Source organism: Antechinus flavipes, chromosome 3 (assembly GCF_016432865.1).
Source record: "Antechinus flavipes isolate AdamAnt ecotype Samford, QLD, Australia chromosome 3, AdamAnt_v2, whole genome shotgun sequence".
Lineage (NCBI taxonomy): Eukaryota > Metazoa > Chordata > Mammalia > Dasyuromorphia > Dasyuridae > Antechinus > Antechinus flavipes.
Window position 1 is genome coordinate 583,018,815 of NC_067400.1, and position 72,089 is coordinate 583,090,903.

General features: G+C 40.2%; 1 protein-coding gene across 1 annotated transcript; it reads right to left on the reverse strand.

The window, feature by feature from the left end:
* Window positions 1-24,918: 24,918 nt before the first annotated feature.
* On the reverse strand, window positions 24,919-33,099 carry LOC127558163 (chymotrypsin-like elastase family member 3B). The gene is made up of 8 exons (XM_051991385.1): window positions 33,045-33,099; window positions 31,425-31,510; window positions 30,482-30,579; window positions 30,008-30,142; window positions 29,506-29,642; window positions 28,124-28,266; window positions 26,509-26,661; window positions 24,919-25,001 (listed from the first exon to the last, which is right to left on the reverse strand). The coding sequence occupies exons 1-8, from the start codon at window positions 33,082-33,084 to the stop codon at window positions 24,984-24,986; spliced, it is 810 nt and encodes a 269-aa protein (XP_051847345.1). The 5' UTR covers window positions 33,085-33,099; the 3' UTR covers window positions 24,919-24,983.
* Window positions 33,100-72,089: the final 38,990 nt, after the last annotated feature.

Sequence of the window (72,089 nt, forward strand, 5' to 3'; positions counted from 1 at the left end):
ATGAGTATTTCTTTAGCTTCCTGGAAAGCTAAGCTGCCTCCCCTAGGCAAGGAGTAATATATAATCAACCAGAAAAAAAGGAAAAAAAAAAGATTGGAGCCAGATTGTGAAGTGCTTTAAAAGCCAAACAGAAGAGGATGATTTTATTTAAAAAAAAAAAAAAAGCAATGGGAAGCCATGGAAGCTATAAGAACAGGAGTGACAATAAAAGGTGTCTGAGCTTTCGGAATGCATTTTGGTGCTATGTCAATGATGGATTGGAGAGGAGAGGTCAGTTTCAGGGAGTCCACTTAAGAGTCTATTCCTTAATCATGATTCCAGAGTCAGATAATGAAAAATCCTGCCCGTGTCATAAAAGAGGGATGATGGACTGATGTAGAATGAGATAAACTTTTTTAGACACAGTCAACATGATTTGTTTTTACTTGACTATTTTTTGTTTGTTTCAAGGGAATTTTTTTTCTTTTTTTCAAAGGGAAAGGGAAAAAATTAAATGCTTGATAATTGAAAAAAATTAATTAAAAAAGTTTATTGCAATAGTCAAGGTAATGAGGTCTTAGTGGTGTGAGTAGAGATATGAGATATATCAAGAAACAATGCAAGAGATTTTTGTAGAGGCAATTCAGTGGCAGAATGAATTGAATGATGGGCCTGAAGTCAAGAAGACCAAAGTTCAAATCTAACCTGAGATATTTATTAGCTGGGAGATACTCTAGAGGCAACTCTTGGACTAAATCACAGAGAAGATAAAGATAAAGATCTTTGTCAGTGAAGAGAATGCTTGTTGATGTGTCTACTTTCATGTAACTAACTTTTACAGAACAGCTTAAAGTGACAAAGTATTTTACATACATTATCTCATTTGGGTTTCACCATAATCTCCTAGACAGGTACCATAGGTATTATCTCCATTTTCCAGATGAGGAGATTGAGTCTGTTACTCAATCATTGACTTTTCCAACAGCACACAACTGATTTCAAGAGGAGGATTACGAACCCAGGACCAGAACACTATGTTCCACCTTGTTAGTATTAACCAAGTAGGCTGTAATAATAATATCACTAATATAGCACTTTAAGGTTGGTAAAGCATTTTTCTTTTTTCATTTGATCACAACGCGCAGATTTGGAAACAGACTTTCAAATGTTATGTGACTTGTCCAAAATCACCTAGATAAGTAGTGGATTTGAACTCCAGCTCTAGCCACTAAACCGTCTCTGTAAAATCTAGGACTGCCTGAACTTTTATTTAGACTTTCCCCTTCCCTTTCCTTCAGCAAGTACCAATAGGAGCACACAGGAGGTGCTTAATAAGTGTTTGAATTGTATGCATGGAAAGGGCATCAGGATACAAATAGAATTTACTTCCAAAATTTAGGGACAGATAGAAAGTATCTGTCATGATCCAACCATTCTGGAGAACAATTAGGAACTATGCCCAAAGGACTATCAAACTGTACATATCCTTTGATCATGTCTCTAATGGGCTTATATCCCAAAGTAGGGAAAGGGACCAGTATGTGCCAAAATGTTTGTGGCGGCCCTTTTTGTAGTGGCCAGAAACTGGAAACTTAAGTGGATGCCCATCAGTTGGAGAATGGTTGAATAAGTTGTGGTATACAAATGCTATGAAATATTATTGTTCTGTAAGAAATGACCAGCAAGAGATACAGAGAGGACTGGAGAGACTTACATGAACTGATGCTAAGTGAAATGAGTAGAACCAGAACACTGTACACAGTATCAGCAAAGATTATATGATGATCAATTATGATGGACTTGGTTCTGTTCCACAGTGAGGTGATCCAAGACAATTCCAAAGAGTTGGGATGGAAAATGTCATTTACATTCAGAACTATGGAGACTGAATGTGAATTGAAGCATAATATCTTCACCTTTTTGTTTGTTCTTTCTCATGATTTTTCCCCCCTTTTCATGCACATAACAAATATGGAAATGTTTAAAAGAATTGTACATGTATAACCTTTATCAGATGGCTTGCAGTCTTGGGGAGGAGGTAGGGAAGGAATGGAGAAAACATTTGGAATACAAAATTTTACCAAAAGGCATATTGAAAACTATCTTTACATGTATTTGGAAAAATAAAATACTATTGAGGGAAAAAAAAGGAAAATGTTGTCAACCTTCTGAAGGTTCCTAATAAGGAACCACTCAAACTATAGCAAAGGACATGGTGGGGGTAGCTAGATAGTAAAGTGAATAGAGTTCTAGAGTCAAGAACTGACTCAGACACTTAGTTACTCTATCACCTCGGGAAAGTCACTTAACCTGCTTGCCTCAGTTTCCCCATCTGTAAAATGGGAACCACATTAATCCAAACTCCCAGAGCTATTGTGAGGAACAAAAAAGATAACTTTAAAGTGTTCAATAATTATAAAATGCTTAGCACTTTATCTTAGTACTAGGTTGTAGTAAGCACTATTTAAATATTTACTATTTTTGTTAGCTATTATAGGACCTTTCCCAGAGGAAGGCATCTCTTTGACATATAACTAACATAAAACAAAATTTTAATGTTTGATTAGGAATGCTGAAAGGTAGAAAGGAAATTGAGGCCTATACTCTCTGGCCTCCTTCCAATATTGATCTGTAAAGAGACCTTAATTAAAATGATCCCCTATCAATGATTTATAAAGTCTAGGATCAGAGGGAAGGCCCAGATTATTCAGATGGAAATATTCCTAGGGCTGATAAGATTGTCAATAAACCCCCTTCCTTAGGGATTACATAATTCCTAGAATCTTACTCAAAACTACTTAAATATGGGTTTGAAATCCAAGTAAAAGTATATTCAACACATTTAAAAAAAAAATCTTAAACTGTCCGAGAACAGTGTAAAGTCGTAACTTAATTCCATGGCACATGCCTTCTAGCAACATCAGCAGAGAGCGGGCTGGCTCCTGGTGGAGTTTCCATGGAGGATTTTTTTTTTTTCAAAATAACTTTTTATTGATAGAACTCATGCCAGGGTAATTTTTTACAGCATTATCCCTTGCATTCACTTCTGTTCCGATTTTTCCCCTCCCTTCCTCCACCCCATCTCCCAGATGGCAAGCAACCCTTTACATGTTGAATAGGTTACAGTATATCCTGGATACACAATATACATGTGTAGAACCCAACAGTTCTCTTGTTGCACAGGGAGAATTGAATTCAGAAGGTATAAATAACCCAGGAAGAAAAACAGAAATGCAAGCAGTTTATATTCATCTCCCAGTGTTCTTTCTTTGGGTGTAGCTGCTTCTGTCCATCCTTGATCAATTGAAACTGAATTAGCTCTCTTTATCGAAGAGATCCACTTCCATCAGAATACATCCCCAAACAGTATCATTGTTGAGGTATATAATGATCTGGTTATGCTCATTTCACTTAGCATCAGTTCATGTAAGTCTCGCCAGTTGTCTCTGTATTCATCCTGCTGGTCATCATGGGAGGATTTTTACCAGTAATTCTATCATCTGTGATGGCCTGGAACTGTTCCTGCACTAGCGCTTCTATCATCTGCTCCTTTGTGTGGACTTCTGGGTCCAGCCACCTCCGTGAGAGTTGTCGGAGATGTTGGAGCAGCTGCCGGGGCCCGGAGGCATCCTTGTAACGGAAGTTTCTAAACTTTTGCTGAAAGTTCTCCTCTTGGGGCTCAAGATGCTGGGGATTCTCAGGGCTGGTGCTGTCCTGGTCCTGGAGGGAACCTTCCTTTCCATTCACCGGCAGGGATTCAGCTTCTTCTAGTGGAGATACCTCTGGTTTCTCAGCCATCACCAAATGGTGAGATAACTTGGCTGGCTTATCCTGGTTTTCTACTTCAATCTCTAAGGAACATCCTTCTCCCTCCATTCAAGAACCAAGGGAAGAGAAACTTCCAGGAACCTATTGAAAATCATTAAGGCAATAAGGTTAGCCATGAGGAGGGTGGCTTGTTGGCCATTATCATTACCAAGTTCTAAACCTTTCATTAGGAAAGAAAACATCCAACCCATAAGGACATCCCAGTCACAGGAATACAAAACAGTGACCTTAGCCAGAATGCAGAATATCCCTCTCCTTCATTTCATCGTCTAACGCTTTTCTGTGCCTCATTTTATCCAAGATGGGGAGAGGCGGCCCCAACAGTCAGGACTCCCCTCCCCTAGTACAAGTAACAGCAATTCCATGAAATTCTAGAATTATCCCTAGATGTCCCTAAAATGCACATGGTCATCTTTTTTTTTTTTAATTAAAACTTTTTATTTATAAAACATATGCATGGGTAATTTTTCATCATTGACCCTTGAAAAACTTTCTGTTCCAAATTTTTCCCTTCTTCCTCCCACCCCCTAGATGGCAGGTAGTACAATACATATTAAATGTTTAAAATCTATGTTAAATCCAACATATATATGCATATTTATACAGTTATCTTGCTGCACAAGAAAAATCAGATCTAGAAAGAAAAAAAAACAAACTGAGAAGGAAAACAAAATGCAAGCAAACATCAACAGAAAGAATGACAATGCTGTGCTGTGATCCACACTCAGTTCCCATAGTCCTCTCTCTGGCTGTATATGGCTTTCTTCATCACTGAATTGGAACTGGTTTAGATCATCTCATTGTTGAAGAGTATGGTCATTTTTTTTTTTTTTTGAGAGACCTCTCCAAAACTGCTAAATGCAAAGTAATAGACCAGATGACATTCTAATCACAGAACATTCAACAATTTTTTTTGTCTCAAATTGTCCAAGAAAATACTCTAGATTGTCTGATTTAACTAGAACCTAGACACACATCTAAGTTATGACTTTTTTCCTAAGTTATATCACTAAGCATCTCCCTTCTGTACCCACTTGCAGAATCCTGGTGCAGATGTTTTTTAACATGGTGTCAGGAAGACCCGAGTTCAAATTCCACTTCAGACACTAATTCACATCTCTATGAGATCCTGGTCAAGTAAGTCAGTTAACTTCTTGAATCTGTAAAATGGGAACAATAGCACCTACCTCACAAATATTTTCTCTCCCCGGCCCATGTCTGATTAAACCTATTGACCCCTTCAAAGGACTACAAAGAAAACCACTTATGGTAAATAATAATAATAACAGTAATAATAATAAAAATATTTAAAAATTTAAAAAACATTAATGGACCCTCTTGAAATTTATTCACAGATCCCAGAATAAGAATCTGTATTTTATGGGAACATTAGCCCTCCTCAGGTCATTAATTCATTCAGGATGAATAAATTAAGCAGTTACTGAAACTGGGGGGATATTGAGACAAAATGAAACCTCTGCCTTAAAAAGGAATTTACATTCTACTGGAAGAAGTACTGTGAACAAATGAAGGTACCATAATTTTAGGAGACTGTGCGCTGCCAGTTACAGGAAATCAAGGTACAGACATTGGGAATTCTTCACTAAAGTATATATTTCAGCCCTATTCAACACATACACAAACACTCACACTCTCCACCTATATGTCAATATGTCCATCACTCAATAAATATTTGTTAAGCATCTATTCAGTGCCAGACACAGTGCTAAGCACTAAAAATAAAAATTTTTTTTTTTTAAAATAGGCAAAAGACAAGGAATCTTATGAGAGGTTCTACAAGGCCCTCAAGAACTCGTAATCTAATAGGCGAGATTGTTCAGTGGTTTTCAGTCCTGTGTAATTCTTCATGACCGAATTTGGGGTTATTTCTTGACAAAGCTACAGGAGCAGCTTCTTTAACTCATTTTACAGATGAGAAACTGAGGCAGAGTTAAGGGACTGGCCCAGAATCACACAGTTAGTGTCTGAGGTCATATTTGAACTCCGATTTTCCTGACTCTAGGGCCTGCACCTAATCCACTCACAATAGGGGAGATAACAAGTAAATATAAACAATTTCCTTTTCCTTCCATGTCATTGGGTTCGCTCTGTCTCCCAGAGTCCTCAAGAATAAGTCATTGAAAAAGGGATGAGAGGAAGGCCAAATAGAGGCCAGGGAATCACCCTCAAATTCTCCCAGTCCCTGCCCAAACTAAAGGAAGCTTAGGGCAACAAGAGGGTTAAAGAAGTAGTCAGTTGGTCCATTGAACCTCCCCTTCTAAGGCTCACATCATGTCAGGCTGCTGTCAATACCACGTAGTCAAACCCCAATTAAACTTAAAAAATGTTTCCCACACCAAAACTTTTCTGGCTTTAAAAAACAAAAACACCTTTAAAAAGATTTACCTGGTTGTAGACTTCCACTAGCCCAGTGGATTCTTGAGGATCTTGGCTCTATAGCTGTGGCCTCCAGGACCAAAGGGAAAGAATACAATGACTCGTAATGGTAGCTCTAAGTTAGACTTCTTCTCCACTCTGGGGTGCAGGAGGTGGGGAGAGAGAAGAACTGGAGGCAAAAAGGAAGGGACAACAAATGGGTGGGGGAATGAAAACAAGAATTAAATAGATCATTGGGACCAGGGATCTTTAGAATAACAAAGACTGTCCCTAACGAGAACAACCTGCTCTAGAGTGCAGATGAGAGATTACAGCTGAGTTTTATTGTCATTGTTGTTGTTTTTAACAGTACCCACTTAACAGAGTGAAAGAAATTGGGAGTGGCTAACCATAGCAATAATAGCCACTGTTGACATTACATCAGAAACAAAATAAATTAATTCATTTAAATTTCTTGGATGCCTCCAGGAAGTCAGGAGGAGCCCAAGACGAGTCACTATGGCCAAAATTGAAATAATACTGTTGTCTCTTCCACCTTGTGACTTTGCCTATAGAAGTGTCATTATATTGCAGGCTGGCATAAGAAATTTGATGGGAAATTGGGAGAGTTTTGAGGAAGATGCTGCTATTGCTCTTGTTTGGTCTTTGATCCTGAAGAGGACCATGACACACAAGTGAACTGGATTGTAATGAGAATGGCAGGGCAAGGGCACCTGCCTCGATTTCTCCTCCAGAGCCCTCTGGGTCCAGTGGTCAGATATACAACAGGATGACTGGAGATGGCCCTGGATGTGATGGCCAATTTGACTGAGACAGCACCCATTAAGTGATTAAGGCTGTTGTGGCTGTTGAAGAAAAGGCAACATTTTAAGGCCAAAACAAGACACAGAAAAAAATTAGAAACTCAGAAATGTACAAAATATATGTATGGTATTGTTTGGGACAAAAAGACCGACCCAAATTGACTGCTACAGAGATCACTCATAGAAAGCATAATTATTTATTAGAATCGGAAGCGGAACACTGCGAACCAAATTCACAGCAGGAGAGAGCCACTCCCTTGAAAGTATTCACAGCTTTTATACATTTCAGACAAAGAACCGCCAAAATCCCACCCTCTATAGGCTGTGATTGGTCACATAAACCTTTATCCCCCTATTTGGTCAGTGGAAAGCAGTAGACAAGGTGATATACAGCTTCGGCCACGTAAGCCCCTCTTTGGACAATGGAATGCAGTCCAGGCCTTATCTAAAAATCACGTGACTGGGGCCTGTAGGCCTGATCTACTTTAGTTAACAGTCTCTGTTAAATATGTCCTTAATCTGCAAGTTCTTCACCTTTCCACACAGTATTGTATAATATCAACATTAAAAAAAAAAAAAAAAAGAAAATCAGGTTTCTCTATATGAAAGGAGAGAGCCCTTTAGTCAGGAGGACCTAAATTCAAATCTGGCTTCAGACACTTAACACTTCCTAGCTGTGTGACCCTGGGAAAGTCACTTAACCCCAATTGCCTCAGCAAAACAAGTAGACACCCCCCCCAAAAAAAAATGGTCTGATCATATTCATCTCCCCTTTTCCCCTGGTGAGAAATAGTTAGGACTTTAGTTTCCACAGAGTTGTGTGTAAAGAAACAAAATATCTTACCAAGAACTTCACGGACAAATAGTGGAAGGATTTCATTTTACATTCTTTCAAGAGAGTTTGTGTCTAAGCAATCTTTTATTTCCTATGCTGAAAAGCAAATCCCTCCTCTGATTCCCCATTATTGGTTGTTACAGAAATTACAGGCTGTCAATCTCCACCTCTCAATACATCTCATAAGTATCTCCCATTCTAATTCTCCATCCTTGACTAAAGCCTTTTATTATATGCTAGGCCAAACAGACCCAGGGAATACAAACAAAAGAAAGCCAGTCCCTGTCCTCAAGGAGCTTCTATTCTTATGGGGGAAGATAACACTTGTTGAAACTAGAAAAAAATCCCGAGGGTTTCTTTTCAAAGCTAAAACCCCATCCTAGATTACACTCCTTGTTCCCAGCCTTCCATTGCTTTGGTTTCAATTTTCTAATTTAAATTTTATCTCTCTGTATTGTGAGCCATCTTTTTTGTGAGAAATGGATGGGCATTTGGTTTCCACAGTTATGAAAATTAAATTGGAGAAATTTAACTTAAATTAGAAAACTGAAACCCACAAGAACATCAATAAATAATCAAGGGTGGAGGTTATCTTCCCCCAAAAGAATGTAAGCTCCTTGAGGGCAGGGACTGACTTTTGTAAGGAAGGGAAGCTTGAGATTTGAAAAGAATCTTTAGTTCTCTGCCCTTAGCCCTCCTCCAGAATGGAAGCTCTTTGGGGGCAGGGACTGGCTATGTAATGAGGGGTGGAGATTCATTTATTTGTAACTGCAGTAACAGCCAATTAATGGGGAATCAGGGAAGGGACTTGTGTTTCAGGATGCGAAATAAAATGCTGCCTTTGGAGTCCCATAAGTTTATCTACTCATCTAGGTACCCATTCTTGCATTCATCAGTGAGTCAGTGGAGTTCTTGGTAAGATATATAGATATATATATAGAGAGAGGTATATAGATATATATAGATAAAGATATATATAGATGTATGTAGATATATATATATATATATATATAGATGTATATAGATATATAGATATAGATGTATATAGATATAGATATATAGATAAATATATATATATATAGATGTATATAGATATATAGATGTATATCGATATATAGATATAGATATATAGATGTATATCGATATATATATATAGATAGATATAGATATGTAGATGTAGATAGATATATATATTGCAAACAGGAACCTTGTAGACTTTGCCTCCTTTCCTTTGGTTATCTTCCCCCTTAATGTAAGCTTTTTGAGGGCCAAGTCTGGTTTATGTAATTGATGCGGTTTGAATGGTCTCAATTCCTGGTGGTCTAGAGGTTAGTGGCTATATGTGGTTCAGAAATGGTGAGGGGTCACCATTTAATTAAAAAAAGAAAACTGGAGAGATCTGTAGAAGGAAAGCAAAATTTATTATACATTCTCACGAGAAGAGCGTCCCACCCTTCGAGCAGACAATCGAAACCTAGGGGGCAGGGTCAACACTTTTAATCCCTAACACAAACACCCCCTCCTACCACTGGCCCTCATCCTTATTGGCTGAGGAACTACCCAAGAAATTGAACTTGACCATAGTTGCCCATATTTGACTAAAATGGGGAGAAAATGATGTCCTGGGAGGATAGCAGGAAGGGGACTTAAGTGTGCCCTTGACTCAATGCTTAAAGTCTCTTCAGGCCTACTCAAAACTCTGAAGTAGATGAAGCCTTACTCGATTTTCACAACTGCCTTGAAAGATCTCACCTCATCTCGTTCAGCTATAAGAGAGTTATTAAGAATTAGTCTCAATTTGATAAATGACGGATAAAAGCAGCTACACCCAAAGAAAGAACACTGGGAAACGAATGTGAACTATCTGCATTTTTGTTTTTCTTCCCGGGATATTTATACCTTCTGAATCCAATTCTCCCTATGCAACAAGAGAACTGTTCGGTTCTGCAAACTTATATTGTATCTAGGATATACTGCAACATATCCAACATATAAAGGACTGCTTGCCATCTAGGGGAGGGGGTGGAGGGAGGGAGGGGAAAAAAATTGGAACAGAAACGAGTGCAAAGGATAATGTTGTAAAAAAAAAAATTACCCTGGCATGGATTCTGTCAATATAAAGTAATTATTAAATAAAAATTAAAAAAAAAAAAAAGAATCCCCTTTAAATTGGCCGCAGGTTTTAGGAGTGAAAGAATTCACTCATTCCCAAAACATTAGTTGCAAAATGAAAGTTTATTATTGGATAGAAATCAGTTTAACTAAAGACTGACTTCTACAGTGGCAGATCTATGGGAAAATGGAGTTTTGCATTGAAAGAATGCAGTTTTCAGTGCACAAAAGGGTCCTGATAGCTGAGTGAGCTATATAGGTCCATCTGCCAAGACTTTAGTTGACAGAAGCTACAATTTTGGGTGTCTTGGTGGAGGATGGGACAGCCCAAGCAGGTCAGAGGCGGGGAAGAAGAGGGCGGGACAGCCCGGATCTCCTATTGGAATTAACAACACTTCAAAGGGGTGCTTTTTGACCAGGATTTCTCATTGAATCAAAGGCCCTGGCATCCTGGAAAGATAACTTATCTAGGGAGGATATGCCTCCCCCAAGAGGAGCTGAGAATCTGAAAGGGATCACAGATTAATAGGAAATATAGTTTCTTAAAGGGAACACAACCTGCTTCATAATGAGATATGGAGATTCACACTTTAAGTTCTATAACACCCAATTAATGGGGAATCAGGGAAGAGATTCGTGCTTCAGAATAGAAAATAAAAGATTGTGTTTACAATTTTTTATATGTTTCTACTAACCTAGGCACCAGTTCTTGCAAGAATGCAAAATAAAACCTTTCAAACATTCATTGGTGAGCCAGTGAAGTTCTTGGTAAGATATTTTGTTTCTGTATATATACATATATATATGATTTTTTTTTTAATTAAAGCCTTTTATTTTTGAAATATACATAATTTTCAACATTCAGCCTTACAAAATCTTGTGTTCTAAATTTTCTCCCTTTCTTCCCCCCATCTCCTCCCCTAGACAGCAAGTAATCCAATAAATGTTAAATATGTGCAATTCTTCTATATATATTTCCACAAAAGATATTTTGTTTGTTATAAATTAGGGGTTCTGTCCAGGATCCAGACATCCTGACTTGGAGAGTGAGGCGCCTACTTTGGAAGATGGGAAGAGGCGTCTAGTTGATTTCAAGGATCTCATGGATTGGCTATAGTCATTTCCATTCATGGACCGTTTGAGATTCCAGGACCATAATGGTGAAGAAAACCACTGATGAATCCAGGAAAACAGGGAGGGAAAGAGAAAGTAGGTACTGGGGTATATGGGACAGTAACGACCACAAAAACAGTCAGAGATTCTCAGAGTAAGAAAAAGTAAGAAGGGATTTATTATAATCTCATGAGAAAGGACGTGTTTCAACTGCTAGGGCATCAGTTAAAAGAGGGCAAAGCAAAAACTGCAGACCACAAGATTAAAAAAAAGATAAAAAAAAGCCTTTTACTCCCTTGTTTGGGGGAGTTCAAGCTTACATTCTAATCATGGAAATCTATCCCAGAAAAAAATAGAAGTACTTAAATGTTAATTAAGAGGTGATGGGTAACTGGAAGGGAATGTTCATCCAAGACAATAAAACACCTGCAGCTTTTTAGCTATAACCTTCTTATTGCAAAGTCTCAAGTCATAATTACATCATAGGTCGAAGTTACATCCTTATAAGAGGGTCTTCTGTCAGTTTATCCCATACACATGGCAACCAGACAATCTGTGCACCGGCCAAGGGCAAGAAGGTGATCTAATTGCCCTTAGTGGTTGGGGCATCTTATGGGGTTCTGAGGTCTCAGAAAAATAAGATGGGGGAAAATAGGAATTTAAAGGTGCCAGGGAAATAAAGGGGGAAACAAAGAAACTTCTATGGACATTTCTCTAAATAGTCCTTTTAGGGATGTTAGGAAGCAATTTGAAATCTAAGGTAGGGTGATCTGGGACCACGGGAATGTGGAAGATTCTACAGGGAGTACAGAAAGCATTTGCACAAGGAAACTTGTCAGGAACAGAGTATTAAAGTATTAAATAGGATATTTATAAGAAATTCTGGGGGAGGAGTTTATGTTGAGGTTCAGAAGGTACCCCAAAAGTTTGGGTCACATTTCAAAAGAATTTGCAGGCTTGAACTCATGTCCAAGTCAAGGGGCAAAGTTTATCGTCATTGTAATGCCAGTTGAAGAGGGCTAAGTTCCAAAAGAATTTAGCAAAGAACCAAGAGAAAGAAAATAAATTTATAGGACAAAGTTAGAAAGAACAGGGCTTCATGTTACTTATTTGTTAATTTTATGACTGGTGGGTTTGAGGAGTGATCTGTTCACTATTATCTCAGGATTGGTTATCACTGACCAACAGATTGTTTATCTGACAGTAATGTTTGTAGAACTATACCATTGTATTCCTAAGGCCAGGAGACTAGAATTTGACAGATAGATTGTTAGAACAATAGCACTCTAAGGTCAGAGGGGACCTCAGGATCACTGGTTCTAAAGCCAGAAGATTAGAATCATTGACAAATTGTTACAACAGATGCACTCTAATTTTCCTTAAAATTATTGCTATATTTCTCCTAGAAGCTGTACCCTATCTATTGGATGGAGAATTAAAGTAGGTTTCCTGAAGAGAAAAGCCTTTTCTTCAGGAAACATTCTTCTAAAAGGAAATAAAAGCGGGAAAAAGTTAAAAAAAAAAAAAGTAGTTTTGTTGAAACACTGGGAAGGAACAAATCTGTACTAGACAAAAAGAAAAGGAATTTAAATGCTGTGTGTGTGTGTGTGTGTGTGTGTGTGTGTGTGTGTGTGTGTCTTTGTTCTATTCTAAACTTCTCAGTCAACTGAATTATAAATGAAAAAATCTGACTCATTGTTTGATTAGGTCCATTGGATAAGGCTGGAATTATACCTGGTTGTGGTGGGTTTCTATGGGAGATCTGAGTAGTCTCCCCTCTCCCCCATCTTCTCCTAACTGTAGATAGAGTGAATAGGCAATAGATGAAAAAAAGAAGAGCCTTCACATTTTTAAAATGGGCTGAAGATTCACGGCTGTTTTGCCCTGGGGAACCAGCTGGAAAGGCTTGTGTCTGAGCTCCTAGACTACTACCTAAATAAGTTTACTGCCATTTCAGAGATTTGGGGGAGTCTAAGAGAGTAGAGTATTGAGGGGGAAGAGGAGTCTTCTCCCAAAAATGTAAGCTGAATTTCTGTGTATTTAAATCTAAGTTATATAAAATTGGAATTACTTTCAATGATGTGTGCTGTCTGAGCATGGGCTTTTTGGAAATGCATGTGCATTAGTCTTTGATATTGAAGTACTGCTGCTGGAAATTGGAATCTGTATTTGATTTGATTTTGAGCCAAGGGCTAAGTTTTGGAGAAATTATATTTTGTACAATTTGTAGAGTTTGTGCAGCCCTGATGAATAGGTGCCGTGGGAAAGTTCTGCAAAGTCTCATCCAAAGTTGTTTAGCTGTTCTGAATTTGGGGGTTTGTATTGCTTTCTTCCATGAAACAGATTTGCTTGGAAGTTAGGGTTTACTGGATTTTTGTAGTGAAGATTGAGACACGAAGATGGAAGCAGATAGAGAAAGGCTGGATCAGAGTGGGAAGGAGGTCCACGAAGAGGATGTGTATATGGAAGGGATTATGGGAGTGAGAAGAGGAATGAAGGGCCCAAGGGACAAAGCCAAGGTCAACTATGGTCTGCCCCTCCTGGTGAACGCCTAAGGGACAGAGGACTCATAACTGGGTTTTGCCAGTATAGTTACTTATTGGGAACTTTGATCAAATAAGACGAATGCCAATGGGAGATATAATCAGGGACAGGGATTCTCATTCACATGGGGGAACCAAGCATTCCAGATAGGGAGTAACCTCTGTAGTACCCAGAATGAGGGGAATCAGGGAAAGGACTTGTGTTTGGGACAGAGTACAAAAAGTTACACTTGGCACTTTAAAGGTGTACCTATTTGGGACATCCATCTTGGCAAAATCATGGATAAAAATCTTTTCCTGGTTTCATCAGCGAGACTGTAGAGTTCTTGGTAAGATATTTGTCTCTTACAAATTCTACCTTCTGCAAGAGGCTTTTTCCAGAATCCTTAGCTTGCTAATGTTTTCCCTCTGAGACTACCTACCTTTTATTTTGTATATATCTTGTATGTGTCTGTTTATCTATATTTATGTGTTGTTTCCTCCAAGAAAGAGCAGGAATCAGCTCTCCCCTTTACTCCCCCCATCAAATTTTCAGTGCTCTACATACTGCATAGCACTTAGTATGAGATTAATAGCTGTGAACAGTATTTAACATAAATATCAATCAATGTGTCAATCAACTGCCACTTATTATGTGTCCACTAGGCCCCAGGCAGGACTCAAACACTGGGAACACCAAGAAAGACACTGGCAGCTGTGGAGACTGGCTGAGGGCCAAGTTGTAAAGGCTTTTAAAAGTCAAGCATTTGATCCTAGGAAAATAGGAAAAATGGGTGACGTGGTCAGACCTGTTTTATTTTTATTTTTATCTTCCCACATGTTAAAAAAACAAAACCCACCTTTTTTGGTTATACATGTATATTCATTTTTTACATTTCCTTATGAATCATGTTGGGAGAAAAGTGTGTGTGTGTGTGTCCTATAGGCAATAGATATCCATTAAAGCTTTTTGAATGATGGTGATGTAAGAGAATCAATTTGGCAGCTGTGTGGAAGATGGGTTGGATGGGGGAAGAGATTAGGAGGCAAGGAAACAAATTAGGAAATGGGTCTGGGATTGAAAGAGAGAGACAAATGTGAGAGTTGTTTCAGAGATAAGATGGACAAGACTTGGATATGATGCTTGAAGGAGGAAGAAAACATCAGGATATCCCTGAAATTGTGACCTTGATGTCTGAGACAAAGATGGTCCCTTGAACAGAAATGGGAAATTTTGGAGGAAGGATGTGTGTGGAATAGAGAGAAAAGGTGAAGAACTTACAGGAATATGTGAATTTTTTTCTGTATCTTATTTTCATTAGTTCTGTGTTTTCCCTATGACTTGTATAATATGTGCAGGCTCATATTTACTTGAGCCTTGGCCAGCTATATCTGAAGCCTGAAGGCCTGATTTACTGTTTCCTAGAAATCAGGTGATTTTGGGGAAACAGAAACCTTCCATTCCAATCTCTTTGGATAGCAACAACCAATTAGATGCCTCTTCCTCCCCTTCTCAATGCTCTCTTACTTGTGATGTAATCTCTTATATAAAAGCTGTGTATCTTTACTACTTCTTTAGCCCTCCTACCGGAGCTTTCTCTTTCCTTTATCTCGAGATAGAATGGCTCATCCTCCGGAGGCATAATAAACTGACCTTTCGGCTTTCTATTTTGAGTGATCTCTGAGTAGTCATTTTGGGAAAGGGTCTTCTACATCCCACACAGATGGATCATTTAATTCATGAAAGCAGAGAAAAGGAGACTCAGGACAGAACCTTGGGGACACCCTACTTAGTAGGCAGGAAGGTGATCCAGGAAAGGAGACTGAAAAGATGCGCTCAAAGAGGTAGGAGAAAAACCAGGAGAGAGCAATATGGTGCTCACAGAAACATTCATGCAGCATTTTATTTTATAAAAAGCATTTTGGGGGCAGCTAGGTGGCACAGTGGATAGAGCACCAGGAGGACCCGAGTTCAAATGCGACTTCAGACATTTAACACTTCCTAGCTGTGTGACCTGGGCAAGTCACTTAACCCCAACTGCCTTAACAACAGCAACAAAAAAGCATTTTCATGTTTATGCCCCATAGGATCCTCTCCATAGGAAGAGTCTTATTCCCATTTTACAGTTGAGAAAACAAAGGCTCACAGAGTTTGTCTGAACTCACACAACTAGCCCAAGTCTCTATGACCCTATTTTCTCTCTTCGACTTTGCTATTAAATTTATGCTTATGTATCTGGCCATGGAGAATATCTCAGAAACTCTTGTTTCTCTCATTTTACAGATGGACAAATTGAGGCCTGAAGGTTAGTGACTTGACCAAAGTCATACAGGCAATAAGCATCAGAGTCAGGATCTGAACCCACTTCCTCTGACTACTTTTTCCACTACACAACATAACCCAATAGGCAATGAGTGGATTTTGATTTTTGGAGAAAAAATGAAGACCAAGGTCATTAGTAAGTGGCCGGTTCAACCCTTTCTTTAGAAGTAAGGTTGAAGATATAGTAAACCCATTTCTAGTGGAGAAAACATGGACTGAGTTCATGTAAAGAGAAAGGACTGAGTTCAGCATCATCTGACCCCAGCTCTGTCACCTATTGTCCAGGCAAGCAAGTTATTCTCTTTGGGCTTCAATTTTCTCATCTGTAAAATTTTGGGATTGGACTATATGGTCTCTAAGCCACCAGTAAGCACCTAAACACATTGGATCGTAAACTTTGAGAACAAGAATTGGCTTTTGTCTCTTTTTGTACTTCTAGAGCTTAGCAAAGTTCCTGGCGCATAGTAGGCATTTAATAAATGTTTTTTGTCATTTAGTCTTTCAGTCCTGTCCAACCTTTCATGACCTCATTTGGGGTTTTCTTGGCAAAGACACTGAAGTGGTTTGCCATTTTCTTCTCCAGCTCATTTTATGAGGAAACTGAGGCAGAGTTAAGTGATCTGTTCAGGGTCACACAATTAGTATTTGAAGCCAGATTTGAACTCAGGAAGATGAGACTTCCTGACTCTAGGCCCAGGGCTTTATTCATTGAACTTTTTTTTTCCTTTTAAATTTAGTTTTTTTTTCTTTTTTTTTTTAATATCTTTTTATTTACAAGTTACATGCATGGGTAATTTTACAGCATTGACAATTGCCAAACCTTTTGTTCCAATTTTTCCCCTCCTTCCCCCCATCTCCTCTCCCAGATGGCAAGTTGACCAATACATGTTAAATATGTTAAAGTATAAATTAAATACAATATAAGTATACATTTAAATTTAGTTTTTAGTCATTTAGTCAGACTCTGTTTGACCTCATATGGGGTTTTCTTAGCAAAGATACTGGAATGGTTCGCCATTGTGTTCTCCATCTTATTTTACAGTTGAGAAAATGGAGGCAAACAGAATTAACTTGTTCAGGGACGGAAGTATCTGTGGTAAAATTAGATCTCAGGTCTTTCTAGACTCCACACCCTAGTCACCTAGGATAAATGTTTATTAAATTGAATTGAAACTCTCTGCTGATGCCCAGTGGTCATAAGGAGGCAGAGTCCTATTTCTACGCAAGCTCTTAGCTCTTGGGAAAAGCCTCCTATTTAGACCAGAAAAATCAGATATTATCCCAGCAAGTCTCAATTTCAGCTTTCCTGTCCATTGGTCTAACTTCGGGTCCTTCACTAGGAATTACCTCTGGACTATATCGATCAATTCCAGTGAAATAGTTGTATTAGGATTCAAACAGGTCCTGTACAGTTGTCACTTCATCCACCCTATGTTAAGTATCTAATATATGCAGGACACGATTGGTTAAATGAATTTTTTCTATAGAATGTCAGAGCTGGGAGAGAGAGCTCAGAACACAATATATTGGAGCTAGAAATAGGCTTATCTACAGAGTAGCAGAATTGGGAATAAGCTTAGGACGAAGAATGTCAGAGTTGGAACGGACTTAGTTTGGAATATTGAATGTCAAAGTTGAAAACCCAAATGGGGAACATTGAAATGCTAAATCCTAAATAATAAGCAGGTCAAAAATAAATCATAAAAACAATAACTAATGAAAGAAAATGATGTAATAAATATCAACATTTCTGGGATTCAATTAAAGCACTTCTCAGGAGAAAAATCTAACATACATAAACAAAACAAACATCCATAAAAAATCATCCTTTCAAACATATATAAACAAAACAAAAAGAGGCTATTAGTTAACAATATTCATTTTAAAATTTAGAAAGCCAACATATGAACAAACCTAAATCCAGCACAAAAATAGTAAATACAGGAGAAATAAATACATCAGACATCAAAAAGACTATGGAAATGATAAATAAAATTAAAGGATTTTTAAAAAACGACAAAATGATAAAGTTTTACTTGACCCAATCAAAACAAAGATGGGAGAAAATGAAGTTAATAAAATAGCAAATTGAACAAGGCAAAATCATAACAAAACCAGAAGAAATAAAAAGGTTATGAGAACCTACTATGCACAATCATATGCTAACCAAACAGAACACAAAAGAAATAGAGAAATAACTTCCAAAATGTAATGTATCAGTCTTGTCTAACTCTATATGACTCCTGTTCTAAGTACCAAAGGGCACAGAGCCTTTTGTCCTTAGGAACACAACTTATAGAATCTCAGAAATGGAAGAGACCTTAGAAGCCATCTAGAGTAGCCAGTACCTATATGATAATCTCCTCTGCAATATATCCAATAAATGCTTATTCAGCCTCTGCTGAAAGATTTCTGCTGAAGGAAACCTATCATCTCCCAAGAATATCCCCTTCTACTTTGGGACAGCTCTAATTATTAGTGGCACATACTCTCAGTATGTCCTTCCCCACCCCCTCTATTTAAGATTATATTTAACTTTGCTGGGTAAGTTACTCTTGGTCTTAACCCCAATTCTTTTGTTCTTTGAAATATGGTATTCCAAGACCTATAGTCCTTCAATGTAGTAGCTGCTAAGTCTTGGGTAATTCTTATTGTAGCATCATGATGTTTAATTTTTTTTTTCTTGTTGCTTGCAATATTTTCTCCTTAACCTGGAAGTTTTGAAGTTTAATTATGATATTCCTGTAAGTTTTCTTCCTGGGATATTTTTCAGGTGGTGATTGGTGGATTTTTTTCTATTTCTGTTTTTTTTTTGTTTGTTTGTTTGTTTGTTTTAGAATTTCAGGGCAATTTTTTTTTGATGATTTCTTGTAATAATGTATCAAGATTTTTTTTGTTTTCATATTTTTCAGGTAATCTGACTATTCTTAGATTTTGTTTTTACTCAATCTATTCTTCAGATCAGTTTTAGATTATTTTCTATTTTTCATTCTTTTGATTTTGTTTTATTATTTCTTGGTATCTTTGAATGTTATTATCTTTGCTTTGATCAATTTTAAATCTCTAAGAATTACGTTTTTGATTTTTTATTTCAAGTTGGTTGACTTTCCTTTCAAAATTTCCCTGGTTTTCTTGGATCGGTCTTATTTTTTCCCCTAATTTTTCCTTGATCTCTCTTAGTTGATTTTTAAAGTTCTTTTCAAGTATTTCCAAGAACTGTTTTTGTGTTGGGATCATTTGACATTTTTCATTGAAAAAGGAGTGGCTTTTTTAGCTCATTATTCAATGAATCCAGATTTTCTCTATCTCCATGGTAGCTATCTTTTTTTTTCTCTCTCTTTTATTTTTTTATTTTTTATTTTATTTAATAATAACTTTATATTGACAGAATCCAATACAGGGTAATTTTTTACAACATTATCCCTTGCACTCGCTTCTGTTTCGATTTTCCCCCTCCCTCCCACTACCCCCTCCCCTAGATGGCAAGCAGTTAGATATGTTGCAGTATATCCTAGATACAATATATGTTTGCAGAACCGAACAGTTCTCTTGTTGGACAGGGAGAATTGGATTCAGAAGGTAAAAATAACTCGGGAAGAAAATAAAAAATGCAAATAGTTCATATTCACTTCCCAATGTTCTTTCTTTGGGTGTAGCTGCTTCTGTCCATCATTTAACCATTGAAACTCAGTTAGGTCTCTTTGTCAAAGAAATCCACTTCCATCAGTGCTAGAAACCATGCATAAAAGACTCTCCTATACCTTAGTGCCTACGGGCACCCCAGGAAACAAAGAAGCCAAGAAGAACGTGGTAAACTCTGATAAAGTTAGCTAAAACCTTTTTGTGAACAAACAATACGTCCTAAATTCCTGAGACAAGATAATGTGTGTCCCAGGAAATTGGTCATCTCCACCCAGGAACTAGATAACGAGTATGCCCCAGGATGTTAGCCACACATGTGGTCTGACATTCTTCTCTTTACATTGCAACCCCAATCATATATAACTAGATCCCCTTCGTTCAATAAATGAGACACCTTGCTCCACCTCAACTCGTCTCCCTCCTCATTTCTAACCCCATTCCTCTACAGGCATTAGCCTTACAGGCAATGTCCACCTCGAGACCCACATGTAGGTGACCTGCTGGACGGGTCACATCAGAATACATTCTCATACAATATCGTTGTCGAAGTGTATAATGATCTCCTGGTTCTGCTCATTTCACTTAGCATCAGTTCATGTAAGTCTCTCCAGTCCTCTCTGTATTCATCCTGCTGGTCATTTCTTACAGAGCAATAATATTCCATAACATTCATATACCACAATTTACCCAGCCATTCTCCAATTGATGGGCATCCATTCAATTTCCAGTTTCTAGCCACTACAAACAGGGCTGCCACAAACATTTTGGCACATACAGGTCCCTTTCCCTTCTTTAGTATCTCTTTGGGGTATAAGCCCAGTAGAAACACTGCTGGATCAAAGGGTATGCACAGTTTGATAACTTTTTGAACATAGTTCCAAATTGCTCTACAGAATGGTTGGATTCGTTCACAACTCCATCAACAATGCATCAGTGTCCCCGTTTTCCCGCATCCCTTCCAACATTCATCATTATTTTTTCCTGTCATCTTAGCCAATCTGACAGGTGTGTAGTGGTATCTCAGAGTTGTCTTAATTTGCATTTCTCTGATCAATAGTGATTTGGAACACTCTTTCATATGAGTGGTAATAGTTTCAATTTCATCATCTGAAAATTGTCTGTTCATATCCTTTGACCATGGTAGCTATCTTATAGTTGGGTTTTTTTTCTCTTTTCCTTTTCCTTTTTTTTAATTTTTTATTTTTTTTTTGTTTTACTTTGTTTTTTAGCAATTATTAGTATAATCAAATTTTAGTCCCCAGGTCCAGGGAAAGATGCCCCAAGCCTCAGGTCCTTCTTACTGTTATTTTCTGAGGTCTAGCCTAGGCTTAAGTTTGAGCTTTGCTCTCCACTCCTAAGCCACAACTAGGACCCTCAGCCTTGCTGTGCCATCCACAAATGATTTTACTCCTTGAGGCATCTCAGGTGACTGTAAACCACATTGTTCTTTTTTGCCCTCTAACTAAAACCAGGGATTCTACCCTCCTGCAAGTACCCCGAGTCAGGAGAGTCCCTACCCTTCTGCTACTGTACTTACCAGGTGTGTTACTGCCTCCTTCTTCCCCTCAGCTGATGCCCAGGCTGGGATGCATCTGGCCAGCACAGCTGTCTTTGATATCCTTTGACAGAGAAGGTCCTGAAATCTTTTCCTACTCAGTAGTCAGAACCCTGACAAGACACTGTGAAATGAAAGTTTTGAAGGCTGAGATGGCCTCCCATCCAGCTGCCCCCAGGGCATGTATTTTGTACATTTCCCAGAGTCCTCCTAGACATTTCTGTACCTCACTCTGGCCAAACCTCTCTACTCCTGGCTCCTTCTCAAGTTCTCTTAGGAGAACAACTGATTTTTCCTGACTTTTATTTCTTCCTGCTGCTCTAAGTTCCCTCTGAGGCAATGTTCTTCCTTTTTTTTTTTTTTTTTTTTTTAATGGAGGAAATAATTTTTTTAATACATTCCACCTGATCTTCCCAGAATCCTCCCATTAGCAAAAATTCATATAGCCTGCTGTACCTTGGATGCAGTCATAGTGAAGAGGTGGGAGAATTGAGGTGGGAATCCCTTCTGGTTGTGATTCCTGAAACCAAAAAGTCTGAATGGCAGAAAAGGAAAGTTTATTGTTTCCTAAGGAGCTCTCTTAGCCAGCAAAATTCCTAATGAGAAATTCAGCAAAAATGTGTTTAACAGATCCCTGGTTATATGGGCAAATGTTGGCCTGGGAGCTGTCTGGGCTAATCCATAAAGGACACCAGAAAGAGATCGCCAATGGAATCAAATCACTTCACTGAGGGTTTGAAAGGCTTTTCCCAGACAGAGTCAGGGAACCCCCTGAACGGTATCCAGACCACCCCCAAAAGATCTGTTTCAATGGGGGGGGTGATTTGACCAAGATCTCCAATTGAATGAAGTCACTTAACTCGGGAAGGGCTTGTCTGAGAAGATATGCTTTTCCCAGAGGAGAGCTTGAGACCCATTAATTTACAGATTAAAGGGTACATGGTTTCGGGGTTCACCTGGTCACTAGGAACTTAATAAATGTTGAATGAATTGATAAGTGTCCAGCACCTGTTTGAATCTCCATGCAACTTTTCATTGCAATTGATCAGCAGGCTCCAAAGATAATTCCTAGCAAGGGATCTAAAATTAGATCAATGGACAGGAGAGCTGAAGCTGGGGCTGCCTGAGGTAACTTCTGACTTTCATGGAGTTCTGGGCAAAATAGAGGTTTGTTTCAGACTGTAATTGCTTAGGAATGGTGCACTGACACCATAGGACCACTGGGAGGCAGCAGAGGGTTTCAATTCAACTCTAAACATCTGCAGATGGCACAGGGGAGAGAGCACTGAGCCTGGAGTCGGGAGGATTCATCTTCCTGAGTTCAAATTCAACCCCAGACACTTACTAGCTGTGTAACCCCGAGCAAGTCACTTTACTCAGTTTCCTCATTTATAAAATGAGCAAGAGAAGGAAATGGAAAAGTACTCTGTTACCTTTGTCAAGAAAACCCCCAAATGGGCTCCCAACTGAAAAATAACCCGATTCCCCTTTTACTCTGAATTCTTTCTCTTTCTTTTGCCTCCCCCTCCCTCTTTCCCTACTCAATCCCTACTAAAAATCACAGGTGCTCTGATCCAGGGCGAGGGAACAGATCTGAGCTCAAAGCTGATCAAACAAACCTACTGTCCAGTCTGATAGAAGTGAAAAGGTCAAAGGATTTTCATCCCACAACAGAATTCTTCTCACTATCTCTGTATTTAGTTCTTGTCTTCCCCTTTGTTCTGTAGCTAAGTCCCAACATATCGGTTGGTTATTGTCCTTTATTCTAGAAAAAGACCAAAATGACTAGAAAAAGACCAAAATGATGTTGGTGTGTTGGAGTCAAATTGCAACGTATCCGACTATGGCTGATCAGATACCCTGCTCTAGCACAAGTCCAGCTTCAATAATTCATAAGAACAATCCATAAATTTTATATAGGATTTTTTTTATCTACTTTAATTCTGCTTTTCTCATGGAGCCCAGCACCTTCCCTGATGATGGCACGCCATGTTGGGCAGTCTTTGCCAGCATCTCTTATGTCATACAGCAGATTCTAAAAGTTTTAAGAGCAATCTCGAGAGTGTCCTTGTACTGCTTTTTTTGACCAGCTGGTGAGCGCTTGCCACATGTGAGTTCTCCATCAAAGACTCTTTTTGGCAAGCATTCATTTGGCCAATCCAATGGAGCTGCACTCTGCAGTAGTGTCGAATGCTTGGTAATTTAATTCAGGTTGAACTCGGGTTCTCCGGACTCCGGGGTTGGTGCTCCATCACTGCATCACCTAGCTGCCCCCCAATTTGTGGTGATTCTTAAAGGAGGCTGCTGAACTACAGAGTAGAGAAAGGAGATCCTTCTAGTGTGGGGGCTGTGTGGTATCAAATATACTAAGCCTGGAGAGGGAGGGTTCCTATGTGAGGAGCTGTAAACAGGGAGGCCATTGTTGTGCATGATAGAGCTCATGGGGCAAGGGAAGAGTGAGAAGAATGGAAAGGGAAGAAGGGCCCAGAGGACCAAGGCCTTTAAATATCAAATGGAGGAATTTCCATTTGATTCTGATGATTTAGATGGCCTGCAAGGTCTGTTCCAGTTCTGAAGTTCTACAAGCTGTGTCCCTGATGGCAAAGATTCTGTCATATTCATCCCTCTGTGACCTTCTGTGTTTTAGGCCTGGGGTCATGAAGAATCAGACAAGACAGAAAAACAACTGAACAATATATATGTATAGAAAAAGCCCTGTCCTAAACACTGAATGGTATGAGTATATATATAATTATATATAATATATATATATATACACACATGTGTGTGTATGAAAATGGATATATATGTGTACATGTAGCTATATATACACACCCTTCAACATATTCATGGCCAACAATATATTATACACAGATATGTATACATTTGTGTATGTCTGTATATCTATCCATATATGTTGTTCAAGTTTATTGACTGAATAAATGAAAGAATGAATATCTTATACTCATTGATATTGGATAGAATACCAGACATGAAGTTAGGAAGACCTGAGTTCAAATGTAGCCTCAGACATTTATTAGTGGTTTAGCCCTCGGCAAGTTACTGAACTTATTTTCCTCAGTTTTCTCATCTGTAAAATGGTGATAATAATAGTCTGTATCTCCCAGAGTTGTTTTGAGGATCAAATGAAATAATAATTGTAAAGTGTTAAGCATAATGTTTGACACATAGTAGGTACTGTATACATTTTAGCTATTATAATTATAATAATTAATGTTCTCTGCTCCCTAGTGCTTGTGTGGAAACAGGCATACAGGAGCCACTTCTCCCCTTCTTAGTAGATATTCCCCTTGTCCTGAATGATAATTATAAAATTGGGCTGATTTTTGGTCCCAGTGAGCAGCCCAGATTCCCTCCAGAAGAATTAGGGCCATAATATTATTGGGAACATTTTGAGGAGTCAGAGCAATGTGCTTTAAAAAATAGAAAGAAAAGAAAGGAAACACAAGAATTTCATAAGGACTCAAATCTTCAGAGAGATTGAAGGCTGAAGCAGGGAAGAGAATGAAGATTTATTAAGTACCTACTATGTGCCAGTTACTGTGTTGAGCATTTTGTAGATATCTCATTTGATGATCACAACTCTGAGCTGTTATTCTGATCCTTATTTTAAAGATGAGGAAATGAAGATGAAGTTAAGTGATTAGCCCAGAGTCACACAGCTAATCAGTGTCTAAGGCTGGATTTGAACTCAGGTCAGGTCATTCTGGCATTTGATACAGCTGGAAGGAGTAAGGCAGGTAGACATACAGGAAGCCAGCGGACAATAAAAAAAGAGAGACATAAAGTCACGTTTCCATGGTGTTTTTATTTCTGCTGTTAGAAGGTCTCTCTCCAGTCAGCTGGGTCCTTCTTAATTTTCTGCCATTATCTGTAAAGAGAGCATACAATTTAGAGAGGGGAAGTACATTAGAGACCATTTCTCCCAATCCTTCTCCCCACTTTACAGATAAAAAAAAATGAGAAGTGAAAGACGCATACAGATGCTAGGTAGCCCAAGTCAACTAAATCCTGCCCTCTTTCAACAATATTGATCTGTTGTCTTCTGGGCCAGCCCAGTGCTCCACCCAGTCAACATCACATCCCCATCCTGCCAAAGTATGGAACAGCAATCTGCTTCTCCTTCAAGAACCTTCAAGGGCTCCCAATTGCCTCCAACAATGATTCTCAAAGTGGGATCTGGGAACCCCACCCCCCCAAGATCCTTCTAGAAGATCCATCTGATCAAAACTATTTTCATAATAATATTGAGATTCTTATTCCTGATATGGTAAACATTGATAGGTATAATGCATATAAACTAAGCTCCTTGTAGTCCCCAGGAATTATTAAGAATGATGAGGGATTCTGAAACCAAAAAGTTTGACTAAGTAAAATGTAAATGCATCAGATTGTCAGGTGAAATCTATCCCAATATAGTGGGATTTATCACTGATTTATCCATAGTCCATTTATCCATGAGTGTTATTCCTTGGGATAAGGTAGCATCACAGAACATGGGGTCAGGAGGGAGCACAGAAAGGCTTCCTTGGGCCCTAGGCAGCTGAGTGACCAGAGGCAAAAGGCTTCATTTCTCTTAGTCCTAGTTTTCTCACCTACAAAAGGAGTTTGATAATCGCCCTAGTATCTTCCTCACAAAAAAAATCTGTAAAAATAGTCTCAGATCACAGCCTCTCTGTAACTTCAAGTTATGTCCAAAAAATTCACTCTCCTGCATTATACTGATCCAGCCTTTCATAATAAAGCTCCCTCCCATCTTTCCAGTTTTCTAATACCTCATATCCACCCAGCCCCCATCATAAACTCTTTGACCCAGTGACTCTGGTCTCCTTGCTATTGCTTATACAAGACCCTCCATTTCCCAACGCTGGATATTGCATTGGCTGTCCCCCAAGCCTAGAATGTCCTCCCATCTCATCACCAGCTCCCCAGATTCCCTCAGATCCCAACTACAATCTTCCCTTTGACAGGAAACCTTTCTTAATTCCCTTTAAGGGGAGCTGATTCTCTCCAATTTATTCTGTCCATATAATATTTGTACAATTTAGTCCTTTACAAATTGTCTCCCTCATTAGAATGTGAGCTCTTGAAATCATGAGCTGGTTTTGGCCCCTTTTTTGTTGTATTTTCAGTGCTTGGTACATAGTAGGAGCTAAATAAATGCTTATTGACTGATTGATGAGGCTCTCTGCATTAACCCAGACTATCCTTAGTCCATCACCAGGTCCAAAACTGAAGTCTTCCCATTACTTTCCTTGATTCCTTTCTAACTCTGAGAGTCTCTGATCTTGCCCAAGTGTATCCTCCTACACCTATCCTTACCAGCTTCTCCATGAGACCCAGGCCTTGGCTAATTGCCCCCGCCCCTCAATTCCTACCTTTTCAATCCAGTCGTTGAAAGCTGAGACCCGGGTGAATACAGTGGGCTTCTTTGGGGTGTTACAGCCCAGAGCAGAAACAAAGCTGGCAATACCATGGACTTGCCATCTGCCATCATCAGCCTGGCAGTTAAGAGGTCCTCCAGAGTCACCCTGAAACAGTCCCAGGGGAGGGGAGAGATTAGGCGGGAGAACTTGTGCGAGGGGGATAGTTCTGGCTTTGTCCTCTGAGCATCTGGAGAGGCCCCAGCCCCAAGCCCTGGCTTTGGGTTTCAAACTCATCTCATTGGTGACCGAAGTCAAAGAGTTTAGAGAGAGGAGCAGGAAGAAGGGTAGAGGGTTCCTGTGTCCCAGTCCAGGATCAGTGACTTCTTCCAGAGTGCTAGTCTGCTCCATAAAAGAAATCCCTCCAAGCTGAGCCCACCAGGTGCCCCTAGGGGCCTAGCTCTCGCCTTGCAGCTGGAGCCAGCGTCCCCTCCAGCATTCACCATGGTGGTTTTCAAGGAGATGTCCCACTGTATCAGGGGTCCTCAAACTTTTTAAACAGGGGGCCAGTTCACTGTCCCTCAGACTGTGGGAGGGCCGGACTATAGTAAAAACAAAAACTTTGTTCTGTGGGCCTTTAAATAAAGAAACTTCATAGCCCTGGGTGAGGGGAATAAACATCCTCAGCTGCTGCATCTGGCCCGTGAGGACTCCTGGGAGTGTATCCTTTTGAAAACTTCCAGTGATGGAGAACCGTCCCTTCTGGAAGGCCTTCAGGCCATTCTATTTGGGGGCAGCTCAACTTATGGCAAAGTTTGTCCTCAGCAGTGACATCTAACCATTGCTCATCATGGTTAAATGAATGGAAGGAGTCAGAGGACCTGACTTCTGTTATCCTAATTAGCAATTTATCAGTTAAACGGCAATCAGCCAAATTTATTAATTAGATTATCTAATTTGAATAAATTCAATTCTAAATTTATTATTAATTCTTCCCTTTTGGATAAGTAGACTAAATCTCCATGTCAACTCTTATCCATGTTGACTCTTAAATCTTTGAAGATCCCCTTTTTCTTCTGGCCAAACAGCCCCATTTTTAAAATCAATGTCACTATGGTGGCCTTTACTCCCCTCACTGTTACTCTCCCATTTATGGATTATTCTAGCCGGCCACTGTCCTAGAAGTGCTAACTGCAGTCAGGATGGGGCTCAGGATTCCCAGGGAGCACACAACCCATTTTATAGATGAGCAAAGTGTGATCTAGATAGAAAATTTGGCTAAGACATTCCAGGTAATAAATGGCAGCTCTGGGAGCAAACCCAGCTTGTTGGCCTCCCATCCCGGTGCTCTTTCCAGGATACCAGATGATCTGGCTCACAAGGAAATACAGAGGCAGCCAGGACCTTTCACCTCCTTCATCCTAGCCAGGGTGGACCCTTCTCTTACTGGATCAAGTGAAGGTGGCTGAGATCTGGGGCAGGTGGGCTACTGGACCACATCGAAGGTCCAGCTTTAGCGACCTCATCCACCCTGTGTCAGGTGGATTGGGACTCAGCAGGGCGTCCCCAAGCAGGGCTGTAGTCAACGCCTCCTCCCCCTTATCCACCCTACCGAGGGCCCAGCACTCACATTGCAGCCTGAGCGAATGTCTCCTCCAGCACACACCATGGTGGTTTTCAAGGAGATGCCCCACCAGTCCCACTTACTGCAGTGCTCATGGTCCACCACGGGGAGCAGGGCCTGCTGCAGCTTGTCGGGGAGGGGTCCATTAGCTATAGGGAAGATGGAGTAGGGGGACAAAGGCCGTCAGGTCTGTCTGGTGAGCCAGAGAGACGGGGAAAAGAAAAAAGGAAGGGAAGTGGTAGGAGAGAAACAGACAGACAGACAGACTGACCCACAGACAGAAAAAAACAGGAAAGTTCTAGATCCCACACCTATAACGGAAAATTTCAGAATTTAAAAGTCAAGACCTGGGGGAGTAAACTCAAATAGGAGCCTCACTCTCGTGCTTAATAGTTAATGTCTTTAGAAATGCAGGGACTCCAGGGTTCAAATCCTGCCTCAGAAACTTATTAGCTGTATGACCTTCAGCAAATTTCTTAATCTCTGTTTCTAAATGTCTTTATAGGCAAAATGAAGGGATTTCTCTAAGACTTCTCCCTTCCAGCTCTAAACCTATGATCTTATAAAGGAAATTTCTTTACCATGTGGTATCCTTTCAAATATTCTACCTCAGTTTCCTCATCTGAAAAGGATGACAATAGGACCTACTTCCTGGGTTGTTGTCAGGATCATATGATACATAAAAAGTTTTACAAATCTTAGAGTGCTATATTAATGCTATTATTATTATTGTATGTTCTTCTTTATGGAGGAAGAAATGGCTTCATAACTGAAGAATCTGGAGGTGAAAGGAACTGTAAGGTCATCTAATCTCAGGGGTTCTTAACCTAGAGTCCATGAACTTTTTTTTTCTTTGGCTGAGGTAATTGGGGTTAAGTGACTTGCCCAGGGTCACACAGCTAGGGAGTGTTAAGTGTCTGAGGTCAGATTTGAACTCAGGTCCTCCTGACTTCAAGGCTAGTGCTCCATGCACTGCGCCATCTAAGCTGCCCCAGTCCATGAACTTTTCAAAAGGTATTTTGATGCTGTATTTCAATGTCATTGATTTCCTTTGTAATCCTGTGCATTTATTTAATGCATTTAAGAAATTTTGGAACACAGAGAGATTAAGCAATTTGCCCACTCCAGTATCTTTGCCAAGAAAACTCCAAGGATCTGGAGACCTGTGTGACTGTATGACGGAACAATAACCCTCCTCTTTCCCCAGAGTTCCTCACAGAAATAAAGGGCTCTGAAAACTTTATGGATCATCATCATCATTATTATTAATCCTCTCTTCCCCCAGAGTAGCTCTCTCCTGCCTCCTTGCAGCCTTGTGGGGCATTTCTCCCGCTGGGGTCCCTGCCACTCTTCCCCCTTCTCCCCCCTCCCCCAGGGCCCAGCCATACTGTAGAGGCGGCCCCAGCCGCTGATGTAGCAGGGGGCTTCGTTGGGCAGGATGGTACCAGCGGGGGGGATGCAGCCTAGCTGGACTTTGTCATTAAGCTGGGCGCTCCGAGAAAGCTTGATGAGAGCGATATCATTCCTGAAACAGATAGGGAGGACAAGTTGAGAGAAGAGCAGAGAGGGATCTCTTCCCCATGGGTCTGCCATGGGGAAGCCAGTCTCTGCAGACCCATTTTTTCCCTCCAGCATCCAGATCTTGTTCCTCCCTCCCAGCCTTTGTCCTTCCTTTAGTCCAATGAGACTAAATAAGTAAAGTGATTTTCCCAGCATCACTGGGCTGGGATTAGGGTCATGGGCCCAGAGCAGGAAGAAACCTCAGAAACCAGCTTCATTTTACAGAGAGAGAAACTGAGGCTGAGAGAGGATAGAATTGATGTCCTAATAGATGTCTGGGTCAGGATTCAAATTCAGTCTTCCTAAACTCTGTGGGGTTATTCCACTTACCCACAGGACACACAGGTGGGGTTCCATTTCTCATGTACAAAGAGGCCTTCGGGGTTGACAGGAATTATTTGCTCTTCCCCTTCCTCTGCAGCCCGGTCATACTCTCCCAGAACCACCTGATAAGTGCGTTGTTTGCTGGGAAGCCGGAAGACAAAGTTAAGGGTCAGCTCCACAGGAAGGCTCAGAACCCCCCGATTTATCACCAGGACCAGTGATCCAGCAGGGATCCCTTCTCCCCTCACCCCTGAAGCGGCAACCCGGGCTCGCCCACCAGGTCCCAGGGAGGGGCCAACCCAGAGACTAGGATAGATCTCTTATCTTCCTAATTATCAGATTCAGCTTGACAAAGCTGACCAAGTTCTCACAGCGAGGAAGGGCCAGAGCCCTTTCCACTTTCCCAGGGTTCCTTCAGACCCTAAGGAGATGAGGGTGGGAGGACCAGAGCGGGAAGGGAGGAGGCCAAAGGATTCTTACTTAATGCAGTGGGCGGCAGTCATGACCCAGTCGGGGGCAATGAGGCTGCCTCCGCAGGTGTGGTGGAAGGCGCCGGCGCTCTCGTACTGGAGGGAGATCTGTGGGCAGAGGCGGGAAGGCTTAGGCTGACCCTGGCCAGACCCCCCAGCTTCATGCCTGAATGGTGGGCCTTGAGCTCTTCGAGGAAGGCACTTCCATCCCCCTCCCACGTGGGCACCAGTCGGAGTATCAGTCAGTGTCAGAGTCAGGGATGGGGGAGATGTCCCTGTGGGATGGGGGGGCCTTCCTGTCTCCCTTAGCCTGTGTGATACCATCCGTCTGAATCCCTGACCTTGATAACCTCTAAGGAATAACCCGTCCAGAGCGACCAGGCCCAGGTGTGCCCCCTGCCCATTTCTATACCAAAGGAACTGTGGGACCCCAATATATCTTTTTTTCTTTTGCTGAGGCAATTGGGGTTAAGTGACCTGCCCAGGGCCACACAGCTAGGAAGTGTTAAGTGTCTGAGGCCAGATTTGAACTCAGGTCCTCCTGACTTCAGGGCTGGGGCTCTATCCCCTGCTGCCCCTGTCTCGATATAATACCAGTTGGTTAGGTGGTCCGGCGTGTTCTGTGCCAATGGGCAGTCCCTTCCCGTGCCCGTCAATGGCCGAGCTCCTTTCCAGCCTTCAGAATCCTCTCCAGGAGCACGGGCTCACACACCTCTTCCTCCCCCAGCCTGACCTCCCCAGTAGCTGGCTCTCCTTAAGCTCCCTTGGAGTCACTTTTCTGCGTCCACTCTGTCTGACTGGTGGGATGCGAGCTCTTAGCAGGCGGGGGCCGCTTTTATGTTCTGTCTTTTTTCCTGCTCCCCCCCTCACATAGCGCCTGGAGCCCCACCAATGATCTTGTCCGAAACATCCCATTTCATTGATTTGGTCCCAGAGTCGCGGCTCGTCCTTACCTGCCAGGGCCAGCTGTAAGGTACGGCATCATCTCCATTCACCACCCGGGTAGCAGGGTTGTAGGCAGGCTTGCCGCAGCCTGCGGCTGGAGAGGATGGCAAAGAACAGAACATCAGCCTGGAGGCTTGGGGTCGGGCACTGGGGCTGGGAGATGGGGGACCTGGGAAAGGTCACTCTCCTGGTCTCTGAGAGGAGTGGGGATAGATACCAACATAACAGGGGTAATATTACTCATATAACCCCTTCCAGACTCAGTTTTCTCATCTGTAAAATGGGGATAATAGGACTTTCCTCCCAGAGTTGCTGTAAGAATCAAATACTGTAATTTTTTTTTCAAAATACACAACAAGTTTTATTGGATTCCAGTGCTTCCTCCATGAATTAATATTTCTGTAAATAGACTTATTTCTCTTTTTAAAATCTTTTTTAAATAGCTTTTTATTTACAAGTTATATGCATGGATAATTTTACAGCTCTGACAATTGCCAAACCTTTTGTTCCAATTTTTCCCCTCCTTCCCCCAACTCCCTCCCCCAGATGGCAGGATGACCAATACATGTTAAATATGTTAAAGTATAAATTAAATACTGTAATATTTGTGAAGCACTTAGCATAGCCCTCAGGAGGCGCCATAGGAATGTTGGCTATTACTGTGAATATGCCTTAATCACCATTGTATCCTCCCCGTCCCTACCATCTCACCACCCTCCTGGCTCTGGGGACAAGAATGGACAGCAAGACCAAATCTGAACTTCGAGTTCAGGGATACTGGCTGGGGCAACACCATGACACGCTCCTCAACCAGGACAAACTGGGGGCCACGTTGAGAGAACGGTGGGGTGGAAGGGGATCCAGAGCCAGTGCCCAGCTCCTTGGCATTCCCCCTCTCCTGATCCTTCCTGGCAATGATACCTGGCTCACTGCAGCCCCTCCACAAAACAGGCTGCTCTTTTATCCAAGGGACACTGCCGTAGCCTGCCCTCCACTTCTTGCTCTCCTTAAACAATCCCACAGAGTTACGCCATTGCTCCCTTCCCTGGTTCCCCTGTAGCCCTTGAATTTTGCCATGAAATGGCAGTCATTCTCCTGACCTCCATTATCCAAACACTGGCTTCCTTCTCCCTCCTCCGGGGTTTTAACCCTCCACTGGACATGTTTACCCATCCCCTGCTTGCTCAACCTCAGACTGGGAATACCCACCACCTGCTGCTGAATTAACCTTGGCCTGATTATTCCAGCTACCCACTGCTGGCTCAGTCATAGACAGAGCAAATTCATTTTTTCTAGCATCCACTGCTGGTTCAACCTCAGACTGGGTATCCCCTCCATCCGCTGCTGCCTCAGTCATACCCCCTGCTGGCTCAACTTTAGTGTCCACCACTCACTGACTCCCTCTCAGGATAAGCTACCGTTCCCTCTGCTGCCTCAGGCAGGATGGCCTGACCCACTCCCACTTGCTGGCCACGCTCCTCCTCACGCCCCCCCTGCTAACCCAAAGAGCAAGAAATTGGATGCTTTTCGATCCAAAGGAAAAGGCGCTTTCCAAGGGACCTGGTTCCCAACAGGGCACCATTCAGAGCAGAAACAAAGAGGAAGGGAGTCAGGGCCAGGGGTCTCACCAAGGGCCACGAGCAGAAGGGCCACCAGCAGCTTGAGCATTCTGTCTGGCTGTTTCAAAAGGAATGAGGAAAAAGGCTAAAAAACAGGAGCCTTAAATAGTCCCCATATCAACCGAAGCAGGAAGGTGAGGTGTCCTGGTAGCTTGCCTAATGGAGACCAGGGTGCGGATGAGGGCATGTTCCCACAATATCACCTGCTAGTCAAGGTCACGGAAGCTGAGAGCAGTGTTGGTGCAACAGGTGGGCGATACCCAGGGATACCTAAAGCAAAGGGCCCAGGCAGCCAGAGGCCAGATGACTTTGGCTTTGAGACCCATAATGCCCAGAACTGAACTGATCAAAAACAACGAATCACCCAACAATTCCAAAGGATTCGTGATGAGAAATGTTCTCCACCTTCAGAGACAGAACTGATGAACTCTGTTCATCAAAAATCAAAGCATGTTATTTTAAACTTTATTTTTTTCTTTTTTTACAACATGCAAATGTGGAAATACATTTTGTGAGATTTCACATGGTTATTGTATTTCTTGCTTTCTGAATGTATGAGGGAGGGAGTGGAGAGGAGAAAATTTAAAACTCAAAAAGTTTATTAAAATTAACAACAGAAAGTGATTCTGAGCTGATTATAGGAGAATAGGAAGTAAAGATCACCTAAGATTCATGGATCTTTTCAACATCTTCCAGAGATTTCAAGCTACACAACTAGCCTGCCCTCTGACCCCTTTTAATTTTCTCATAAAATAAGGATGCGAATCCTGTTACAGCCACAATCTGGCATCCGATTAGATTAGGTCCTCTCTGAGGTCTCTTCCAACTCCACTATTCTGTGGTTCCCAAATTTTCTAAGGCACTTGGGACTTAGTTAAGAACCAATGACTATTTGGGTTTTGTGAGGATATTTTAAAGTGTAATGCTTACCTTAAAGTTATGGAGCATTAATTGTGTAATCTCAGTCACAAGGAGGGGGATACTGATTCATATTCTGGGGGGCATTGATCAAATTACATCATGGGGAAGTACCTTTTTTCAGTCTATAGGGAAGAGGGGTCCTTGATAAAACAGGTAGAGGGGAAAACATATATTAACTACAGAGACAGTGAGAGAATTTTAGTGTGGGATGAAAATCATTTGGCCTTCTCACTTTTCCTATCAGACTGGACACACAGCTTGGTTTGTTTGATCAGCTTTGAGGCTCAGAACTGTTCCCTAGCCCTGGATCCAGAGCACCTGTGATTTTTAGTAGGAAAAGAGGAGTGAGGTAGAGGCAAAAGAGGGAAAAAAAGGGGACAGGAAAGAAGGAAGGGAAAGGGGAAGTCAGGTTATTTTTCAGTTATGTCTGACTTTTTGTGACCCCTTTGGGGATTTTTTTGACAAAAATAATGGTTTGCCATTTCTTTCTCTAATTCATTTTACAGATAAGGAAACTGAGGCAAAAAGGGCTAAGTGATTTGCCCAGGATTACATAAATAGTAGGTATCAGAAGCTGAATTTAAACTCAGGAATATGAATCTTCTTGACTCTAGACCCAGCACTCTATTCACCCTGTCACCTAGCTACTGTCCCCTTAGGTTGTTACTTTTGTTTAAAATTTGATGCCTTTTATTTTTATGTCAGTCTCTTCTTATCCTGATCTATATACTAAACCCTCCCTCATACAAAAAAAAAATTAGCAAAAAGATCTATTACAGAATCATATATGATAGTATTTATAGTATTCTGTCCTAGTAATCTCTTATTTCTGCCATGAAAGGAGAGATATATTTATTATCTTATCTTTTCTCTGGGTCCTTCACTTTCCCCCCATTCCTGAGAATGAAACTTCCTTTCCTTGATCTTTACATTAATCTTGTTACAGTTACTGAGTGTATCTCAGTTACTGAGATACTGTTACTGAGTGCTCTCTTAGTTCTGCTTACTTTACCCAAATCTGCTCAATTTTTTCTGAACTCCTAAAAGTTCTCATTTCTTACAATATTATTCTATTATAATGGAATATACAATAATATTCTATTACACTCATGAATTAGACCCGATGGCCTAGCAAACAAAAGATGTGCTTATTGATTGATGAATGTCCAGCTCATTCCCCGTCCTTTACTACCACTAAGAATGCTATAGATATGTGGTTCAATCTTTTTTTTTTTTTTCCTGTTTTTGGCCTCCTGGTAGTAGTGGAATTGCTGGGTCAAAGGGTATAAACAGTATAGTCATTTTTCTTGAATAATTCCGAATTAAAATCCAGAATAGTTGCACTACTTCAGAGATTCACTAAAAATACATCAGTGTGTCAGGAGGCGGGCTATTTCTTGAGACATTCCCCCACCCCTAGGTATCTCGGCCCTGCCCAACCTACCTGGGTGTAAAAAGCACCAGATTTGAGGTCAGGTAGAAGCTCTGTCACTTAGCATCTCACAAAGATATTGAACAACTTAATCCTCTTCCTTGAGACTCAATTTCCTCATTTATAAAATGGGGATAATAATTCTTGTACTGCTAAATATCTCATAGGATTAGTGTAGGGCTCAAACAAGATACTGAATGTGAAAATATTTAGTAAACTATTGAGTTTCTACACTGTAAAAGATGATTAATAATATTATTCTAGAAATATTAAAGGCAGTTTGACATACCTGATCTCAGAACCTGAAAGATCTGAATTCAACCCCAGCCTCTGATCCTGAGGTACCGAGGGTCCCAACGCTGTCATCCTATCATCTGCTACATCCCACTCTCCCCCTTAAATCATTATCCACTTGATAACAAGCAGTCTGGAACAAGGTGTCAATCATATCCTTTTTTGTACCAAGATTCAAAGAATTAGCTTAACTACAATATCCTACGTTCGATGGACAAACAAGATGTATCCCAGAACCGTAGCACTGGGTTTGCTTCTTTCTTTCTTTTTTTTTTTTTTTAATAAAAGCTTTTTATTTTTCAAAATGCGTGCAAAGGGGGCAACTAGGTGGTGCAGTGGATAGAGCACCAGCCTTGAATCAGGAGGACCTGAGTTCAAATCTGGTCTCAGATACTTATCACTTCCTGGCTGTGTGACCCTGAGCAAGTCACTTAACGCCAATTGCCTCAGGGGAAAAAATGCATGCAAAGATAGTTTTCAACATTCGCTCTTTCAAAAATGTGTTCCAAAATTTTCTCCCTCTCTTCCCTTGTCCCTTCCCGTAGACAGCAAGCAATCATATGGGTTAAATATGTAACACTGGGTTTCAATCAACATAAGACACCCATCCCTGTTCCTCTCCATTTCCCCAGCCCCTATAAAGATGCTGCTTCTTCCCTAAAAATGTGATTTTTCCCAAGCAGGAGACCCCCGCCCTTTGCTGGCAAACTCAGGAAATCTTGCATTGCTTTACAATTTCTGACTGGTTATCTAGTTACTCTGATCTCTCCACCCTTTGGTGACAGGTGGGATTCTGGCCAAGGGGAGCCTTGCACTGGGAGCCAGCCCCCAGATTGCTTTGGCTCAGAATCTCCCCACACCTGCAAGGATGGGAATCTGGGGAGTAATTTTACTCAGGAAACCCAACCTGATTTTTAGTCCTGACTTACAAATAACAATCACCTTGGCTTGATCACCTGGGCTCTGTTTGGAGTCTACTGGAAACTATTTCTCTTGATTGTAGTCGAGACCAATTGTAGAGAATTGGAACTGCTTCAGCAGCAATTGCTTGTGTCTGGTTTGTGTTTCTGGGATCAGTGTCTGTATCTCAGACTCATAAGTCATTTTCCCTGGGAGCAATATCTGCAGCCCCTCTGACAGGCTTTCCTGGAGATGGTTTGGGAAGTGGGATTCTCCCCCTTTCCCTTCCTTAGACTTCCCTGGTTCAAATAGACTAGAAGATACATGGAAGACTTCCCCCAAACTGGCAATGACCCAATGACCAGTTCTGGCACTAACCAGTGGCCAAGCAGGACTGTCTTGAGTGAGTGCAAAAGCAAGGGCTGCCTCCTGGGACCATTTCCTTGGGCACTCCCTCCATAATTTGTAAGCTGCAGAGCGGACTTGGGAAGTGGGTTCTTCCAACTTCCAAGTTCTGATGCCAGAGGCACCAACACCATGAATCTGTATGTGATTGTTTCTGTTGTTTACCTTCAATACAGTTTCAGGGTTTTCAAAAGCCCACTGTGGGTCTCCTTCAGATAAAATGTTAAAATTATAAATGCAGAGCTACAAAATAGTTAATAAATGGCATTTTTACACACCAGACCATTTGGTATTGCAATTTCCTTTAGAAGGCTCATATGACCGCCCAAATTAGTTACCTCCCCTGGGGCCATCAAAACCTGCCAGATGGACTCCTATTTTTTTTTTTTTAATAATATGAGATGGCTAGGGCAGCTAGGTGGTACAGTGGATAGAGTACCAGCCCTGAAGTCAGGAGAAGCTGAGTTCAAATCTAAACTCAGATACAACACTTTCTAGCTGTGTGACCCTGGGCAAGTCACTTAACCCCAATTGCCTCCACAAAAAATAATAATAATATGAGATGGCTGCTAAAAGAAGATTGATTCCATCACCATTAACTCCAGGGATGAGAATGAAAAGAAGTTATTTTTCCCTATACCCAATGATCCTTCAGCTATTAAAGGAACTATCTCTGGCAATCCTGGAGACCTTCTTAATTCATGGTTGCCTTCTTTATCCTCTGAGTCTGTTCCTCTTCTCCCAGAAAAAGTGCCCCCACCTTGAGTTCCATCACAGCCACCTCTTTTCCCATGCTGGATGGTGGTTGAGTGTATAAATCAACCAAAATCATCTGGCAGCACAAAGAAGGGGATCAAATCACTTCAGAGAGCCTTATACCCTTCTAGGAATTTCCCCAATCCAGGGATCCTCCCCTACTCGTCCTTGCCTCCTGGCTCCTCACTGAACTCTGTACAATTCTCTTTGGAGATCTGATTTCCCCACATTGTAAGAAAATCCTGGGGAATTTGTTTGAAGGCTACAATCTAATCTGAGTAAACACCAATCGATTGAAGATGGTTCTGATTGTCAAGTATCTCTGGACTCAGATCTAAGAAAATAAGCCTGGCTCAGCTTACCCCCTCTTGATCTGAATAACATGGTACGCAACTAGATCTGGAAGGGTTGAAGAAAAAGTTTCCTAATAAGGAAGATTGGGTTGAATTAGTCATTGTGTCCAGCAGAAGGAAGAGCATTGTAGCGATGATTTTCCAGATTTCAACAGCCTCTGAGATCCAGAGGAGGGAAAAAGGGGTTTTCAGGTTCATTTCGTAAATGGTCATAGGGAGCCCGTGGATTCTGACCACCAGAAATGTTTCTTTGGCCTCTTGGAAGCCAATCTGGAGGAAGTCTTCCTTGTGTCTTCTAGACTATTTGAATAAGAGAAGTCTAAGAAAAGAGGAAAGGGGAAGAATCAAAAATGGCACGGATTCGGTCCCAAAGAGAAGGAAGAATGGTACCCTCTGGGACTGGCATCCTCCTGCCAGTCCGTCCAACTCTCCCCCATGTATGGCAAATCATAGACCCCTCCCTTGAGATGTGTGTCTCCTGCCACCAGCTTGGACATTAGAAAAATAAATGTCCCCAATTCCTAAGGCCATTTGAGCTGGACTTCCCCAGTACTCCAGGGATCCCTAGGGACATATCCCGACAAAGGCCTTCATTTGTCCTTCCCATACTCTTTATCAGGGGCACCTTTCCATCACTTTGAAAGTAACCATTAATGGGGGGAAGGCAGGAAGGAGTGGGGAAGGGGAGCAGAGAGGGAAAAGGGAGAGGATCTGGAACTCAAAGTTTTTAAAACAAATGTAACTAATTGTTTTACATATAACTGAGGAAAAATAAAAATATTAAATTTAAAAATTTAAAAACGTCTCCTGAATGACATCACCAACATAAAAAAATGATTGTGCATGTATAACCTATATCAGACTGTTTGCTATCTTGGAAAAGGGAGTAAGAGAGGGAGAGAGAAAAAATTTGGAACATAAAATCTTACAAAAATGAATGTTGAAAACTATTTTATATGTAATTGGAAAAATAAAATGCTATTGAGAAGGAAAAAAAAAAAAAGAAAGAAAGTGACCAGGGCAGATATCCCCTGACTTGTCAAATACCCGTGACACTCATTTGATGCTCAGTGATAAGGCCATCCCTCCTGTTCCCTTCATAGATTGAATTCTCATTACTATGAGAGTTGCCTTATAGGCCATGAAGTTACCCCCCTCCCAGGTTTCCTCACTGAGTTCTGATTCTTCTTCCCAGTCTTCCCGTGGTTCCACTTTGGTTCAGTATGTTGGCGGTTCACTCTTGTGCTCCTCAGAGCATTCCCTGTGGCCTTGCAGTTCCGGAATTACAAGACCTTTTAAAAAAGATTCAACCTGCCCAGTCACCTGGTAGATACTTGGGTTTCCCACAGTCCTGTGGTCAGAGGTGCCTTTCCCCTGACTGTACCCTGACCTCACATCCCCCTGAGACCAGGAAGGCCCCTTATTCCTATTGCTATGGCTGAGCCTTTGGCTGCCTCTGGATGCCTGACTACTGCATGATTGTGAAACCTCCAGATGTCCCAACCATCAAAGGCATCCCTGAGCAACCTTTGCTTTGGCCCCTGAAATCCAGGAATCCTTGGAGGAATTCACATTTGCCGGCCAGCCCTCCCCTCGCCTCACACTCCTAGACTGTTCTAAGTCATTCTTCCATCTTCTTTCGACACAAGACCTCCAGGTTCACTCTGGAGTGCTGACCAGGCCCAAGGGGATCATCCTCCCTGTTCTTCCCCCATCCTCTTCATAGATCTGGTTGCCAGTGACTGTCCATCTGCCTCCCACTCTCCTGCTGCCCGTAAGCTCCTCTGGATAACATGCAAGCTTTGGTATTAGGCCACCCAACTGCTGTTTCTCTCCCCCATGATGCATGCTAACTCCTAAAGAATGAAGCCACTCAACACCTCTCCAATTCATGTCTTACCCCAAATGAACTTCTTATCCTGGCTGAAAATCTCTCTCTCTTTCTCTCTCTCTCTCTGTCTCTGTCTCTGTCTCTCTCTCTCTCTCCTTTGTCTGTCTCTGTCTCTGTTCTGTCTCTCTCTCTCTCCCTCTCTCTGTCTCTTTCTCTCCCCGTCTCCTCTCTCATATAAGCAAAATAGCAGGGTCCCATCCAAGTGGGTTTATGCTTGGGTGCTACACATCCCAAATACATATGGGGAAGTATTAAAAGCTAGTCACTCGGAATAAGTCACAATTGCCCTAACTTTGCCTTATAAAAAGTGTTGAATTCTATGAGTTCAAAGGGGGGTAAGGTTGTGGGTCCTGATCCCACCTATTAATCCCCCCATTATGCACCCTGATCTTCTCCCCAAGATGCCAACACATTCTGTTTTGCCCCCCAAATCCTGTAGAATTCTGGGTTCAATGGAATACAAGTGTGACTTAAGATCTGCCCCAGAGCACTAGGAACAGAGCTGCTACCAAACAGCATTAGACAACCCCTATCTATTCCTCTCAGCCTCCCTAGATCCTATAAAAATTCTGCTCCTTCTTCAAATGATGTGACTAATTGAGCTAGAGGACCACCCTTACTGGTGAACTCAATAAAAATCTTGCATTGGTTTAAAATTTCCTATTACCTGGTTATTTTCCATATTCCCAAACCACTCATTTAACTTCCAAGTGCTCCAGAAAATTATATGTAATGTAGAGCAGTAGGTCCTAATGTGGATTTGGGAATTTGTTTACAAAAAATTGGGGGAGGAAGAGGGGAAAGAGTTTAGAACTCAACATTTTGGAACTCAAAATTGGTTTTACATGTAATTGGTAAAAAAAAAAAAATTTTTTTCCCAATGATATGTAAAAACAATTTTAACATTCACTTTTTAACATTTTGAGTTCTGAATTCTTTCCCTCTCCCTTTCTCTCTACCCCAGATAATAAACAATTTGATATAGGTTATGCAAGTGCAGCCATGCAAACCATATTACCTTACTGGTCATGTTATGAAAGAAAATACAGAACAGCAACAACAACAAAAATCACTGTGAAAAAATAAAGTGAAAAATAGTATGCTTTGATCTGCATTCAGATTTCATTAGTTCTTTCTCTAGAAAACATTTTTTTTCTTCATGAGTCCTTTGGAATTGTCTTAGATCTTTTTTTCCCCCTGAGACAATTGGGGTTTAGTGACTTGCCCAGGGTCACACAGATAGGAAACATTAAGTGTTTGAAGCCAGATTTGAACATAGATTCTTCTGACTTCAGGACTGTTACTCTATCTACTATACCATCTAGGTGGCCCCATGTCTTAGATCTTTTTATTGCTGGGAAGAGCCTAGTCAGCCTTGGTTAGTCATCATACAGTATTGCTGTTACTGTATACAATGTTTTCCTAGTTCTACTCATTTCACTTTGCATCAGTTCATTTAAGTCTTCCCAGGTGGAAAAAACAAAGCATTTTTTAAAGCACTTTGATAACTATATGTTAATATAATTGGCTTCCTTTGAATTCTTGTGCATTTTATTTTATGCACTTTAAAACATTCTTCTGAGGGATCTATAAGTTTTAACAGACTGTCAAAGGGATACAAAATACAGAAAAGATTAAGATTCTCTGATAAAGAAAAAGTTTCTCTTTGGGAGTTCCCAGGATCAGTAAAATCAAAGATCTGTTTTTTTTTTTTTTTTTTTTTTAAAGAAAGAATACAGAGGAATATTTTTTTTATTATAGCTTTTTATTTACAAGTTACATGCATGGGTAATTTTTCAGCATTGACAATTGCAAGACTTTTTGTTCCAACTTTTCCCCTCTTTCCCCCCATCCCCTCCCCCAGATAGCAGGTTGAGCAATACATGTTAAATATGTTAAAGTATAAGTTAAATACAATATATGTATACATGTCCAAACACTTATTTTGCTGTACTATAAGAATCGGACTTTGAAATAGTGTACAATTAGCCTGTGAAGGAAATCAAAAAATGCAGGCGGACAAAAATAGAGGGATTGGGAATTCTATGTAGTGGTTCATAGTCATCTCCCAGAGTTCTTTCACTGGGTGTAGCTGGTTCAGTTCATTACTGCTCCATTGAAACTGATTTGGTTCATCTCATTGTTGAAGAGGGCCACGTCCAACAGAACAGAGGAATATATTTGTGAGATCGAAGGAGGAAAAGTTGTTCCCTGGAGAATAAATCAAGGAAGTTAAATTTGATCTAGCCACAGAATTTTCAGTCTTTAGCTCAGCATAGGGATGGAACAAGATAAGTGAAATTCAGACAGCCTCAGACAAAAGAAGAGGGAATAATACTGTGTGTCCAGATGCCTACAAGAACCACAGACATCAGAAACCAACCTCTATTAAGGTCCAGGGGGCTGGGGCACTGTACTGATAGGCTCTATACCAAGGGCACCTGGTCAGTCTCTTCCCAGACCAGCTGCCTCAATGCCTAAGCTGCTGACCTTGGGCATGGGACCAAGACCCAACCTATTTTCTACTGTTCTTTGAATCATGGAATATAATGGAAAGTAACTGGAAAAAAAGACTCTGATCTCACTTGTCCTAGCCGAGTGGGTGGAGTGGTACAGGATGGAACAGTAGAATTTACTACAAGGAGGCTGCTTAAACGTAGGAAGGGACACAGAAGATTAAGGTTGTGACTGAGGATTCTTCATGTATGAAATTCACAAGATAACAGAATTTAGAGCTGGAAAGGATTTTAGAGATCATTAAAAAAAATTAAATAATTTTTAAAATTAAAGATCATTAAAAGATATGCCCCATTTTATTTAAAATTTAAAAAAAACTTTTTTGAATTTAAACACCAAATAAAATGGGCATTTCCTTGTAGACAGAATTGATCAAAGAAAAAACTAGTAGCTAAAACTGTGTTTTCCTTTTATGTATAGCTGGGACCACTAGGTGGCTCCATAAGTGCATAGAGTACTGGGCTTGTAATCGGGAAGACTTCTCTTCATGAGTTCAAATCTGACCCTAGATACTGGCTAGCTGTGTGATCCTGGGCAAGTCACTTCACTCAGTTTGCCTCAGTTTCCTCATTTGTAAAATTGGCTGGAGAAAGAAATGGCAAACCATTTCAGTATCTTTGCCAAGAAAACTCCAGATATGGTCACTAAGAGTCTGAAATGACTCAACAATACTAAATATAACCCACTTTTCTTTTAAATAAAATTGTACTGATTGTCTGTGATTCTTTCTGATTCTCTTTTGTACATTTAAAAATGCTTCAATAATTCTTTTTTTTCTCTCCTTTCTCTTTTCTTTTCCTTTTTTTTATTTTTAATACACATTGCTTTATGAATCATGTTGGAAGAGAAAAATCAAAGCAAAAGGGAAAAACCATGGGAGAGATTAAAAAACAGAAAAAAAGAAGTGAATGTAGGGCATGTGTTTTCTTTCCCCTTTTTTCTTTTCTTTCCTTTCCTTTCTTTTTCTCTTTTATTTTCTCTATGATAGAGGTCAAACATTTTATCCATTGTGCTAGAAGGCTAGAGGCTTAAGATAGTTGTAATTAGGCAAAGTAATGCCAAAATTAAACACAAAATTGTAAAATCCTTTATAGACCTTAACAGATCAGTTAGCATCATCATTAATTTAATTTGTCTTGTTTTAAATATTAAAAAGAATGGGGGAACAATTTCACTTTGGACATATCTCTCCAAGCTATAAATACTTGGATTTAAAATAATGATAAACTGAAATATTTCTGGCAGACATGTCTAACATGTGGAGAATATTATTGTTTTTTCTTTGACAGTATCCTCCTCTCTCCCACCTTTCATATTTGAAAAAGGAAAGAAAAACAAAATCCTTGTAACAAATATGCATAGACAGGGAAAACAAAATTCTACATTGCCCATGTCCAAAAATATATCTATCTTATTCTCCATCTTCAGTCTATTTCTTCTCTGTGAGGAGTAGGTAGCATGCTTCATAATCATAATCCTCTGTGGCCATCACTGATAAGAATTATACTGGTCAGAGTTCTTAAATCTGTAAAAGTTCATATATATATATATATATATATATATATATATATTATATATATATATAGTTACTACATAAAAATTGTTCTGGTACTCTTACCTCACTCTTTGTCAGTTCTCATAAGTCTTCTCAAGTTTCTCTGAAGTCGTCCATGTCTTTCATTATTTTTTACAATGCAATAGTATTAATATACTATAATTTTTCATCCATTTTCTAATTTATAGGTGCCTTTTCCAGTTTTTTTACAGTAACAAAGAGACCTGCTATAACATTTTTTTAAATATATTGGTCCTTTTGAGAAATGTATTTAATCAGTGTTATCTAGTCAGACTCAATATTTGTGAATCAAATTTAGATTTGATTATATAAGTCCTATCCAGTGGCACAGTGGATAGAGTACTAGGGCTATAGTTTAAATTTTAGTTTCAGAAACTTTTTTTTTTTACCACATAACTCTGCAAAAATGATAGTTTCTTCAAAAGTAGATGAGGATAATAATTATCACCTACCTTCCAGGGTGGCTGTGAGGATCAAATGAAATAATATTTGTAAAAACACTTAGAAACATATCTGGTATATAATAAATACTATATAAATGCTTATTCCCTTCCTTTCCTCTTTTTGCTTCCTTTGGTCCCTTTGTGGTATTGAACTAATAGAAGTCAAAGGATATCCGTAGTTCAATAATATTTGGGTCAGAATGTCTAAATTGACTCGCTTTCCTGAAGCTTCTCTGACATTTGTCATCTGCAACTTGAAGAGTGTGAAGGGGAACTTCTGAATCTCTTTATTTCTCTAATTATTAGTGATCTGAAGCATTTTTTCATATGCTTGTTGGTAGTTCGGATTTCTTCTTTTTGAAAACTGCCTCCTCCTACCTTTAAACATCTATTTATTGGAGAATGGCTCTTATTCTTGAAAATTTGATTGATATTATGATTAATACAAGATCAGGAAAGTTCATGCAAAGATTTTTTTTCCTCCAGGTCCTCCAAGTCCCTGTTTCCATTTGAGTGTTAGCAACATTGGTTTTGTTTGCCATCCCCATTTCATTTTACATTAAAGAAGACTGTGATTCAGAATGGTTAAGTATATATCTAAGGTCACACACGCAGAAGAACTGAAACTTTCTCCTACTCCAACTTTAACTGTACTAGACAAGCAAGCAAATGGGTTGAAGAGACATAAAGTGCTTTTTTTATTATTATTATTATAACTTTTTATTTACAAGATATATACATAGGTAATTTTTCAGCATTGATATTTGCAAATCCTTTTGTTCCAGCTTTTTCCCTCCTTCCCCTCCCCCCTTCCCCCAGATGGCAGGTTAACCAATACATGTTGAATAGAGACATAAAGTTCTTACCAATTTATCAGTAATTTTAGCAAATACAAATAAAAAGGATTTAAGGCTTTTAGTAGCCAACAATGACTCTAAAGTCAGCTCAGCTCTTTAAACAGCTCAAAAGATAGTAGGTTACATAGGGTACATAAAATAGTTCAGTGACGCAAATTACATCTGAGAATATGACTGGTATAATGCAGAGGTAGAGGTGGTTGATCCTTGACTTGACTCAGAGAGAGAATGTCCATATCCCAGGACAACTCAGAATCGATCACCATCCCCTGCAAAGTCCTGTCAAAGGCATATCTTATCCCCAGATTAACTTATCTCACCTCATAGTGAGCAAAATTCACAGATGAGAATTTTTGTGCTTGAGTCTCAATCCATAAAAATAGGGAAGATAAACTCTTTCAAATTTTACTAATAGGGCATATATAATCAAGTCTGAATTTAATTCACAAATGTTGATTAGATACACTTCCTTTTTTTTAAAAATCAAAGCTTTTTATTTTCAAACATATACATGGATAATTTTTGACATTCACCCCTATAAAAACCCTGTGTTCTAATTTTTTCCCTCCCTTCCACTCCCCTTTCCCCCAGTCAGCAAGTGATCCGATATATGTTAAACATGTACAATTCTTCTATATCTATTTCAACATTTATCATTCTGCACAAGAAAAATCAGATCAAAAAGAAAAAAATGAGAAAGAAAACAAAATGCAAGCAAACAACAACAAAGAGTGAAAATACTATGTTGTGGTCTACATTCAGTTCCCACGGTCCTCTCTCTGGATGCAGATGGCTTTCTTCATCACAAAATCGTTGGAACTGGTCTGACTCACCTCATTGTTGACGAAAGCCATGTCCATTAGATTTGATCATTGTATAATCTTGCTGTTATCCTGTATGATGATCTCCAGGCTCTGCTCATTTCACTTAGTATTGGATACACTTCTTAATGAATAATCATGAAAGTTGTAGAATTAAGGAAGCTCAAACTCACATAATGAAGGAGCAAACCAATACATATCGAATTGGTCATTAACACATAATAAATTGATCAAGCCTTATTAAAATAACACAAAATAAATTAGAATTTCAGTTTTCAATTTCACATTTTCCCCTCTGATTCTTTGGAGCCATGTCTATAACATCTATAAACTAAAATGATATAATTAGATATGATCAGCTTCCATTGGAATTAAATTGACTATGGAGCAATAGAAAGTAATAATTACGGGTTTCAACATTTTATATGAAGGCAACCATGAAAAATTTGATTATTACTGGTGCTGGTTGATTGTTACAAATGGCCCTGGAAAAGATGATAAGTTTCTCATATGTTCTCCTTCTGTGCATTGTAGTACTAGACAGGAATAAGCTCTAAAGATCTGGGAGCAGCCCATTCTATTGACTTAAAGCTTTGCCAGCTATAGCCATTGGAAGGATCAATCAGTAAGCTAACTTTACAGAGACAATAGTGCATGGAAAAGGAAGAATTTACATGAATTCTGGGTAATACAATAATGATAAATAACTTCAAGTGTCTTTGTAGCCTAGTAACCCAATGTCTATATTATTCCTAGTTGAATTTCAGTCATACAAAAAACTTCTCATGGAATCATTCTGGAGTACATCTCATTTGTTAGCAGCTCTGAAGGTGGATCTTCCTAGACAATCATCATCTTGTCTAGTTCTAGATCACTTGCAGAAGTTCCTAGATGTTCTTGCTATAATCTTTGCAAAAATAGATCTTGATATAATTTAGTAATTAGTTGAAGTGGTGAACTATAGAACATCAATTAAATCAAGAACACTTCCGAGAATTTAAATTCTATGTCTTAGTTTTTTTTTTTTTGTATCCAAACCTTGTATCTTATATGAACATTGCTATCAGTCCTAAAAAGAAACACATTAGGGCCTGACTTGTAAAAGGAGATCTTCATGTGTTCAATTATTTGTACTTAGAGTCAATGGTATGCCCACAATATCTTGTTGCTTCTCAAAATGTTGTATTAAAATTTGTTTACATTCAGCTTCATTTATTTTTATCTACCTTTATCTAAATCTAATTCTAATTTGTTGTTCTAATCATATTAACAAAATGAAAGAATATTATAGTATCAATCTCCTATAAATGACTCTATTAATTAACTATGACTCATTATAAGGGGAAGACCTCAGGAGATCAGGTAAAGTGTCTTCTCTTTTGTTAGTGTTACTGTACCAGCATGAACTATTCAGTCAAAAGTCACCAAGGATGTTAATCTCTTATGTTTATTGTAATGGAAAAAATGAAGTATCATCATACCTTATCCTTACCAAGGAATTTGCCATGAGGGAAAAAGGGAGAAATATCAAAAATATCAAATATGTTCAAGACTGTTCCTTATTTCTGTTTGATTTTAGGTATGAGTCATAGTCAACAGGCAGTCACACAGAAAGATTCAACATGGACCAAGAGGCATCACAGCCAGGCTCAAATATACCTACATGGAAAATGGCTTATTTAGCAAGATGAGAAACTAAGTCAAGTGGACCTTACCGTTACCTTCACAAGGTTGTCTCCTCAACTTTCCCAGAGACAGACAAACTCAAACATCCTCCTGTAGCAGTCCCCAGACTGCACTAGCACATGACATTTCTCTTGAATGATGGACTAGTGACCTTATCAGGGGTCAGCAACTTTTATTGTTATAATTCAGTCATTTCAGTCATACTCAATTCCTTGTGACCCCAATGTGGGATTTTCTTGGTAAAGATACTGACCTGGTTTGCCATTTCCTTCTCCGGATCATTTTATAGATGAGGAAACTGAGACAATTAGGTAAGTGACTTGCCCAGGGCCACACAGCTAGTAAATGTCTAAGACCACTTTTGAATTCAGGTTTCCTGACTTTCTGGTGCTTTATCTACTATTGCCAGCCGGCTGCTCTCAAATGCTTATATCTGAAATCAAAACTTAGAAAAGCAGCAAAATACAATCCCAGGAGACTTCTTCAACTAGCAAAAGTTTACTAATTTACAGCCTGAAATGAAATTATTGTCGTTATGTTGTCAGGATTTGGATAACTCCAAAAAAAAGTTTCTTTTCAAGGGCGATGGTCAAAATTTTCTCAGATAAAATATTTCTTCAAATGTGTAAGGATTCCAACTTTGACTTCATTTTTATGACTTCAGTCTTATTTTAGCAGCAGGGCTGCTGAAATCTCATGATCTCAGAAAATTTAAGGAACTTAAAACTTGTGTGTAATTTGTAACCGTTTTAAAGATTCAATATCCTATTTAATAATGAACACAGCTTGTTAGAAAACTGGATGGCCTCATGCATAATGTGACAGAATGTAAAAAAAGAAAGAAAGAAAGAAAGAAAGAAGTCGCCTATCTAACAATATTTCTCAATACTCTTAGAAAAAATTTTACACAATCTCATGTATTGTAAGACATGAAACAAAACTTCTTACAATTTGGGTGACATTTAGCTCAATTGAACACATTTTCACATTGCTTTACATAAAAGGCCTTTCATTTGGAAATCTTAAAGTAACTCAAAGCCACTAACAATAGACGACTATTATATAATACCCTCCACATGGCCAGCACTGTAGTTAGCACTTTACAATTATGGGAAGAGGCAAGCACTGTCTGTCTGTCTGTCTGAATTGCTCTTTTAAGATTCCAACAAAACCTCCCACAGTCTAAATTTCTTTATTTATAAATAAAACAGATTCAACAAGGAGCTGGAGTATAACAGTGAAAATTGTATGTGTCGAAGCTAATGGCCAAGTAAAAGAACATGTTTCCCCATCTTTTTTGAGCTGTTTGTTAGAAATGCTTGCAAAGATTTAGCGTGTTTAGGAGCTTAGCTGTTCTCCGAGGTTTTTTGAGTAATAGCATTGGTTATAATCACATAGGACAGCTAGGTCACCACCTAGCTGTGGATAGAGTTAGGAAGACTCAACTTCCTGAGTTCAAATCAGATGCTAAGTATATTACAATGGGCAAGTCACTTAACTCTGCTCCCTCAGTTTCCTCATCTGCAAAATGAACTAGAAAAGGAAATTTCAAACCACTCTAGTATCTCTGCTTGGTAAACCCCACATGGAATCATGAAGAATCAGACACGACTAAACAACAATCACAATTTTTATAAGTAATAGTCAAATAAATGGAAATAAAACCCAATTAGCCCAAGTGAAAAGTTTAAGGATCCCCCTTTTGGATAACAATTAACTTCTCTTGCAAAGTAACATATAGTAAGCCAAATGATCTTATAAAAGTTCTCTCTGTCCTTCTCAATGTTAACTCCTTTATACTAGAGAAACATTTCCCCATTTATTTCACAAAGCAGTTTGTCAGTGATCAAAGGGATTAGCTAGAGCCTACTTAAGGCACAGGAACACAGATATTGGTACCTTAAAGATTCTCTGTTATTCCATTCACAAGAATACAGTTTTCTTCATATTTTAACTGTTTTCTTTCCTGAAATTTTTAGTCTAATAGCACAGTATTTTTTTTTTAAGTCCATTTCGGTGCTGGTACTTATATGTATAATTCATAATATTATAGAAAAACCATTGATTTTATACTAATTGCCTCCTCCTTTTCCAAAGTTTGCAATATTTTCCAATAATATATGGATTTTTTTAAAGAAGAGACCACAAAAAATTTGTAAACACTTATAAAATTCCTCTCATAATAGAAAAACATCACATGAAAACATTAATTTGGGGAAGAAAGGTCAACCAAATGAAATATATGATTGCATATCACTAATATTAAAATTTTAAATTTTGGTTTTCACAAGGATTGTCAACTGCCACAATATCATATTTCAGGACCCACTGTTACCAATTAGCTTAAGTTTTAATTTTTTTAAAAAAGTAATTGAAAAGTGATAAAAAGACTAATTCCTGAGAGGCCATTGTAAACTTCACATTGGTTCTAATTAAAACAGTTAAATATAAATTAAGCAACAGTATCTATTTATAGCATACTTATCCAAATTCTTTGACATTTCTTGATATAATCTTTTATTTTATTTTATTTAATAATAATTTTATATTGACAGAATCCATGCCAGGGTAATTTTTTTTACATTATCCCTTGCACTCGTTTCTGTTCCGATTTTTCCCCTCCCTCCCTCCATCCCCTCCCCTAGATGGCAAGCAGTCCTATATATGTTAGATATGTTGCAGTATATCTTGATATAATCTTGATAGAACCTTTCCTAATGACTTATATAATTTCATTAACTCTATAATAAAGTAAATTATCTTTTCTGATTTATAATTAAATTTGCTTCTTTGTTAAATGGTCAACAATAATTCAAATGAGGATTCTTTTTTTTTTTTTAATTTTATTTTATTTAGTAATAACTTTGTATTGACAGAATCCATGCCAGGATAATTTTTACACGACATTATCCCTTGCAATCACCTATGTTTCGTTTTTTCCCCTCCCTCCCTCCTCCCCCCCCCCCCAAGATGGCAAGCAGTCCTATATATGTTAAATATGTTGCAGTGATACAATACATATTTGCAGAACCGAACAGTTCTCCCGCTGCACAGGGAGAATTGGATTCAGAAGGTAAAAATAACTCGGGAAGAAAATCAAAAATGCAAATAGTTCACATTCATTTCCCAGTATTCCTTCTTTGGGTGTAGCTGTTTCTGTCCATCATTTCTCCAATGAAACTCAGTTAAGTCTCTTTGTCAGAGAAATCCACTTCCATCAGAATACAAAATGAGGATTCTTTAATGTATAGTATAATAATTTTTTATTTAAAATATGTTTTTTATTAAAACACAATTTTTGCTTTATATATTGGAGTTAACAGGAATTGTACTACTGAAAAAACAATGTCTGATGGAGACCATAATTTTCTCAAGGGCTCAAGATGTTTCCTTTTCTCTATTTCCTTTCAAAATACTCAAAAGCTATATACATTTCTTCTGTTTTCTCAAGCTAACCTATTGTAATGTCTAGTCTTCATGGAAAACTATTTAATTGTATCAACTTTTCAGTTGCTTCCTGATTTTAAAACAAACCTTTCTTTCTCTGAGCACTTTGGAGTCCACCTTCCCTTGGCAGTTCGAATGCTTCTGGAAAACTTGTCTTATCATTGTTTCCAGAAGCATATTATCTAGGGTCTTAAGGTTAAGACTGATAACAAACAGGGCTTTCTTGAGGTCTGCATTTTGATTGTTTAAAAGCAGTAAGTAGCAGAAGGATAAATACATTCCAGCTTGACTTAATTTTATTGTTTTGGAGAGAGGAAAATGAAGATGATCTAATATTTTCTTGTTCTGCATTTTAACCAAAAAAAAAAAAATCACCTTCCCTTCCTGCAATAAATTTCTCGTTCTCTTTAAGTGAAGTTTTTAAGTGTTAACTTTTTAAATTAAAAAATAATTCAACCAAAAAAAAAATCTTTCAGACTTGAAGACTGATAAACCGAAACTGTTTTGGAATTGTTCTGCTGATTGAAAAAGGGAACTGACAGCTCTTGCTGTGAGATTGTGAGACTTGAGCAGTTAGAGATATTCATAAAAACATTCAAATCACAACTTGAAATCTTCAGTAGAAAAATTACATTTTAATAGTATCTGTCATGTCTTGGCCAGCATTGGGAATACAGAGATAAAAGGAGACACGTTTTCTAAAAATTTTTGAAAGCTTTGCTTTTTACATTCTTCTTTCCTTAGCTGATCAGACCAAAGGAAAAAGCTAAGTTGAGTCATCAGAACATGGAGCAAAGCAAAAACATAGAAACACATTCCAGCATAGATTAGCACAAAGCACAGACGTGACAGACACTTACTTCCATATTCTCCTGCTATAAATTTCTATTTGGGTCCACCTAACATCTCATTTGTATTCTTATTCTGTAAGTTCCTCTTTTTCTTTCTGCAGTCTCTAGCAAAATATCCCCTTTTGCAGCAAAAAAAAAAAAAAAAAAAAAAAAAAAAAAAGCATTCCCCTTCTCTGAGGTTTTTTGGCAAGGCTTGAAAAGGAACCAGAGGTATTTGGGCAGTGACCAAGATTGTCTGAGGTTTCTGCCTTGGTTTCTTTTTTTCTTTATTTCTTCCTTCATATTGGGGGATTTCTCATGAAACAAGATAGTCTTAAAAGTATTATATTTCTGGATTGGCTGAGTTCAAATTCACATAATGAAGGATTCACTAATACAGAGTGAATTGATCATTAATTCATAATAAATTGACTAAGCTTTATTAAAATAATGCAAAATAAAGCGGGGTATCGATTTTCAACTTCATAAGTACTTAGTGGCCATTTAAAGAAGGGTGAATAAAGATCGGTTTCTTTATCAATATAATGGGGTGATCAGACTAAGTGACATCTATAGTTCCTTCCAACTATAAAACCCTGATGAGTCAATATGTTTACATTTCTATAGCACTTTAGTAATGACACAGGCTGTCCCAAAATTCTGTGTGCAGTTTAAGACTTTAGGGACACTCTGTAAAGACGCTCTGACATCATGAAACTATCAGTGTGGGGCAGCCTTCTAGAATCCTGGTCTAGAATCAAAATGTCTTGAATTAAAATTCTTCACTTGCTGCTGGTTGCCTCAATTTCCCCATGTTTAGAATGGAGACAATAACATCCATGGCACCTACTTGACCAAGGGCATTATGGGACTCAAAAGAGATATCTATGCAAACTCTAAAATGTTCTCTCAAGTTCTTATCATTCTCATTCTGTGTGATTCATATCTCTCTTTCCATCAATCTTCTGTGGAAGATGCACTATATAATCTCTTCTCTGATTCTCTTACTATTTTGTTGATAACAGTACAAGTATTATTATCCTCATTTTATAGATGGGAAAACTGAGTTTCAGAGAAATGACTTGTCTAGTGTTACACAACAGAGTAAGAAACTCAGGGATTCTGACTCCAAGTCTGATCAATCGACACAATTTTTAAAACACCTACTATGTGCCAACCACCATGTTAGGTGTTAGAGGAGACAAAGAAAAAATAAGTAAGTAAGGGGCAGCTAGGTGGCTCAGTGAATAGAGCACCAACCCTGAGGTCAGGAGGACCTGAGTTCAAATCTGATCTCAGACACTTAACACTTCCTAGCTGTGTGACCCTGGCCAAGTCACTTAACCCTAATTGCCTCAGCCAAAAAATAAAATAAAAAGCAAAATAAAATAAAATTCCTGCCCCCAGGAAGCTTATATTCCATATATGTTAATAAGCATACATAAAATAGATATAAGACAGAGGGGTGAGAAGACTACCAGCAGCTAGAAGGGGAAACTCAGGGGAAGACCAGAAATGACTTTCTATAGAAGGTAACTAGTAAACTAAGGGACAAGAGATCCGCAAAGTTGGAAGCAGTAAGGAGGAAATGCGTGTCAGACATGGGAACCAGATTAAGCCAAGTACAGAGATGTCCTGTGTGAGGGAGAAGGGCCAGCCTGGCTGCACTGATGAATGAATGAATGAATGAATGAATGTATGATAATGACAACAGCAGCATTTATGGAGCATTTCATTAATATTATCTCATTTGATCATCAAAACAACTTGCAGTTAATATTCCAATGAGGAAACTGAGGCAGACAGGGGTTAAATTATGTATCCAGTGTCACAGAGGTGGTAGTTATCTAAGGTCTGCTAGGAAATCGGATCTGTTTGTACTCCAGGTCTAATGTCCATTGCCCTACCAAGCTATTATACTAAGATTGGAAAAATCCAAGTTGTGAAGGACTTTAAATTTCACACAGAAAAGTTGGTACCTGATCAGAGAGAAGACAGGTTGCCATGAGTCTGCTGAGCACACTGCTTATACAAAGTGTCCCAAAAGCCGGTGCAATTTTTTTTTTTGGGGGGGGGAGGGCTGGAGCAATGAGGGGTTAAGTGACTTGCCTAGGGTCACACAGCCAGGAAGTGTTAAGTGTCTGAGATCAGATTTGAACTTAGGTCCTCCTGACTTCAGGGCTGGTGCTCCATCCCCTGTGCCACCTAGCTGCCCCAGTCAGTGCAATCTTAACTTATTTAAATACTCATCAAATGCAGCTAGCTTTCTACCTCAAAGTTGGTAGCTCTATCTCCTCTTGGCCTCTATGTGAGGCCTGAAAACAGGTAATCAGAGGCATGAGGCTTTTCTATCCAGGAGAATCCTCTCCAGTGCTCCCCTCCTCTCCTCCCTCCTGCTTCCCACCTCACCTGAAGCAGCCCTTTGAGTAGAGATTAGGTAAATAGAATGCTAGAAAAGTTAGGGATAATAGACCTTTGGAGAAAAGTGAATGGAGACAGAAAGGAATATACTTTTTTCTCAGCAGTACGTGGAACCTACACAAAAACATCCTGTGTTAGAGCATAAAAATCTCACAATCAAATGCTAAAAGGCAGAAATCATAAATGCATTTTTAGTGGAAGTTAGGAGAAAGGGGGAAGGCTGGAGTAGTAGTAGCAAAAGTAAAAAAAAAAAAAAAAAGTAAGAGGAGCAGCTAGGTAGTGCAGTGGATAGAGCACCAGGCGTGAAGTCAGGAGGACCTGAGTTCAAATCTCATCTCAGACTTTGACACTTCGTGGCTGTGTGACTCTGGCCAAGTCACTTAACCCCAATTGCCTCAGCAAAAACAAGTAAATAGATAAATGAATGAATAAGTAAGTAGTAAAGAGCAGTAAAGGAGGAAACAGGAGGATTTACCTGGAGGTCGGAAAAAGGACGTGAGCCTGAGGACCCAGCAGCCCAAGAGCATCATCCATGGTCCAGGAGCCAAGCAAGCGCGCCCTGGCGTAACTGCGCAGGATACAGACGAACGTTTCTGCGCACGCAGATTTCTGGGCGATCCTCCGCGAGCCCTCCCGCCTGACAGCCCCGCCAGCCCCGCCGACGCCGCGTGCCGAGCTCCGCTCTGGGCACTCCTCCCGCAGCTGCCCGGGAGCCGACGGGAAGGTGCCCGCTCTTCGGCCCCTTCTGAAGCCGCGCTGGCTCTCGGGGAGATGCGGCCGGAGGATCAGCCAGGAGGGAGGATTCTGGCCAGAATCCCGGCCCCGAGGCAAGGGTCCCTGCCCTCACCTGACAGAGACGGACAGCGGTCCTTCACCCCCCGGGGCAGAACGGCGCAGCCGATGGGTCCAGGCTGTGACTATCGCAGCCGCCAGCAGGTGGCGGCAGAGAGCCGCGTACCTGTGCATCCCCTAGGTGTGTCTCCCTGAACCTTTTTTGGTTTTGTGCTCTTGCCTTTGTCTGGCTCGCTCTCGGCGCGTGCGCGCGCCGCCCGGCTGTTGTTCTTGAGCCGGCTCGCCGAGAATCTCCCTGAGGAGGTCTGCAAATATGTCCGCGGCTGCCTGGGTAGTAGTCGGGTGGCTGGGCACCTTCAGGGCATCTGGTGTCCATTTCTTTGTGTTCTGTCCCCATCTTCCTATTTCTCTGAGCACTTGCTCTGTGTCTGTCTCTGGCCCGTCTGTCTGTATATCTTTCTCTAGCTCTTAGTTCTATATCCCTCTGTCCATTGCTCTGCTCTCTCTGTGGAGTCAGTGAGACAGAGGAGACAAGAGTGCTGAACTTAGATCTGACTCAGACGCTTAACTGGAGGCCTTCCCTCAGTCTCAGTTTCCTCATCTGTAAAATGGGTAATACCACCACCAATAAGAGTAATACCAGCTAACATCGACATAGTGCTTATTATGTGGCTCAGTGGTTAGGACACCGGGCCTGGACTCAGGAACATCTGTATTCAAATCCAACCTCACAAACAGTAAGGCTCTGGACAAGCCTCTGTACTCTTTATTCCACTGGAGAAGGAAATGGTAAACCACTCTAGTATCCTTTTTTTTTTTCCTGAGGCAATTGGGGTTAAGTGAGTTGCCCAGGGATACACAATTAGGAAGTGTTTAGTATCTGAGTTCAGATTTGAACTCAGGTTCTCCTGATTTCAGGGTTGGTGCTCTACCCACTGCACCAACTAGCTGCCCCTCTAGTAGCCCTTTCAAGAAAACGCCATGGGGTATTGTATCCAACAAAAAGTGGGATACAACTGAACAACAACCTATTATGTACCAGGCACTGTGTTGAGCTCTTGACAATTAGTATCTCATTTGATCCTTATAACAACTCTTGAGAGGTAAGTGCTATTATTATCCCCATTTTCCGAATGAGCAAACAGACAAACAGAATCTAAATGACTTGCTTAGGGTCACAAGAGCCATCTTAGGTTAGATTTGACTCAGATGTTCCTAACTCCCAAGTGCAGCCCTCTGGACTCACTGTGCTATAATAATACTATCTCCCTTAATACAGTTGTTTTAAGAATCAAAAGAAATCATGTATAGGGCTTTGCAAAGCTTAAAATGAGAGTGTGTGTCTATATACATATATATGTAAATTATATGTATGTATATGCTATTATTTTTATTATGTGTCTGGATTTCTAGCTGTTCCTCAGTTTCCCCCTTTGTAAAATGAGGGGATTGGACTAAATCCTCCCTTTAAGGTCTCTCTAACTCTAACCATTACCATCCTCCTATCTGACTTTGTATTTGTTTATATCTAAGTTGAGAGGGCGGTGTCCATTCAGCTTTAGCTGGGTCAAACAGTTAGTGGCGTGGGTGCATGAATGCCTATAGGAATAATAAGGGTAGAGAGGAAGTTTCAGGCCTGAGTCAATAATTGGAAAGGAAGGAAGAGTGGGAGAGGAAAGGGAAGGGAACAGAGGGAGGAGAGAGAAAAAGAGGAAGAGATAGACAAGAAAATGCTGCTGGAGAACAACTAAGCTGGGTGTGGTAGGGAGTGGTGGAGTTGGGAGCAGCATGACTGAGGACCTGGGCTTGGGGGCACCTCAGTCCCCTCCCAATCCGCCTTAGACTATCCCTTCTCCCCTTTGTCATCAGCTTCAGCTCTGTCTGTCTCAAGGAGGAGGAGGAAGGGCATCTGAAGCTCTGGACACTAGATAGGGAGGCAGGCCTTGTGTGAACTGTGGAAGTCACTGAATTTTAATTTCCTCATCTAATCTTCCCCTCTGAAAATCTCAGCCCAAACCCAGCAGAAGTAAACACAGCTCTTCCCAAGAACTGTCCACTGGGCCAAAGGGCCATTCAGGCTCAGAGAATGAGGAGACAGCTCTAGACCTCTAGTCCTGAGGTGGTCTCCCCTATGGCATTTCCTTTCAGTCAGTCTTGAGATTTGCTCATCACCACCCCCCCCCCACTCCCACTCCTTTTATATCATTACTGGAACCCAAACAGACCTCTTTAATACATATACAAATGTCCTTTAAAAATCACTTTTTCCCCTTCTGAGTTTAAGTATGTTTATTTTTTGTTTAAACAGAATGAGCTAATAGGTTATATTATGAAGAAAATAATATTAAAAGAAAAAAAATCTTCAGGAAAACCTCTGGCCACCATATTGCTTTTTTGTTTTTGAAAATATATAAGTATGTGCAAAATAAATATTTTAGAATAATTTTATTGACATTTTCTGTTTCTTGTATCACTAAAGTTATCTCAAATATTCCTCTCTTTCAGAGAATTATACTATATGACAAATATTTCAAAATATTTTTTAACAAAATAAATGCATAATAGCAGTAATAGTAACAATAGTTAACATTTATATATTAATTTAAGGTTTTCGATGTTCTCATTTTCAGGGCTCATAAGAGCCTTCTGTATTCAAATCCAGGATTCTATCATACATACCTAGTTAGGGGAGGGAAAGGGATCAGGAAAAGCCTAATTTAGAATGTGATGCTTGAGCTGAGCTTTGGTGTTTCTTTTTCTTTCCTTTTTTTAGTTTTCAATATTTTATAAGATTTTGATTTCCAGTTTTTTTCTTCCTCCTTCCCTCCCCAAGATGGGAAACAATCTGATTTTAGGGTATTCATTACAATCATATTAAACATATTTCCATATCAGTCATGTTGTAAAAGAAAAATCAGAAAGGGAAAAACCACAAGAAAGAAAAAAAGGTGAAGATAATATGTTATGGTCCACATTCAGTCTCCATAGTTGTCTCTCTGGATACAGATGGCACCGGCACCTTGCATCACAAATTTATTGGAATTGTCTTAAGATCACTGTATTGCTGAGAAGACCTAAGTCTCTCAAAGTTGATCATCACACAATTTTGCTGTGTACAGTGTTCTCCTGGTTCTTTGGGCAGAGCTTCAAAGAATACTTGTCTTTGTTGTTTAGTTATTTTTTTCAGTCATGTCTGACTTTTCATGATCCTATTTGGAGTTTCCTTGGCAGAGATACCGGAGTGATTTGCCATTTCCTTATCTGTTACAGGTCAATTCTCCGAGAGCCACAGCTGTGAATCATAGAGTCTGCAGGAGTTGCCTTTGCTGACACAGGTGTTGCAGACTGGGAATGAGTTCAATTGGAAGCAGAGAGAAGAGGTCAGACTACCCAACGGCCTCTCAGTCAGAGAGGTCAGGGAACAGCAACTGCCTCTCAGTCTCTTTGCATCATCCTCTCCCAAGAGGAGATCCATTCTGGGTTGGTGTATTCCAATACTTATTCTGTTCATTCTACAGATGAGGAAACTGAGGCAAACAGGGTTTAATGACTTGCCCAGAGGCACACAGGTAGTACTTGTCTGAGGCTAAATTTGAACTCAAGATAGATCTTCTTGACTCCTAGCTAGCTGCCTCTTTTCTTCACATACGTACTATATCCTGGCTGTTCTCCAAGCCGGGAGCACTTTATCTTTCCACCTCCAACTTTCAGCATCTTTGATTCCAGACTCAGCCCAAATGCTACCTTTTGCAGACTTTTCTCCTCCATCTTCCCTGCTACTAGTGCCTTCTCCTTTAATCTCTGTGATTATCATCCATCAGTATAGATCAGTATAGATCTTGAAGACCTTGTTATTTGTATTCTGTCTCCCTCGAGGGAACATAAACTCTTTGAAGGAAGGGACTAATTCATTTTGTATCTATATCCTCAGTGCTTAGCACTTAGGAAGCCTTTAATAAATGATTGCTTGAAATTGTTTCTTCTTTCACAACATGGCTAATATGAACAGAGTTTTACGTGATCACACCATAGATAACCCATATCAAATTGCTTATCATTTTAGTAAGGGGGAGGCCAAAGAGGCAGGGAGAAAATCTGGAACTTAAAATGTTATGAAAAATGTTAATTGTACACAGTAACAAGATTATGTGATGATCAATGTGATGGGCTTGGCTCTTTTCAACAATGAGATGATTCAAGGCAATTCCAATAGACTTGTGATGGAAAGAGCCATCCGTATTCAGAGATTATGTGACCCAAAATTCACCAGAATTATGGACACTGAATGTGGATCAAAGCATAGTATTTTTACCTTTTTTGTTGTTTGCTTGTTTTTTTCTCGTTTTTTCCTCTTTGATCTGATTTTTCTTTTCTTTTTTTTTTTAATTAAAGCTTTTTATTTACAAAACATATGCACGGGTAATTTTTTCCATCATTGACCCTTGCAAAACCTTTTGTTCCAAAATTTCCCCTCTTTCTCCCTTCCCCTTCAACTAATTGGCAGATATGATCTGATTTTTCTTGCGCAGCATGACAAATATGGAAATATGTTTAGAGGAACTATACATGTTTAATTTATACTAGATTGCTTGCTGTCTTGGGGAGGAAGAGGGAGAGAGAGGGAGAAAAATTTGGAACACAAAATTTTCAAAGGTGAATGTGGAAAACTATCTTTTGCATATATTTGGAAAAATAAATACTATTAAAATGTGAAAAAGAAAAATAAGTGTTAAAAATCATCTTTAGATGTAATTGGAAAAAATAAAATACAGTTTTTAAAAATAATTATTTTACTCACTGATGTGTCTCTTACCCAGAGATCTCATTTTGAAGTATGGACTCCAAGAAGGACAAAGACCTCCAAACCAAAATATTAATGGCGGTAGTTTTTAATTATTGGAAACAAAGTAGGGGTCAATCAAATGGGAAATACCTACTCAAATTATGGCATGAGATTAATATAATGTAACTGTGAAATAAAAGAAACCAAGGTTATAAAGAATTCAACGTTCCAATGACTAGATACTGAGTGAAGTAAGCAAAATCAGATATAAAATATACACAATGACTCAAAGAAGACTTGAGAACATGGATTTCTCTCTCTCATTACTGTGGTGCAGGAGTGTGGGTGTTTTGGTCTAAGGGTTGGCTTGTTGGGAAGGGGAGGGCTATATCTGGAAATGAATGTAAGAATAAACACACACACACACACACACACACACACACACACACACCTTATAAAGAAATGGTTGTAGAATTGAATAGCTGTATGAGGTTCAAAAGTAGAATCAGATCTCCTGAGTCATAGTCAGAGATGTCCTCGAAAGAGCCAAAAAGTATTTATCAAAGGCTGGGTGTTCTGGGGCACAAAATGACTAATGCGGAAGAATCTGTACAAAAACTGTGTGCATACAAGATGTATCAAGGATAAAGTGGATTTGGTCTTAGAGGGAATGTCCTAGTGTAGGAGGAGATTGGGAAGCAGCGCACTAGAAAGCAGGTCAGGAAACTTGGCTTCTCCACTTACAGGTTGTATGACTATTAATCCCATCTTCTTTAACTCTGCCTTATAGCGGATCTCTCTTAACTGAATGTTTTGGGGTTTTGTTTTGTTTTGTTTTTTTTTTTTTTTTTTTGCAAAATTATGATTATCAGTAAAATTTTTTGCTTGTATACTTATTTTATATCCTATATATCCAGAACTGGGTAAAAATTTCTGGGATGAAAAAGTTCAAGGAGCCCTGAAATAAATTGAGTGCTAGAATTATAGATTTAGATTAGGAAGGGATCTTAGAGGCTAATCAGTGGAAGTCAATCATTCCGTGGGGCCATTGTGTAGAAAGTGCTTTGTCAGCCTTGAAATGCTATAGAAATATCAGCTCAGAGCTGCGCTTGTCAATCTGACTCCATCCACGTTCCCAGGAGTGAGAGGCTGGGCCTGGGAGGCCTAATTCTAGGATTCTCCTCTTGTTTCCCATACCGACTCCAAATGGCAGAGCTTTTCTAGTCCTTTCTCTTAGAGTCTTTGAGACTGGCCCCTGGGAGTCACTCCCTCCTCCAAGCATCTGGGTTAGAAGGGGTGGGGTGGGGGCTAAGCTTGGGGTTTGGCTGCCAGCCTTAGAAGAGGTAGCTAGGGTCTGGTCTCATTCAGAAAAAAGCTCAACCCTGCTTCCTGCTGCGGTAGCTCAGGGAGAGGTAGCCTGACCAGGGACTGGCTCTGACCTCTGATCCAATGACAGAAAATCAGGAAACAAACCTTGTTCAGCAGAAAACCTTTCTGAGCTTGGCAGAGTGCCCATAACAAAACTGTCTGGATCCTTTCTCGTCTGCCAGTATGCCCACCCACCCTTTGTGCTCAAGCCAGGCAAAGCTCAGCTTCTTATGGAATCCATAAATGTCAGAAGTGGGAGAGCCTGGAGAACAGAATCCAAGGATGTCAGAAGTGGGAGAGCCTGGAGAACAGAATCCAAGGATGTCAGAAGTGGGAGAGCCTGGAGAACAGAATCCAAGATTATCAGATCTGCAAGAGTCTGGAGAATAGAGCTGGGACACCCTGGAGAACAGGATCCATCAATGTCAGATTTGGAAGGTCCTGGAGACCAGGATCCAAGGATGGCAGAGATAGGGTAGCCTAGAGAACAGAATCCATCAATGTCAGAGATAGGGGAGCTGGAGAATAGAATCCATGAATGTCAGAGCTGGGAGTGTCTGGAGAACAGAATCCAAGATTATCAGAGCTGGGAGAATCTGGAGAATAGAGCTGGGACACTCTGGAGAACACGATCCATCAATGTCAGATTTGGAAGGTCCTGGAGAACAGAATCCAAGGATGGCAGAGATAGGGTAGCCTGGGAAACAGAATCCACCAATGTCAGAGATAGGGGAGCCAGAGAATAGAATCCATGAATGTCAGAGCTGGGAGAGTCTGGAGAACAGAATCCAAGATTATCAGAGCTGGGAGAATCTGGAGAATAGAGCTGGGACACTCTGGAGAACACGATCCATCAATGTCAGAGATAGGGGAGCCGGAGAATAGAATCCATGAATGTCAGAGCTGGAACCTGGAGAACAGAATCCAAGATTATCAGAGCTGGGAGAGTCTGGAGAATAGAACTGAGACACCCTGGAGAACAGGATCCATCAATGTCAGATCTGGAAGGTCCTGGAGAACAGAATCCATGAATGTCAGAGCTGGAAGAGCCTAGAGAACAGAATCCATGAATGTCAGAGCTAGAAGAGCCTAGAGAACAGAATCCATGAATGTCAGAGCGGGAAGAGCCTGGGGAACATACTGATCAAGCTATAACAGGCTTGGAAGATGGGGAAATAGTGAGATGAAGACCTCCCAGATAAATCACAGGATGGCATTCAAATTCATGTCCTGGGACTCCAAATCTAGCTCTTTTCATTCTCCTCTCACCCCTATCCTGTCTCTTTAATTTTACATGGAATTTTCCCTAGATGTGAAATGTACTTGTTTCTTACTTCCATCTTTTACAACATCTGAGTCAGGCATCAGGACAGTTACTGGGATATTTAAAACATCATTCACTGGCCATACAAAATTATTCACTTTGGAGAGAGCCATCTCTACCCAGAGAGAATACTATGAGAACTGAGTGTGGATCACAACATAGTATTTGCATTTTTGTTGTTGTTTGCTTTGTTTTTCTTTTCTTTCTCTTTTTTCCCCCTTTTTATCTGATTTTTCTTATGCAGTGTGATAATTATGGAAATATGTATAGAAGAATTGCACAGGTTGGAGGATAGAGGGTCCAGCCTGAAGTCAAGGACATTTAACTTTCTGAATTCAAATCCAGCCCTTAGACACTAACTGTGTGATCCTTGGTGGGATCACTTAACCATATTTGCCTCAGTTTCCTCATCTGTAAAATGAGTTGGAAAAGCAAATGGCAAACCATTTCAGTATCTCTTCCAAGAAAACCCCAAATGGGGTCACAAAGAATCAGAAAAAAAAGAAAAAAAGTAATAAAAAATGTTTTTAAAAGAACTCAAAAAGTCAGACACAACTGGAAAAATAACCAAATAAGTTTTTTTCCCCAAAACTCAGCTCAAAGAACAAGGAGAACATTGTACAGTAAGAGCAAAACTTAGCTTTTCTCAGCAATACAATGATCCAAGACAATTGCAAAAAACTTGAACAAAACAAAAACAAGAAGAGAAATAGAAAATAGTATGGAGAATAGAGTCAAGTGTAAACAAATCTGGAAAGGGAGGAAGGATAAGGTTATAAAAAGGTTTTTAAAAAAATAGGAAAATTTTTATATTTAATATTAAAAGTAATTAGGAACCACTGAAGTTTATTGAGAAGGGGAGAGCAGAAGGAAGTTCTAAGAGTTTGATAACTGGGTAGAGATGACTTGGAAAAGAGAAAAGACATGGTAGACTATTTGGGAGGTTACTATAATAGTCTACATGAGAAATGATGAGGGCCTGGATTGGGTGGAAGGTTATAGTTTTATGACTGGAGACAAGGGGGCTGTCCATGAGAGATGTAAATGTAGAAACAATAAAATCTAGCAATGGACTGGCTATGTGAGATTAGAAAGACTTAGACATCAAGGATGAGGTTGAGGTTGTGGGCTTCAGATGTTATCTAACTGAATCCCCTGATTTTACAGAGAAAAAAACTGAAGCCTTTTTTTTAAAGCACAATGAATATTTTTTAAGTAATCACTTGGCCCTATTCTTGGGGCTAAAGGAAATATAAAGAAATATGAAATATGTCTTCTGCCCTCTAGAGTTTATAAAAGGAGCAAGCGAGGAAAAGAAAAAAGGCCTGATATTGCACTCTGGTTCAAACCATGGTCCTAAACCTCAGGCCTTTCCTCAATGCTGGCTCTATTCAATTCAATTAAACATTTATTAATCACCAACTGTGTTCAAAGCAGTGATGCAAAAGCAAAATTTAAAACAATCTATGCCCTCAATGAACTTACATTCTAATGGAAGAAAATAATGTACACAGAGTTTATAGAAAGCAACACAAGAGGAATAAATTACCAAAAAAGGTAATTTTTTGTTCAGGCCTTGAAGAGGAGAGGTAGCACTTCAGATACATTTAGAAAGCCTGGGATTCTAAAAGTCAAGAAGGGAAAAGGGAATCTAAAAGTCAAAAAGGGAGAAGGGAATAGGTTCCTGGATGAGAAGATTGTGTGAAGGGGAGTAATATGAAACAAAATTAGAAAGGTAAATGGGATCCAGGTTGTGGAGGGTCTTGCAACCAGACTAAAGATTTTGTATTTTATCTTAGGGGCAATAGGGAGCCATATTATGGAAGCATAGAAAGGCATAAGTAGACTCAGATTATTTTGGTAGCTGTGTGGAAGATAGATTGACAAAGAGAGAGAATGGGAGCCAGGAGACCAATTAGGAGGCAAAAGTCAAGGCAAGAGAGAATAAAGGCTTAAAGAGTCTGTAAGAATGGAGAGAAGAGCACTTATGGGAGAGATATTGCAGAAATAAACTCAATAACATTTGTCAACTGATTGGAAATGAAGGCTGAAGGAGAAGGAAATGTCCAGAATGGTCCCAAGGTAGGAAAACTATCAACTCAATATGATTAATTTCTAACGCATTGGAAAGTGGAAAGTATAGATAGAAGTTGGGTTTGGATGAAAATATACGGGATTGTGACTCTTATTTTATTAAAGCTTTTTCTTTTCTTTTTTTTTTGCTAAACAAGGTAAAAATATAGCTAAATCCAATATATACATATTTATATAATTATCTTGTTGCATAAGAAAAACCAGATCAAAAAGGACAAAAATGAGAAAGAAAACAAAATGCAAGCAAACAACAACAAAATAAAATTACTATATTGTGATTCACACTCAGTTCCTACAGTCCCCTCTCTGGGTGTAAATGGCTCTCTTCATCACAAGATCATTGCAACTGGTCTGAATCATCTCCATTGTTGAAAAGAAACCTGTACATGAATAATTTTTTAACATTGACCCTTGTAAAATGATTGTAACTCTTTCTAGGTGACAACAGAAGTGATGCTGGGAAGTTGGACAGAAAAGAGGAATAAGTCTCACATTATGGTTTTCAAAAAAATATATATTTCTCAGTAGATTCTCACAGTCCTGTGATTATTATTAAATAATAATAATTAAAATAAGTGTTTTTAATAAGTGTTATTAAATAATAAATGTTATTTAACTGCAGTGACACTGCATTTTTCCACTGAGGCAGATAGAGGTTAAATGATTTTTCCAGAGTTACACTGCAAGGAAGTGTCTGAAGCCAAATTTGAACACAAAATTTCTTGACTTCAGGACTAGAGCTTTGTCCAATTTGGGAGCTAGAAAGGGCTTAGGAAACCCTGAGTATCCGTGCAGGGAGGACTCTTAGAACAGAGGATGTAAGGGCTGGAAGGAGACTGGGGACAGGGAAGAGCAGTACTTGGGAAAGTCTTGGAAGCTGCAATGTCCGGGCTGGTGAGGTCCGGGCCAGACTCGGCATCCTGGGAATGGTTTTGCTAGAGGGAGAAAGGGCCACCGGAGCGGAGGATGTCAGAGCAGGGAGGGGCTCTAGCATCCATCTGTTCTCACCACTTTTAGTTTCCAGCCCCGGCCACAGAGGCCCGGAGAGCTTCCGTAACAGGCCCGAGGCCGCAAAGCAAGACTGCGGCCCATCTGGGGCTGCAGTCCAGACCTCGTCACGCTATTCATGGAAACCGGGCCAGCCCCGAGACAACTGCCTGGGCCCTGAGCCTCAGCACTTCAAGGCAAGAGTCAGCCCCGGCCCTTTCAGAGCCCTGATTTGTCCCAGCTTGTGCCCGGCAGACTGGCTCAGGGGAAAGACTGTTTCTTGGCTGCCGCTGAATCCAGGACTCTTATCTGCGCAGTGACTCATGGAGCTAAGCATGTCTTTGTAAAGCCAGGACAGGGCTGGGGTGGGAGCCCCGGGGCCTCAGGGTGGGGTGAGGGGCAGGAAGCAGAGCCAGAAAACCAATGGGGGATTTCAAGCCCTCGGGCAAGCTGGCGTCCTGCCCAAGCCCAGGTAAGCCACGCCTTCCCCTGGCAGCCGCGGGCTGGATCTTTCCCCACCTGGGGCGGGAGAATCAAAAGTCCTCCCGGCTTATCCCAGCCCCACCGGAACTGACTGATCCCCAACGGGACACAAACCACCGAGGCCGGAGGGCTGAAAGGGAATTTAGAACGTGGAACATCAGAGCGGGGTGGAACCTTAAAGAATGTCAGAAACTTCAGTAAACAGAACATTAAGACTTGGAGATACCTTAAAGTCCAATTTTACAGATGGGGAAACTGAGTCCCAGAGACTTAAGTACCTTGTTCAATCTCACAGGATATACATTCAGGTTTTTCCACCCAAAGGAGAGAGATCGAGCTAGGAAGTGATGGACTGTGGGCAAAGAACACTCTCTGGGATTCAGATGAACTAGGTTCTTCTATAAGGGTGATACTGAGCAAATTGCTTCTCTTCCCGGACCTCAATTTCCTTTTCTGTAAAAATAAGATTTGGGATTACTTGATGTCTAGGGAAGAAGGGTAGAGAGAAAAATTTGGACCACAAGATTTTGCGAGGGTGACTATCGAAAACTGTATTTGCACGTATTTTGAAAATAAAAACTTAAATTTAAAAAATGCTAAAAAAAAAAAAAATTAAGGGGATTTGATGAGATGAGCTCTCTGTATTTCCACTCTTGGTAAGGGTATGAAAAGTACTATAACACACACACGGGTCAAATCCTACTCTCTCTTTCAGCCTTCTCCACACTGATAGAGCATCATTAGGTATGGCCCCTCAGGGTTCTCTCTTGTCTTCCTAGAGACAACGTCTGGAAATGAGTGGAGGTACAGAAAGGAAGAAAAAGAAACAAGAAAATGAAGATCGTAAATAGATGAAGGGTCCTTACATTCCACCGAGTCCAGACTTTTTATTTTACAGATTATTAAAAAAAAAAAAAAAAACTGAGGCCCAGAGAGATTAAATCACTTACTCAACTCTTGCTGACTGCCCTATCAACTCTACCATACTGACTCATGACACTTGAAAAAAGAGGAAAAGGAAGAAAGGGCAAGATTCCAGAAAAGGAAGGAAAGGGAAAATAAATTAGAGTCAGAAGGGAGAAAGTAGAGTGGGAAAATGAGGAAACAAAAGAAGGGAGTTTTATGAAAAGAGGGAGATAAGGAGGAGAGGAGGTAGAACAAGGTTGAGGAAAAGAGATAATAAATAACAGTCAGTCAGTAAACATTTATTAAGTGCCTACTATGTGCCAGGCACTGTGCTAAGCTAGCACCAACTAGATTTAGCACCAGGAGATCTGGGTACAGGGCCCTCTCTGCCACTGACCTGTGACTTTTGCAGAGGGCTGCTGTGGGAGGAGCTGGAAATTTAGACATCCTGGGTTCAAATCCAACTCTGCTACTTACTACCCTTAGGAGAGCTTGGACATATATGTCAAGAATCTCAGTTTCCTTTTCTGCAAAAATGAGGTAGTTGTCCCGGATGGCCTTATAGGCCTCTAAAATCCCATGATACAAATCTATAAGTATGCAGAGTACTATGTAAAGGGAAAGGGGAAGGGAGGGGAAAAGGGTGGAAAAATATAGAAGGCCAAGAGGAGATGGTGTGGGGGGTGGGGAAAAAGGAGGGAAGGAGGCCTTCAGCACAGCTATGATTTACTGCTGGTTTGGCAGTCGCTAAAGGGAGTAAAGCTGGGAATGGACCCAGGATGGGCAGAGGTTGGGAAGAAAGCCCAGCTCTCTCCCAGGCTCACTAGGGCGGGTAAGGACAGGGGCGGGGGGCTGAGGGCCAGCCCCTCCCCTCTGGATCCTTCCCAGACCTCAAATCAATCCCCAAAGATTCCAGAAGCTCCCACCCGAACCCTCCCCACTTGGCCCCACTGATGGGCACAAAGGATCTGGGCTGGCGGGGGTCCAGATGGGAGAGACTTGGCCCCAGTACTCTGCCTCTGTGGGCTGCCCACTTCATAGATTCAGAGCTGAAATGGATCCTGGAGCACAGAATGCCAGGGTCACAGAATGTCAGGGCTAGAAAGGCCCTTAGAAGTCATGGAGTGCAGTGATCTTTTATTTGCTAAATCTAATGGTGGATCTTCACTCCTTGTCCTCCCCGACCTCAGGACTGCTCACCACGCAGATCCTCTCCTCTCTAGGACTTTGTGACCCCCGGGGTCTTCTGGGGAGACTCCTCCTGCGCCAGTCAATCATTCATGGCCCACCCCCTTAAACTGTCCAAGAACTCTTTTCGTCTTCTCTCTACCTTCCCCTCCACCTAGATGACCCACAGTGAACTCACCATCTTTCCCTGAATGCTTCTGTCTCAGCTCTGCCGATTCCCATCCCAAATATTCCTCAAGTTCTCTGATCTCCCCTTTATCCCAATGAGTTCCTAATCTTCTATGAGGAAGAAAAGAGCATTTATTAAACTGTACTAAGTGCTTTACAAATATCCCCTGTAATTCTCACAATAACCCTGGGAAACAAGTACTACTCTCATTTTACAGATGGGGAAACTGAGGCAGGCAGTGATTTAAGTGGCTTGTCCAGGGTCATACAGCTAGTAAATTTCTGAAGCTGAATTTGAACTCAGTTCTTCCTGACTGTAGGCTCAGTGTTCTATCCAGTGGACCACCGGGCACGCATATGACTCCTTGTGTATTTGTATTGATCAGTAACTTGCACACTCCTTGAAGGTAGGGGCTGTTTTGTTTTTCTCTTTATATCCCCTCACACCAAGCACCGGGTCTGAGTAAGGGCTTGGTGAATATTTGTTGAATTGGATTTTCTCACTTTGCAAGTACCAAGGCCCAATATTACCCAGATATAGGATTCAAACCCAAGCTCGGTGGGGGCAAGCTGAGGTCCCTATCATTAGATAGGCTGAGACCCATTAAGCTCAGGAGTCCAGGGCTGTGGGGTACTGAGTAAATGGCAGGTTCCTACTAATTTTGGCATTAAGATAGTGAGCCGCCAAGGTGCAAGGAGAGAGACATCTCCCAAGGTGATCAGGTCAATTCTGGGAGTAGCTTTTATATTTCCAGTCTGGGTAAGATAGATAGCTAAGTGATGCAGGGGATGGAGCTGCCCTGGGCCTGGAGTCAGGGAGACTCATCCTCATGAGTTCAAATCCTACATCAGACACTTACCAGCTATGTGACCCTGGGCAAGGCACTTTACCCTGTCTGCCTCAGTTTCCTCAACTGTAAAATGAGTTGGAGAAGAAAATGGCAAACTGCTCCAATATCCTTGCCAAGAAAATGCTAAATAGGGTCATGAAAAGTCAAAAGTGAGCCCAGATGCTCTGATTCCACAAGTCTTCACAAAGTAGTATGGCTTCACTGAAATGGGGTCAGCAATTAGGACTCCTTAATTCTTTTAGGATGGGGATGAAATTGGAACTGGGATTTCCTTGGTGGCACTGGGATTTTATTGATGAAACAATAAGGGAAGAATTTATGGCACCTTCTCTGATATTTAGAATCTTAAATAAGTATAAGGAGCACGAAGAGTTTATAAGTGACCTGTTCAGGGTCACACAGCCAATATAATGTCAGAGGCAGAATGGGAGCTTGTATGTGCCTGATGTTGAGGCTAGCTCTCTGTTCATTACACCACACAGCCTCCCAGAGGATGGCGTAAGCAAAACATACATTTTGAAGGGGAGCCCAAAATATACTACTTGTTTCTTCTCTACACTTGTCCCCTCAACTCCCAAACCCTGTAGGAAATATGATCCCCTAGGCTCCCCAACGGGCCTGCTGCTTCTATTTTTAAAAAATTTGTCACATGTTTATTTCTCTCTTTTTTGATTTTTTTCTATTTTTAACACACATTGCTTTATGAATCATGTTGGGAGGGAAAAATCAGAGCAAAAGAGAAAAACCACGGGAGAGAAAAAAAATCTAGAATAAAGAAGTGAATGTAGCATGTGTTGATTTACATTCAATCTCCATAATTCCTTTTCTGGAAGCAGATGGCATGTTCTCTCCAAAGTCTATTGGGATTGCTTTGGATCACTGAACCGCTGAGAAGAACCAGGTCTTCCATAGTTGATCATCATATATTCTTACTATTGTTGGACACAATGTATTCCTGCTTCTGCTTGTTTCCCTCAGCATCATTTTGTGTAAATCTCTCCAGGCCTTTTGTTAATCAGCTTGTTCATCATATTTGATAGAACAACAATAACCTATTACCTTTATATACCACAACTTATTCCCCAATTGATGGCTCTCTCTCTCTATATATATAGATATAGATATATGTTGCAATCCTACTTCTTTTATCAACTCACTCTTTGACTCTCCACAAAGGCTCTCCCAAAGCTTTTCTTCCTTCCTTAGACCTCCCATGATTCCCCCTCCCTCCACTCTCTCAGCGAGCTCCTTGCCTCATGGATTACAGAAAAAATTGAGCTCTCTTTTTTCCCTCTTCCTCGTTTTTTATCACTCAGATGCTATTATCTATTATCTCCTGCTTCACCCTTGTCTCATATGATACAGTGTTCTTATTCCTTATTAAGGCCAAACCCTCTACCTGCCCAGGAGATCCTGCTCCATCTTGTCTCCTCCAACATATTTCCCCCTCTGTCACCTCCACTTTCTCACTTGTCTTATAACTCATCTCCCCACTGCCTACAAATAAGGCCATGTTTTCCCAACCCACTTGATTCTTTCATCCCTGATAACTGTCATCCCATATTTCTTCTGCTTTTTATTAGTCAATTCCTTGAGAAGGCCATCTACAACAGGTACCTCCATTGTTCTCTGACTCTCTTCTTAATGCTGTGATTCTTCTATTTCTGAAGCCTCTGATGCCATCAATAATGTGCCATCTCTTTGATTTTCTTTTTTTTTCTAAGTTTTCAGGACACCTCTCTCTTTCTTCTCTTCTCTTCTCTTCTCTTCTCTTCTCTTCTCTTCTCTTCTCTTCTCTTCTCTTCTCTCTCTCTTCTCTCTCTCTCTCCTGACTCTGTCTATCTGTCTCCCTGTTTTGGTCTCTCTGTTTCTCTATGTCTCACTCTTTGTTTCTGTCTCTCTTCTCTCTATCTCTGTCTCTCTCTGTATTTCTCTGTCTCTGTCTCTGTTTCTGTCTGTCTTTGTTTCTGTCTCTCTTCTCTCTGTGTCTCTGTTTCTGTCTTTCTATGTGTCTCTGTCCCTCTCCCTCACTCTTTTCTTTCTCCCTCTCCCTCCCAGCCCCATTTCTCCCCATAGTTTTCCTTCTACCTGCCTGACCATTCCTTCTCAGTCTCCTTTGTTGGGTCCCCTTCCAGATGATGCCCTCAAGGTGTCCCTCAGAGCTCTGCCCTGGGCCCTTCTCTTCTCCCTCTTTGCGACTTCACTTGTTGATCTCATCATCTCCCATGGATTTCATAAACATCTCTATGCAGATAATTCTCAAATCTCCCTTTCCTGACCCAATTTCTCTGCTGACCTCTAACTACCTTTCAGAATCTCCAACTAGATTTAGTAAACATCTTAAACTTAACATATGAACAATTGAACTCATTAGCTTTCCTACTAAACCCTTCCAACTTCCCCACTTCCCTACTATCAGAAGGCACTACCATCTTTGCAGTTCCCAAAGCTCAAAACCCAAACCCTGGGGTCTTCTGGGGAGACTCCTCCTGTGCCAGTCAATCATCCATGGCCCACCCTCCTTAAACTGTCTTCCCTATTTTACAGAGCAACAATAACC

Coding starts and splice junctions, on each gene's coding strand:
- LOC127558163 (XM_051991385.1), bottom strand. CDS start 33,084: ATGCTCAAGCTGCTGGTGGCCCTTCTGCTCGTGGCCCTTG. Junction 30,143..30,481: donor ACTGCCGCCCACTGCATTAA/GTAAGAATCCTT, acceptor CCGGCTTCCCAG/CAAACAACGCACTTATCAGG. Junction 28,267..29,505: donor CGGCTGGGGCCGCCTCTACA/GTATGGCTGGGC, acceptor TCTTCCCTATAG/CTAATGGACCCCTCCCCGAC.